Raw genomic sequence first — 72,089 nt, 5'->3', positions numbered from 1 at the left:
GCAGAGGTTCAATTGAAGGATAGTTGACTTACTGGGAAAGAGGGAAAAGTAGGAAGTTAATATCTAAAAGTCAAAATGATCAGCACACAGTAGGTGCTTCTTAAACACTTGATTAATTGAGAAGAAATAGGCCAAAAGTCATGATGACCAAAGCTGAATAGAGTGAAACAAATGGGACCCAGAGCCATGGGAACAGAAAATCAAAAGGAAATTGTGAAAACTGGAAAGTCCAAATTCAAAGGACTTGAGTTAATTGTTTGTTGTTGTCGATGTCCTTTTAATTTGGTTTGTTTTAGTTTGGCTTTTGCCACTTCCGGCTGCGGAAGAGCATGCCTGTAAAGAAGAATCCAGGGGATGTCCAGCTTTGGGGTTCTTTAGATTGGATGCTGCCCTTCTCCAGGACCTAATTGCTGGTATTTTAGTGGGTTTTGGACCAGTCAGGTTCATTTTCAAAAATATTCGTAGGTAAGTTTGCCTTGATGACATTATAATCTATAATGTTTTACACATTAACTCTGAAATAAAGGTCTTTTAGGGACCATTTTTCTGTAATAAAAGCTGATATTTTTGGTACCACAGTCCCCAAATCCATTGGTAATGAGACTCTCTCCTCATTGATGGAAATGAATGCCCTGCTCTGGGTATAGTTCAGCATGGAGTTGGATTGGATAGGAGAGAAGAAAGCTCATTCTCTTGAGTCTTCTTTAAGGTTCTTTTTTTGGCTCTGCCTTCACTTTGGGTACATTTGGCTTTGGACTTTGGAGAAAGAAAATGGAAGTTGTCAATCCCACTTTAGGTTCCTGAAGAAAAAAGTCTCTGGGAAGATTTGAGAACATTTGACAGTCTCCATCTGTAAAATAGGGATAAAAATACATGCATTGCCCATCTCACAGGATTGTTGGGAGGAAAACCCTAAAGTAAAATGGAATATAGTCTATCATTCAATCCCCAAACCTTACTCATGTTATCATCAGTCACTCATTTGCTTTATCCATGAGCCTGAGTTCATTCTTGGAGGACTTGAGACCCTCAGATCTAGAAAGCCTTTGATGTCTTGATTTGTGACTGCCTCATGTGGCCCACCATATTGAAATGACCCCAGCCATGTTTACCTTCTGTCCAGTCACCTTTACTCTGTCCCCTCTCTCATTTTGATTTCCAGTTTTTGAAGCATCAAAACCATTGTTACTATTAGAAATCATGTGCCTATTTTCTTCATATGGCTCTGCTCACTAAGCCTATGGTTTTCCAAACCAAAATATCCCTCCTTGCCTGCTGAAGGAGTTGCAGTGTTTCCCCCATTAGAATATAAGCCCTTTGGAGGCAAGGGGCTAGTTTCCTTTTTGCATATGTATTTGTATTTCTAACCCTACAGTGCTCAGCATCCAGTAAGGACTTAATAAAAGTTTTGTGTTCATTTGTTCATTCATACAGAATTTATTAAGTACCTCCATACTTTATCCAGACTCTGTGCTAGGTCCTGGAGATGCAAAACCAGAAATGAAATTGCCCCGCCCCCTCAGGAAGCTCACCTTCTCCCTCAGGAAGCTCACCTTCTCCAAGACTGCCCACTAGTTCTGACTGCTCTTCCCTTATTTTATTTGTACCAGAGATTTTCTTTGCTCAACTTCTCTTTTTACATGGCCCCTGCCCTACACCAACTTGGCCCTCTCCCAACATAATTAATCCAGGTCTGAAGTCACAGTTGTTAGGCTCCAAGACAAATAGCTCCACAAGGGCTTTAATGAGCTTGATCTAGTTGAATGTTAAACCAGAGTTTCATTTTGTTTATTTTTTCTATTTGGGTAACATGCAATTTCTCCATTAAAAAAAATACCTCCTCCAAACCCCCTTTTTCTTCATTTTTTGGTCTCTTTCCCATTTCCATAGGTTAGATTACCTGGAGTTGAGAGAAGAGGGACAAGGAAAAGAAGTAGGGAGGTGAGGGGACTGGGACATCGAGATAGTTCTATAATTGGAAGGAGGTGAATTGTTGAGGAAAATAACAGGATCATCCAACTGAATCCCTTCTTTTTACAGATTCAGAAACTGAGGCTCAGAGAAAGGAACTGACTTTCTCAAAGTTACCCAGGTAGAACTGTGATTCCAAGTGAGCTCCTTCAACTTCAAATGGAATCATTTTTCAGTGAACTCCAAAAGGGGCTTTGGACTTCCTCCCAGGCACTCTACCTGGATGATCAGGTGAATGACAGTGTTAAAGTAGGGATTGAATGGGAAACAACACACACACACACACACACACACACACACACACACATACCCCTATTATCACAATAGAAAGTAAGCTTCCTGAGGGCAGGAGCTGTCTTATTTTTTTATTTCCGGAGTGCCTATAACATGATAGGCAGCAATAAATGTTGATTGAAGAACCGATTGAAAGATAATTGTCTATAGCTACATTTATTACTTCTGCTTTTTACTTCAGGTCTTCAAATAAGACCAGTTATAACAAGAGTTAAAAGAAACGAACAGATTTGACATCCCTTAGACCCTTCCCCACAAACTTAATTGTCTGAAACTTCTTTGAAAAGCATAAATATATTTATATGTGTCATAAATATACATAAATATATTTATGCATCTGTCTTTTCCCAGTGGGCTGCCTTAAATCCTTTACAAGTTTTTGGCTACTTCATTTGTCCACCAAACTACTGGTCTTAATTACCTCATTAACACCCCTCTGACATTAATTCTGAGCTCTAAATGTTCCACTGACTGTTCATTTTGTTCCGGTCTCTGGTTTTTCCTGGAATTTTGAACCTCAGCTTTTGATTTTTTTCTTTTCCTTTCTCAAACATTCAAACAATTGACTTCTTTAAAAATATTCTTTAAGATTTATTAATATCTTCTTTTTGTGAAATATACCATCAGTCCTTCATCATTCATCACTGAAAATAAAACCAATGGACAATGTTACCTCATCTGATAGCATATGCAACATTTTGTTCTTATGTCACCCTCTACATTATTTCCTTTTTAATTAAGTTCCAAATTCTCTTCCTCCCTCAAACCCTTCCCCCACTTACTGAGAAGGCAAAAATATATCAGTTAATTACAATGCGATTTAATGTAAAATATATTTCTGTATTAGCCATTTCATGCACACACACAAAACAAGCAAGCAAATTATCCTTCAGTTTGCACTCAGAGTTTATTAGCTCTTTCTCTGGAAGTGAATAGCATTTTTTTTCCATCTTATTTGAAATCGTCTCAGATCATTGTATTGATAAAAGCAGCCAAGTCTGTCGTAGTCGATCATCATTACAGCACTGCTATTACTTTGCACAGTAATGTCTTGGTTTTTCTCACTTCACTCTGCATTGGTTCATATAGGTCTTGTCATATTTTTCTAAAAACTTGTTCGTTTCTTCCCACCTTGCCATTTCTTATAGTACAATATATTCCATCACAACCATAGGTCACAGCTTGTTCAGTCATTCCCAATTACTTGAAGATCCCCTCAATTTCCAATTCTTTGCCTCCACAAAAAAGAGCTGCTATAAATATTTGGAGTGCAAACCCAATAGTAGTATTTATGGGGCAAAGGGTCTATACAGTTTTATAACCTTTTGGGCATTAATTCTGAATTGTTCTTCAAAATGGTTGACCCAGTTCACAATTCTACCAACAGTTTATTAATGTACCTCTTATCCCTCATCCTTTCCAGCATTTGTAGCTTCTGTTATGTATGTTCAGAGTTGTTTTAATTTACATTTTTTAAATCAAAAGTGATTTAAAGCACTTTTTCACATCTAGAAATAGCTTTGAATTCTTCTTCTGAAAACTGTTAGTTTATATCTTTATGTCACTTAGTTGGGAAATGCATTTTATTTTATTTTTTTTATCAATTTGACTTATTTTATATGTACTTGAGAAATGAGGCCCTTATAAGAAAAACTTGCTGTAAAAAATTTCTGTTTCATTGTGTATGGTCCATTTTAGCATCCTGTATTTTCCTTGAGTATCTCTTTTAATTAAATCATTTCCCCCCTTTTTCTGAGATTATGATTGCTGCCCCCCTTTTTTAGAAGTTCAGCTGAAGCACATTATCACCCTTTTATTTTAAGTGTGTGTGTCTTTCTGTTTCAGGTGTCTCTCATAAACAAGATATTGTAGGATTCTGGTTTCTAATCCATTTTTCGATCCACTTCTATTTTATGGGTAAGTTTGTCCCATTCACATTTATCGTTATGATTACTAGCTATGTATTTCCCTCTATCCCATTTTCATCTGTTTCTTCTCTTTCTCTCTGATTGATTCCTTTAATGCACTATCCCTTTTATCACCCTTTCCCCCATAAATCTTGTCCCCCTAACCTCCTATTTCCATTTTAGGTAAGGTAGATTTCCATACCCAAATCTCTCTCTCTGTCTATGTCCTTCCCTCTGAGGGAATTTTTATGTGAGTGAAGTTCAAGCATTGCCTGAAAATCTCTCCCCACTCATTTTCCCTTCCACTGTTTAAATCCTTGCAAGACCAACTGACTTCTTAAAGGGAGAGAACCTATAAATCTATAAACAAATAGAAATGGAATAGGGATTACATCCTGTCTCAGACATTTAACTAGCTATATGAACCTGGGAAAGTTATTTTTCTTCTTTCAGTCTCATCTGCCTCATCTGCAAAATGGGAATAATATCTATCCTTCCAGAGTTGTTGTATCAAATGAGATAACACAGGTTAAACTGTTTTGTAAACTTTAAAACTGTGTTAATATGTAATTGATAGCTAACTATTCCACATATTTCTTCAAGGACTGAAATAAGAAATTTATATTAATGAAAATAAATGTTCTCTAATGCCATAGACATACAGTAAACAACCTATATTGAACAAAAGTCCCTTTCCTAGTACAATGTACTACTGGTCATGTAGCCATATAGTCTCTGTTTGAAGCTTTCTAATAAATGTCACAAACTGGACATTTTATTTGGAGAGAACCCTACTTTTTAGGGAGTTGTGCCAGAGACCAAACTTAAATTTACCTCTTTGAAATTTCCAACCATTGCTCCTCATTTTCCTTGCCTCTCCCCCCCAAAACCAAATCTAATACTGCATTTGAGGATGTCATATTCAATCCTCCAATCTTTTCTTATGAAGGGCAGACATCCCATTTCTTTGAACTCATCTTCAAGTGACATAGAATGGTGATTTGGGGGTACTGTGATACTGTTCAATGAAAAAAAAAGTGACTCTGGGGCTAGAGATTCTGGGTTCTAATTCTGCCTCTGGTGACTGCTATTTGTATGATCTGGGACAAATCACCTGATCTGGGTGAGCCTCCCTTCCCTCATCTGGTCTCTGAGTTGCCATTTTGTCCTTAAAGTCACCATTTTGGATATTCTCCAAATAACAATGTCCTCTCTAAATCATGGTGCCTTGAGCTGCAGGCAAGACTCCAGATGGAATCTGCAAAAGGCAGAGAACAGTGGGATAGCTAGCTCCTCCTTATTCCTGGAAACTGCATCTCTTAATACTGCCCAAGTTTGAATAGTCTGGATTGCATCTGGGACACCCAGCCCCTTCCTTCTTCCCCTCCAATGCTCCTTTGGAAATAAAATTTCATTTTCCTTTTTCTGTAATGAAAACGAAGGGAAAGCAACGTCACGAGGCTTGCCCCACGGCCTGCTTTCAGCATGTGCTTTTTTCCATGAGGCCTGGAATCCAGAGATCCAGAGGAGATTGTAACTGGCCTGGCCTCTTCCTTTTGTTTCCCACACGCCGTCACCCCACCTTGAGCATCGGTTCAGAGATGAGCGATAACTTTTCCGTTCCTCTTCGTGTGTGTGTTTTTTTAAGGGGAAGGTCTAGCAGTGACTAATGGTTCCATGGGAGAGGAATCTTCCCCTTCAGTAATACACTTTATCGTGTGAACTAACATCTTGCCAAGAACTTTTAAAATAATGGGTTGTTTTCCTATGAGATGTATCTGCCTGGCATTTAACTAGTGCTTGGCACATAGTAGGTAATTAATAATGTTTATTTTTTGAATTTTTTAATAATAGATTTTAATTTTTAAAATACATGCAAAGAGAGTTTTCAACTTTATAATGCTTATTAATTGATAATTTGAGACCCGGTTCTTGGAGAGCCTCAGTTTTTCTCAAGAGTGATTTCAAGTAATTCATTTAATTAATTAGTATTTGGAGCATAAGTGTTAGGAGGAAAAACTAAGAGATACATGCAAAGAGAGTTTTCAACTTTATAATGTTTATTGATTGATTATTTGACACATGGCTCTTGGAGAGCCTCAGTTTTTCTCAAGAGTGATTTCAACTCTTGTTGTTTGGGGCATAAGTGTTAGGAGGAAATAGTAGGGGAAAGGTTTGTCATCACCAACTCATCTAATCATCAATTTAGAGATGAAGGAGACTTTAAAAAGGCACTAATTGTGACCCCCTCATTTTACGGTGAGAAGTATTGGGTAACTTGCCCAGGATAAGTTTCTGAAGCAATATTTGAACCCTAGTGTTTCTGGCTTCAAGACCTACATCTGTTGTTGACTCAATTCAACCAACAGACATTTGGCTATTACTTTGTGTTCATTTTATATTTGGTTTTCTGTATGCATAATGTCTGCTCCCCTTCTCAATATAAGACAAACTCCATGAAGGTAGAGATGGTCTTTGCTTGGTCTCAGTGTTCCTGTTGCCTAGCGTGGTGGCCGGCACAAAGTAGCTTTTTCTAATAAATGCTTTTTGAGTCAGTGAATGACTGTCCTCTGTGTGCCTGGTGCAGTGCAATGTGATGGGGATACAAGGAGATAAATGAAAAAACAAATAACTGCTCTCAAGGAGCTTATCATCTATTGGAAAAATCCCAAGATAGTATTAAAAATTTAGCATGAGGGGGAAACTAGGTGGTTCAGCAGATAGAGCACCATTCCTGAAGTCAGGAGTACCTGAATTCAAATTCAGCCTCAAATACTTGGCACTTGACTAGCTGTGTGAGCTTGGGCAAGTCACTTAACCTGGATTGCCTTGACAAAAAAAAAGTACCACTAGAAGGAACCCCAGAGATCATGGAGTTTATACACATACACAGACACACACACACACACACACACACACACACACACACTTATACACACACCCTTCATTTTATGGATGAGAAAACTGAGGCCCAGGAAAGCCAAATAATTTGCCTTGGATCACATAATTAGTGTTACATAATTAGAATTGTACTCAGGTACTATGACTTTAAATTCAGAGCTCTTGTCTCTTTTACCCCACATCTTCTTCCATGTTGTTGTAGAGCCATTTCAATCATATCCATATTTTTGTGACTCCAATTGGGGTTTTGTAGGCAAAGTTATTGGAATAGTTTGCCATTTCCTGAGGAAAATAAGATGAAGAGACTGACCAGGATCACACAGCTACTATGTCTGAAATGGGATTTGAACTCAGGAAGATGAGTCTTCCTGACTTCAGGGCCAATCCACTGAGCCACCCAAATGCCTTGTTTTCCTTCCTCCTTCCTTCCTCCCTCTCTCCCTTCCTCCTTTCCCCCCTCCTTCCCTCCCTTCCTCATTCCCTCCTTTCCTTTCTCCCTCCCTTTTTCCTTCCCTCTCTTTCTCCCTCCCTCTCTTTCTCCCTCCCTTCCTCTTTCTTCTTTCTTTCTTTCTTTCTTTCTTTCTTTCTTTCTTTCTTTCTTTCTTTCTTTCTTTCTTTCTTTCTTTCTTTCTTTCTTTCTTTTTTCCTTCCTTCCTTCCTTCCTTCCTTCTTTCCTTCCTTCCTTCCTTTCTTCCTTCCTTCCTTCCTTCCTTCCTTCCTTCCTTCCTTCCTTCCTTTCTTTCTTTCTTTCTTTCTTTCTTTCTTTCTTTCTTTCTTTCTTTCTTTCTTTCTTTCTTTCCTTCCTTCCTTCCTTCCTTCCTTCCTTCCTTCCTTCCTTCCTTCCTTCCTTCCTTTCTTTCCTCCCTTCCTCCCTCCTTTCCTCTCTTCTTCTCTTTCTTTCTTTCTTTTTCATCTTATCTTTTCCCCAATTATATATCAAGACAACTTTTAGTATTCACATTTACAAGATTTTGAATTCCAAATATTTCTCCTCACTCCCTCCTTCCCTTCTCCTCTTCTTAAAATGGCAGGCAATTTGATATAGGTCAAGTACGTACAATTATCTAAAACATATTTCCACATTAGTCACAGCTGTGAAAGAAGGAACAGATCAAAAGGGGGAAAAGCCCAAGAAAAATTAAATGAAAAAAGATATGGTTTGATCTGCATTCACAGTCCATCAATTCTTTATCTGGCTGAATTTGTCTTGGATGGTTGTGTTGCTGAGAAGAGTTGAATCATTCACAGTTGATTATCCCACAATATTGCTGATACCATGTACAATTTTCCTGGTTCTGCTCATTTTATTTTGCATCAGTTCATACAAGGGTTTCTAACTTTTTCTGAAATCTGCCTGCTCATAATTTCTTACTGTACAATTGGATTCCATTCCATTCACCCACTATAACTTGGTCAGCCATTCCTCAGTTGACGGGCATTCGCTCAATTTCCTAGAAATGTTTTTTGACGTATAAATCCTCTTGCTCTTTTTATGATCTCTTTGGGATACAGACCTAACAGTGAAACTGCTGAATCAAAGAGTATGCACAGTGTTATAGCGCTTTGGGCATGGTCCCAAACTGCTTTCCAGACTGGCTTGATCAGTTCACAACTCCACCAATAGGCTAACTTTCTGATGGAACCTATGTATTTACTGAGCTCGAATGATCACCTGGGCCCTCTAATCAGAATACTCATTACTCTAAGATCAAGAAATAACCCCAAAAGAAGAACAAGTTCCATTTGCCCATAGATATGTGGCAGTTCAGGGAGGAAAGGAAAATGGAGATAATTACCTCCCTAGTTGCCAGTAGCCTTTGGCTTACTTGCTACCCAGAAGGAAAGGAGTGGGAGACCTTTTGAAGGCACATGCAATTCTGACTCAGTCCCTTCATGGGTCATTGGTTCTTCAGGTTCCACAGTCAATTAGAAGACTTTACAAATACCATTCACTTTGTCACAAATGACTCGGAAACAGACTTTTGATGTTCCATGTGTGGGACTGGGGCCGGGCAGGTGAACCCTATGGATGCTCTGCAGAATCCCCCAGGGAAGAGCCAACCCAAGTGTACTCTAAAGACTTGGTTCTCATTGGCTGGAACCCCCATTACAAGGAGAAGGGCAGGAAGTAGAGAGGCTACTTAGGAATCTGCTGTAATAGAGTAGGGGAGAAATGATGAGGACCTGAAGCAGGTTGAGTCACTCCTTTTGCTACTCTGGGCCTCAGTTTTTGAGTGATGTAGAGAAGGGTCCAGGAAACTATGGGATCAGAAAGAAAGAGGTGGAAGGGACTTAAAGAGTCATCAAGTCCAGACCTTTTCTGATAAGACAGATGAGAAAACAAGTCCAGGGAAAGTCAATGAGTTGCTTAAGCTTGTACACATGATAAGCATGAAAGGCAGGACTTGTTTTTCAATTAACTTAATAAATACTAAATACAATGGACATACATAATAAAACAGAAAAGGGGGACTGGACATTACCTGTAAATTATTATGTGGTCTAGCTTGCTTTTCTTTTAAATTATAAAATAAAATCAATCTGTGACTTTCAAACTTGTCCTGCTTGTTGGTGATTCTGCCTGGCTTTCCTTCTCTGTCTTTCCATCCCTCTCTGTGTCTCCTCCCCAGTCTACTTCATACTGGAAAACAGAAAAATGAAGTCCTTATATCAACTCTCTTTGTCTCTGTCTCCATCTCTGTCTCTGTCTCTATTTTTCTCATTCATTGCTCCCCCATCTCTGTCCAGATAAAACAAATTCCCATCTTGACAAAACCCTTAATATTGGTGCTATTTTGCCTCTGAGCCTATTACTTTTCCCTGAGGAGGTGGGGAACATGCTTCCTCTGGAATCATATTGATCAGTTTTCAGATTCTTCAAAATTGTTTGTCATTCCCTGATTTCAAATCCAGCCTGACATATTTAGGCAAATCACTTAAGCCTTATTTTTCTCATCTATATAATGGGGATAATAATAGCAAATACCTTCTAAAATTGTTATGACAAGGAGCTGAAATCCTATCTTTTACAGGAAACCTTCCCCAACTTCTGTCGATTTTAGTACTTTTCCTCTATTCACTTTTTCCTTTTGTTGTTGTCCACTCATTTCTGACTCTTTGTGACCTCATGAACCATAATGTCCATGGGGTTTTCTTGGCAAAAGTACTGGAGTGGTTTGCTATTTCCTTCTCTAGTGGATTAAAGGAAACAGAGATAAAAATGACTTGTCTAGAATCACACAGTTAATAAGTGGCTGAAATAGAACCCAGGTCTTCCTGACTCTAGGCCTAGTCCCTTATTTACTGAGTCACCTTGCTGCCTCCCATTATTTCTCACTTATCTTGTATATGGCTTGTTTTGCATGTATTTGTTTTTGAATGTTGTCTCCACCACTAGATTGTAAACTCCTTGAAGGCAGGGATTATCTTGGCTCTTTTTGTGTCTCCCAAGCTTAGCTCAATGCTTGTCACATAGTAGGTGCTTAATCAATGCTTACGATTGATTTATAGTTGTACTTTGGCAACCTTAAAGCACTGTATACTTGCTATGTCTTCTTCTTCTTGTTATATATTCTGGTTCTGCTCATTTTATTCCAAGTTAGTTCATAGAAGTCTTCTCAGTTCTCTCTGAAATGATCTCTTTTATAATTTTTAAAGGCATCACAGTATTCCATTAGTCATATCCCCAAATTCATTTAGCTACTTCCCAGTGGATGGGCGTCCTTTGGTGCACAATCCTTTGTCACAAAAAGAAAGAGGGGCTTATAAATATTTCATGGGCATGTGAGTCCATTGCTTTGATCTCTTGCAGGAATGGTATCTCTGGGTCAAAGGGTATACACTGTTTAGTTACTTTGGGAGCAGCATTCCCAAATATTTTCCAGTATCTAAGGACCAATTCACATGTCATGTACTCAGGCAGGATTTGAACCCAAGTTTCTGACTTCATAACCAGGAATCTTTACCACACTCTTTGTTATCTTCACATCCTTCCTATACTTAGAGTGATGGATTCCCTGACTTTTTGCTGTGTCCATTTTAGGGCCAGCCTCCAGGGGAGAGATGGGGAACAGTACAGGAGGAGTTCTGGGATGTTTCCATCCTCCTTATTGTGGCAAAGAATTATAAACTAAAGGGATGCCCGTCTACTGGGAGGCAGCTAAATGGATTTGGGGAAATGAACTATGATGCCTTTAAGAAATTCTAAAAGGAATCATTTTAAAGAGAACTGGGAAGACTTCTATGAATTAATGGGGAATAAATGAGCAGACACAGAATGATCTATAAGCAAGAAGAAAACCTAGCAAGTACCTGGTGATTTAAGGTTGACTTTACAAAAGCCATGCTTTCAGGTATGAGAAACTTGGTCCTTTTGGGTTTGGGGCCGGCTTTTCTCCAAATCTGCCGACGCTCTCGCATGCGTGTTCTGATGCACTGGCTTCCCAAGAAAAGTTCCCAGAGAGACAGTGTCCCAATATCTCTCTCTGCAACCAATACACTGGAAAGTATGAGTAGGAAGCCTGGAAAAGGGCCCCTGGGAGCAAGTATTGTGAAGAGGAAAGGGAAGGGCAATGCTAGGACTTGGCTGAGTGATTCAGAAGCCGTCCCTTCACGTTGGAGGAAATTCAGAATGAGTAAGTGAACTCAGCCTCTTCTCTCCCCTTCAGTGGTAGCAAACCCAGAGGGACTTTAAACAAATTTTCTTTAATAAAAGTTAACGTTTATCTTGTTGGCAGAGGTTTATCTCTCCCCTGGATCTCCTTGAAACTCTTGGAAAATATTAAGACTTAATACAATAAAGGACACATCCACTCCTTTTTATTAAAGAACCATGGTTGAGCAATCTGGAAAAGGAACACTGGAGGAAGGAGTTCAAAGAACGGGTGACAGGGAACTCCTGTTCTCCATGATGTAGAGGAAAGGGTTGTAGACTAGTGAGAGGCAGTAAAGGGTGAAAGGGGAAAACACTGACCCCTTACACCAAGAGACTAAAGTTATGGAAGTCCCTTCCTTTCTCTAAGACTTTGTAAAGTAGGTTGAATTGTGTTGCATGGTGGAAAGAGCACTCCTTCTAGACCCTGAGGATCTGAGTTCAAATTCTGCCTCTTATGCCTACTACCTTTGTGACCTTGAGAAAAATCATTTCACCTTTCTTGGATTCAGTTTCTTCATCTGTCAAATAAATGGGTTGGATAAGACGTTCTTTTAAATCCCTTCCAGCCCTAGAATTGTGATCCCAGGATGGCTAAGATGCCTTCCAGCAGATCAGAACTCAACATGGAGGGAGGCTCTTAGGTTGACTTCTGCAATGTGCCAGCTTGTTGTTAAGTCTGGGCAGACCCCCTCCCCGCACCCTGGAGACTCCTCACGAGTCCCTAAGGTGGGTTCTAGAGATGGTCTGGCCAATTTTTCCTTCTAGTATCTTTAAAAATGGGTTAGGGGGGCAGTTAGGTGGCGCAGTGGATAGAGGAACAACTCTGAAGTCAGAAGGATCTGAATTCAAATCTGGTCTCAGACATTTAACACTTCCTAGCTATGTGACCCTGGACAAGTCACTTAATCCCAATTGCCTCAGGGGAAAAAATGTGTTAGGACTCAAATCTACCAAGAAATTAAAAGTTAGATTCTCTAATTCTAAAATGAAGATACTTTCTCCTGTGCTATGCAAGTATAGTCCTACTTGGAAATGGGAAGAAGGCCTAAAAAACCCTAAATGTCTTCCTATCTCAATAGGATGTGACTTTGGATGTGGGGAATAGAAAGGTAGATTTTTATTTTTCATTTTTTCAAGTATTACCCTAGTTAGCAACCTTTCCTCAATACACATTTTCATTCTAGTAGGATTATTCATTTTATTCTCCATCAATCAACCAGTTAGTCAATAAAGAAACATTTGTTAAGTTTCCACTATGGACTAAAAGCTCTACAAAAATGAGAGCAATTGCTGATCTCCATGAATGGCTGGAACAGATATCCTCCTTGGGAAGTTCCCCCACACTGGGTGAAATCATAGGCTTGGACCCAAAAAAATGGCAACAAATGCTAAAATTCTATTAATAGTTGATGTTTATAGCACGCTTTATGTCCATTCATTTCTTCATTTGACTCTGATGAGAGAGATACCAGAATTATTTTTATTCTCGCTTTCTAAATGAGCCTCAGAGCTCAAGAGATTGTTTCATCCTTGTCTACCAATAAATGTAAGAAATGGGACTTAGACCCAGATGTCCTCAGTAGCCTTTCTCCCATTTCATGGAGTCTTTAGGTTACATGTAGTGAGCAGCATTGGGTGGGGGGTAGCCTGTTCCCCCGTCCCCCAACAAGGCTGCTCTTAATAGTGTGTGATACCTGATTCCACCTGCATAAACATGTTAAGTTTCTCTAAAAGGAGGGTTCTGGGGCTGGGCCCCCAGTCTCTCCACAAGGACTCACTGAATGAATGAATGAATGGGTCACTGTTATATCTTCAGGGAGCAGGGTGTGGGTGTGGGGGGAGCTGGAGCTGAGGGGGCAGTTGCTCTGACGCCCCAGATCTGCATGTGAGTCAGAGCAGGGCTAATTTTGGCCTACGTGCTGTCCCTCGTCACTCCTCCTGAATCAAGGGACATTCTGATATTTGTACCTTTGAGAAAAGGACAGAGGCTTCCCCGGACTCGGGCCCACAGCCAAGGGTGAGCATGGATGGATTCTCTCCAGTACTTTTCTTTCTTTTCCCTCCTTTTGGGAAGTTCGCTTTCCGTGTCCTGGGAATATCCGGCTCCCTGGAGGGCCGGAGGGTGGACCGACCCCAAGCCAGTGCCTCTTCCTCTGATGTTGGGAGCAGCCCGCTGCTTTCTGAAATGACATCATCTCAGGCGCACTCACTGTGCACATGACTGACTCATTACGTGCTGGAATGAAATGACTTCCAGTGGAGCAGAGGGTGGAGGAAATGGGCTCTTGGTGAGTCAGGGACTCCTGAGGAACAGGATTCCTGCCTGGGAGGGACTCAGGTGTGATCAGGCCTCACTGCTTACTTACCTGCTGCCATCTCTAGGTTTCTCTGGACATCCGGGGCATCTTAATTCCATCCTCAGGCAGCCAGGGCCCATCTGGAAATTCTCAGGAGCGCAGGAGAGGAAGCACCAACTTGATTCTGGATCTGAAAAATAGCTCTGTTAAGTGGATAATCTTGGAGGGGTCACACACTCTCTCTGGGACTTAATTCCCACATCTGAAAAATAAGAGAGATTGGACGAGGTGGTCTTTGAGGTCACTTCCAGAAAGTCGGATTTGGAAGCTGAGAACTTGAGTTCAAGTCCTGATTCTTCCAGTTATTATTTGAACTTGAGTAACTCAGTTTCCTTCCCAGTAAAATGAAGCTGGGGAAGGGGTGATTTTTGGATTACATGACCTTGGAGGTTTCTTCCCTTTCTAACTCTAAGAGGAACTGAGCCAGGCTCTGATGCTATAGCAATGCTAAGTAGTGACCAGATTTCCCATAATATAGAATTATTCAGTATTGTGGAGTTAGAACCAAAAGAGACCTTTGTCTCTGCCTTGTTCAACCCCATCACTATTCGGGCGGCCCCTTAGGGTGCTCCTCCAAACCCCAACTCACAGCTTGAGACAAACTGCCCCAGATTTAAGCTACTTTATGGATCCACATATAATACACTTAAAAACACAGCTTCTGAGCCCCCACTGGTGTCAACTTTTAGTACCCAGAAGATTCACATCAAAGTAAAGAAATTGTTTGAAATTTCACTGTCAAGAAAACCGGCAATAGAATATTCTTGTCTTTTCTCCCCAAACCTGTGTCCTATACGCCTACGAATGCATCAATTGGAAGTATGGACATATATGGAAAGAAACACATACACAGAAAATGTGCTGAGGCAGATGAGCATATGTGTGGGAGGACATGCGTGTAAGGGGCACATGTAGCATACGTGCATGGTCAGGGCACCATGCAGCAAGCACATGGTGAATTGGAACACATGTGCAGAGAAGCAGCTCGGGCCTCCAGCGCTGCAGGGTTCACAAAGTCTTCTGGTGATATGATTGCACTGTTTGGACGAGTCTCAGCTGGATATTCTTTCCTGCTGCACTCAGAGGCCAGCCACAAGCACTCAATGAGTGTTTCCTAATTGGTGAGCCACACTAAGTACTTGGAATAAAAAAAAACACACAAAAAGAAAGTCCCTTCTCTCAAAGAGTTTACATTCTAGTGGAGGAAAATAATATATAAAAGAGAAATATTGAGGAGGAGCTGAGAGAGGAAAAAGTTCCCCATTGGGGCCTGGTAAGAAAGCCTGGAGAGTCAAAAACTGACAGTGGAGGGATAAAGCAAAGGTAACATGGACTTGGCCATGAAATAGAGATGCTAGGAAGGAGCTCACCAATGGGGGAAGGGGGCTGATGTGGTGGAAGATCCCAGCGTCTGAAGGAGATTGCTGCTTCTGGTCATTGCCAGTCAGTGAACCCCTAGAGAGAAGTTACTCTCTATTTCTAGATCTCGTTTCAGCTGAAATCCACCACTAAAATGCTAATTCTTCTCTCTGTGTGTCTTGGTCTCTGCCTCTCTGTTTCTTCCTGTCTCTCTCCTCCTTTCCCTTCTCTCCCTCCCTCCCTTCTCTCTCTTTCTGTCTTTCTGTCTCTGACCTGTGTCCTCTGTTTCTCTTTCCGTCTCTGTCTCCGTTTGTGTGTGTGTGTGTGTGTGTCTGTCTGTTTCTTTCCTGTGTCTCTCTGTTTCTGACTCTGTTTCTCCCTTCTCCTCTTTCTCTTTCTCTCTCTCACTCTATGTCTCTTTCTGCTCTGTCTCTATCTCTCTTCTTTCCTTTCTCCTTCCCTTCCATTCTGGGGCCATCAGATCTCTCTGTCAGGAGCTGGATGGCACATCTCATTTTTAAACCTCTAAAGTCCTGGTGGGTCATTGCATTGATCAGAGTCCTTAAGCTTTTCAAGGCTAGTGATGTTTACAATATTGTTATTATCATCCACTTTGTTGCTCACTTTGCTCTACAACAATCACGCCTCTTTTAATTTAAATCAGGCAGGCTTAAGTTATTTTACATTAAATTAAAACTTTTTTCAATGATCCAAAATCTATTACTTCTTCATCCCATTCTCCCCCCTCCACCCAATTTAAAAAGCAAATCCAAATCCATACAGTGAACATTTTTACTCTAGCAAAACAAATTCCCACATTGTCAATGTCTGATTTTGCACTTTGAGCCTATCACCTGTTTGTCAGGAAGTGGGAAGCATACTTCATCTGTTCTCTGGTTGTTCAGCCCTTTTAACAAGTCATCAGATTGATTTGTCTTGCACAAGGTGACAAAATATGAGGATTGTATATGTTTAACCTATGTAAGATTGATTTCTGTCTCAGGGAAAAATTTTTGGAAACCAAAATCTTACAAAAATGAATGTTGAAAACTATCTTTCCATATATTTGGAAAAAAACCAAAAAAATACTATTGAGGAAAAAGGTAAATAAAATATTAAAATGTTGTTTCACCTAAAAAACCCCATAAATTATCAGAATACATCTTACAAAAATGAATGTTGAAAATTATCTTTCCATATATTTGGAAAAAGCCAAAAATTACTATTGAGAAAAAAAGTGAATAAAATATTAAAATGTTGTTTCACCTAAAAAAAAACCCCATAAATTACAGAAATGAATGTTGAAAACTATCTTTCCATATATTTGGGGAAAAAATAAAAAGTACTATTGAGAAGAAAAGTTGAATAAAATATTAAAATGTTGTTTCATCTAAACCACCCCCCCACAAGTCAACACTGAAGTCAGCCAGCTAGATATTGCTAGATTTGTCTATTTTATTTTAACCTAAACAATTTAATTGATTAATTTTTACCTTAAGTACAAATGTGGAAACAGGATGAGAAAAGAGAAGTGACTTTCCTAAGATCACACACATGTGGCACATTTTAGAAACCAAATCTGAACCAAAGACCCCTGGGTACTGTAGTGGACCGAACCCTGAGTGTGGAATCATGAAGACTAGTTACTGTTCAAATCCATTCTAAGAAAGTCATTGAACTTCCCTGAGGCTCACTTGTTTCATCTCTAAAATAAGGGGAATGGACCCGATGACCTTTAAGGTCTTTAAATCTAGGATTCTTTGACCTCTGAAGGCAGAGGAGGCCCTGGAAGCAGGGGCTGGGGAGTGGACGCAGCTTGGTTTGGATGATGGCCATTGCTGAGGCTTCCACAGACCCAGTCTGGCATCAGCTGTTATTCTCAAGAGCAGAGAGGGAGTGATGATTTCCTAGCTCTCACCCATCCAGTCTCCCTTGTAATTATAACTCATTGTTCCCCTGACTTCCTCTTGCAAAGGATCTTCTCTCCAGGGTAAGCAAGGCTCACGGTCAGTCCTGCAGGCCGCTCCTAACTTTTGTTCTGGGCTTCCACTCTTGTCGTTTCACTCCCCATCCCCTCCACGTTGCTTAAAGTCTGTCTTTGACTGATGAGTTGCTTGAAGGCCAAATCCTGTCCCTAGGGACCTGAAACTCCTTTAACATCTTGCTTATTTCCCTGTGAAACTGGAAGCCACATGTGCATCATTGGCCATCCCCAACTCTGCTCTGGAAATGTTTTGCACAATGGAAAACCCTGTCCAAGGAGTCCTTTCTATTTCCAGATTGCTTCTTCCTCAACTTCAGCTTTGAAACAGATATGGGCCAGAGCCAGCCAGTCATCCTATAAGCATTTATTTCTCACCCTCTGTGTACTAGACACTGTTAGGAGATAATAACAGTAATAAGATTAGATATAAAATAATATTAGATTTGAAACTTGCATCTGAATCCCATAGAAAAAGATGAAAAGAATTATTGACAATGGAAGCATCAGAAGAATGGCTTTGGTTTTTACAAAGGATTGCCACCTTCCCCCTTTTCCCACCACAGTGAACTTAGGACAATAAGTATTGTTTAGTCCAACTCTTTGTGATCTCTTTTTGGAGTTTATTTGGCAAAGATACTGGACCAGCAAAGGATATGAACAGACAATTTTCAGACAATGAAATTAAAACTATTACTACTCATATGAAAGTGTTCCAAATCACTATTGATCAGAGAAATGCAAATTAAGATAACTTTGAGATACCATTATACGCCTGTCAATTGGCCAGAATGACAGGGAAAGATAATGCAGAATGTTGGAGGGGATGTGGGAAAACAGGGACAATGATACATTGTTGGTGGAATTGTGAATACATCCAGCCATTCTGGAGCGCAATCTGGAATTATGCCCTTAAAAGTTATCAAACTGTGCATACCCTTTGATCCAGCAGTGTCTCTACTGGGCTTATACCCCAAAGAGATACTAAAAAAGGGAAAGGGACCTGTATGTGCCAAAATGTTTGTGGCATCCCTGTTTGTAGTGGCCAGAAGCTGGAAAATGAATGGATGCTCATCAATGGGAGAATGGTTGAGTAAATTGTGGTATATGAATGTTATGGAATATTATTGTTCTGTAAGAAATGACCAGCAGGATGAATACAGAGAGGCTTGGAAAGGCTTACATGAACTGATGCTGAGTGAAATGAGCAGAACCAGGAGATCATTATATACGTCAACAACGATACTGTATGAGGATGTATTCTGATGGAAGTGGATTTCTTCAACAAAGACAAGATCTAACTCAGTTTCAGTTGATCAAGGATGGACAGAAGCAGCTACACCCAAAGAAAGAACACTAGGAAATGAATGTAAACTGTTTGCATTTTTGTTCTTCTTCCCAGGTTATTTATACCTTCTAAATCCAATTCTCCCTGAGCAACAAGAAAACTGTTCGGTTCTGCACACATATATTGTATCCAAGATCTACTGTAACCTATTTAACATGTATAGGACTGCTTGCCATCTTTGAGGAGAGGGCGGAGGGAGGGAGGGGAAAAATCAGAACAGAAGTGAGTGCAAGGGATAATGTAAAAAATTACCCTGGCATGGGCTCTGTCAATAAAAAGTTATTTAATAATTTAAAAAAAAAAGATACTGGACCGGTTTGCCATTTCCTTCTCCAGCTTATTTGACAACTGAGGAAACTTAGGCAAACAGGGTTAAGTAACTTACCCAGAGTCACACAGATATTAGAGTTGGGCCAGGCTCGAACTCTGGTTTTCCTGATTCCAGGCTTGGGGAATCTATCCACTGTGCCAGCTAGCTACCCCTGTGACATAGGTGTTGTAAATATGATTACAACAGACATATTTTACAGATGAGGAAAATAATACTCAGTGGAAGTAAGTTACTTGCCTATAGTAATTACTGAGTAGTTACAATGGGATTTGAACCTAAGTATTTGCTGAACTTAAGTTCAGAAATCTTCCATTGTGCCCAACTACTCTAAAGAAAGCTTTCTTCAGAAAAGGCATTTTTTGATTTTCATGCCTTTTTGGAAAACTATACATGACTACAGAAAGAGAGATGGGAGGAGGCACAGAGAGAGACAGAGACAGAGATAGAAATAGAGAGACAGAGACACACAGAAACAGAGACAGAAAGAGACACAGAGAGAGAAGAGCTAGAGAGGCAGAGATCAGAGAGAGACAGAGACAGAGATAAAGAAAGACAGAGTCAGAGCCAAAGACAGAATGACAGAGAGGGACAGATTATACATACATACATACATACATATATATATATATATATAGAGAGAGAGAGAGAGAGAGAGAGAGAGAGACAGAGACAGAGAGAGAGACAGACAGAGACAGACAGACATGAGAAACAGAGAGAGACACACACACACACACACAGACAGAGAGAGAGAGACAGAGAGAGATAGAGAGAGAGAGAGAGAAACAGAGAGAGAGAGAGAGAGAGAGAGAGAGAGAGAGAGAGAGAGAGAGAGAGAGAATGAATGAGATTGGCAACCCTTTTTTTGCCAGAATATGCTCTTTGGCTTGGATTGTACTGAGACATTTTGACACCTTCTCAGGGCAGAGCGTCTCTCCTTTCCTCCCCTCCCTCCTCTTCCTTCCACTGGAGTGGGATGAAGACGATGTCCTATCTTTGCGGGCCTGGAGTGAGAGGAAAGCTCTGCTACCCCATTTGGCCAGAATGACAAATCCTTGCATCTTAGAGGAAGGAGAGAAGCAGAGGCAACACACTAGCTGAGCTCGGAAGAGCTCAGGGAGCTGGACACTCTATTTTGGGAGGGGAGGAGGGAGTGTGATCCCAGCGATGGCAGGCAGGGCTAAGGGGTAGGGGAGAGAGGTCGTACAAAGGCACGGAGGAGGGAGATGGCCACATGAGTGGTGGGAATAGAATGAGCAAGGACAGGACAATTGGGGGTGGAGGGGCCGCGAGAGAAGGGGAATCCACATGTCTGTGTCAGTGGGGCGGGAGGGAGCAGCTGCTCTGGAACAGAGAGGTCTTTAGGAGAGAGTGGGAAATCAGCTGGGCCAGCCCGGGTGGGGCCCCACGGGGAGGGCTTCTTCTCAGGTTCTCTGGAGCACGTGGAACAGAGAGAGGTGCACAAAAGCTGATTTCTGGGTGACTGAACAGGATTAAGGTTGCTTCCGTCCCAGCCCAGCGGAGGGGAGTGATCAGGCCAGGCCCATTAGGATAGAATTTCAGTTTTAAGACTGAGAAGAGAAAGCAGGAAGGCCATTATGAGAGTTCACAGGCAGCCTCTTTTTCTAAGGTCGTTTTTTTAGAGTTGAAAACGTTTTTTTCTCTAAGTGTCTATGCTGAAACTATAAAGAAAGCAAATTGAAGCAGGAAGGGTGAGGACCAGGAACATTTGAGATGATTTCCCTTTTGTTATATAATGAAGTTTAAAAAAAAATAAATGGAGTTATCAGTCAGCAGATGTATTCGTTGGGAACTGTGATCCCTACTGTGTGAGGGACAGTATGGCTTACTGGGGAAAAGGCAGGTCCCAGAGGCAAGCAAGAGTTGAATTCAAATCTCACCTCTGAGCCTAGCTTGCTGTGGAACTCTGGGAAAAGTCTGTCTGCCTAGATCTGAGTTCAAATCCACTCTCAGATAGAGTGACTAGGTGGGTCACCCTGAGCAAGCCTTCTTTGCCTCGGTTTCCTCAACTGCAGATAAAAATTATAATAGCACGTACCTCACAGGGGGATTAAATGAGATTTTTGTAAGTGATTAAGTTCATAGAATGTAGTAGACACTATATAAAGAAGGGCTTATTCCTATTCTTTTTTCTGCTGTGAGTTTGTTTAACTGTAAATTGAGGATTGGGAAGCTAGATGGCATGGTGGATAGAGCACTGGGCCTGAAATCAGGAAGATTCACCTTCTGAGTTCAAATGTGGCCTCAGATACTTCCTAGCTGCAGGACCCTGGACAAGTCACTTCTGTTTGCCTCAGTTTCCTCATCTGTAAAGTGAGCTAGAGAAGGAAATGGCAAACTGTTTTAGTATCTGTGCCAAGAAAACCCCAGATAAGGTCATGAGAAGTCTGACATAAGTGAAACTACTGAGCAACAGCACAGAATTGGGGATCATGTTAACAGCACCTACCTTGAGCGGGATCAAATGAGATAATGTGTAGAAATTGGTTTGCATACCTTAAAAACCCCCGTAGAATTCAAGCTCTTCTGTTAGAGGGAGAATTGGTGGATTGGGCAGAGGACTGGACAAGATGACCTCTCTTCTTGCTCTGAGATTCACTTCTATTTACTTCATTTTCAGAATTTTACACGAACAAACTCTAATCCAGTAGCAAGGACCTCCTTGCGTGTATAAAAACATTTGTGTTTCCAGTATAATTTAACACATGTCAGAGGAAATCCTATGAGATTCCAAATAGAAGCCATTTTATTTATTTATTTTAATTAAAACTTTTTATTTTCAAAATATACACATGGATAATTTTCAACATTCACCCCTACAAAATTATGTGTTCTAATTTTTTCCTTCCCTTCCCTTGCCCTTCCCCAGTCAGTAAGTGATCCAATATATATGTGCATGTGCAATTATTCTATACATATTTCCACAAATATCATGCTGCTCCAGAAAAAATCAGATCAAAAAAGAAAAAAAAATTGAGAAAGAAAAAAAATGCAAGGAAACAACAACAAAAAGAGTGAAAATGGGCAGCAAGTTGGCACAGTGGATAGAGCACCAGCCCTGAAATCAGGAGGACCTGAGTTCAAATTTGACCTCAGACACTTAACACTTCCTGGCTGTGTGATCTTGGGTCAATTACCTCAGGAAAAAAAAGAATGAAAATACTATTCAGTTCCCACACTCTTCTCTCTGGGTACAGCTGGTTCTCTTCATCACAAGACCTTTGGAACTGGTCTGAATCACCTCATTGTTGATGAGAGCCACGTTCATCAGAATTGGTTATCGTATAATCTTGCTGTTGCTGTATATAATCACCGTCTGGTTCTGCTCATTGCACTTAGCATCAGTTCATAAGTCCAGGAGCCATTTAAAAAAAAATGAATTGAAAAGGGATAGGAGTGGTTATGATTTGGGCCCTACCTTCTCATCCTAAAAGAGGTAATAGAGTTGGGGAAGATTGGCTAGAATACGATTTTTAAAATGAAAAACAAAAAGCAGACTCTTTTGGGGTCAGAGGAAGTTGGGTTCAAACCCAACCTCTGACACCTAATATCTTTGAAAGTTTTGGAAAATTACTAATTTCCTTAGGTCTCAGTTTCCTCATCGATACAATGAGTGCCCTGTTTTCGAGTCCAAATAGAATAGAAATGGGAATGATCCCGATCTATTTTTTTTTTATTCTGAAAATTAAAGAGTGATTTACATTGAAAAGGAAGGATGCTTCTTTGGAGTGAGAGAGTCTTGGGTTGATGCCCTCTGGTACCACCAACTCCCTATTGGACTTTTGGAAAATCCTTTAGTTTTATTGGTTGCCAGTTTTCACATCTTCAAAATGAGGGGATGCTAGGACAGCTGCCAAAATCTATTCCAGATCTTGTGAAGTTGGTAAACATTCTGTATGGATGGATACTATTTTATTTGTTACTAGGGACTGACTATCCAGGGATCAGTTTCTAGAAACACCACATTTACTTCCCGAGACACTCACTGTAAAGGATGTTTGGAGAGTGTGCTTCTAGAAGCTCCTGATCATGTGCAATGAGGGGGCTGGCACATATTGGGCACTTAATAAAGGTTTCTTGATTGATTGTATCACTAGCACCTTGCATAATGCTTAATACTACAATATTAGATGCTTAAAGATGCTTCTTTATTGATTAATAGACATATAACTGACAGTATATGATCTCTCTGCAGCATAAATCAGCCCAACTGGCTCCCTTTCTAAATTCTACCATCTTACAGTCAGCCATCTTCAGTATTCAGCAAGAGAGTAGAGCATCTGTGTTGGCCACCAGCCCAGTCCCACCTCACTTCACGGAATACAAGATCCTCAAAAAACATCTAGTCCAGCATCATAATTTTCCAGATGAGAAAACTGTGGCCCAGGATGTCAGTAGTCTAAAGAAATACACCTTGGGTAGAACCTCAATGGTAGAATTTGAATCTAAGACCTTTGATTTCAGAGTCAGTACTCTTCCTCTAAGAATATTAAGTTGAATGACAATGGAGAGAATTGCGGGGGGCGGGGTGAGATATAATGAGGAGTCCAGGATAACTCCCAGGTTGTGAGCCTGAGGGATTGGAAAAATAGTAATAAGGAAGATAGGAAAGAGAAAGGTCTAATGGGTTCAGTTTCAGACATTTGTAGTTTAGGATGCCTACTGGGTATTCAGTTCAAAATGTCTAAAAGGCTGTTGGAGATTCCAGATTGTAGATCAGCAGAGAGTTTGGGGCAGGAAAGGGAGATTGAAAAATCATTAACACAGAGATGGTAATTAAATCTGTGGGAACTGATGAGATCATTAAGTAAAGTGGTATAGAGGGAGGAGAGAAGGGAACCCAGGACAGAGCCTTGAGGGACACTGGTGGTTAGAGGATGTGATTTGATTGAGAATTCAGCAAAGGAGACAGAGAAAGAGCCATCAGAGAGATAAGAAGAGAAATAGGAGGGAAAGTTATTTGGAAAATCTAGAGAGAAAAAAATATTAAGAAGAAGAGGATAATCAATAACATCAAGGGTGCAGAGAAGGTAAGGAGGATGAGGTCTGAGAAAAAGATTTGAGAGTTAAGAGATGATTGGTCATTTTGGACTGGTTTTGGTGGAATGGTAGGGTTGGAAGCTGGATTATAAGGAGCGAAGAAGAGTGTGAGAGAAGAGGAGAGAAAGTAGAAGAGGTTAGCCACAAATAACAGAAGAGAAATAGAATGATGGTGAGATGAAAAGATGGGGGAGATATGAGCATGCTTGTAGGCAGTAGGGAAGGGACCAGTAGGCAATAATTGAGGGGACCATCCACTGGAAGAGATGGGATGGAATGGGACTGTGCAAGAGGAGGGGTGGGCTTTGGTAAGGATTAGGCCATCTTATCCCATAAAACAGGGGTGAGAAAGGAAAGAGTGGCAGAAGGAGAGATAGAAGATTGAGGAAGTGAAGAAGGAGCTCATGGTGATGGCTTCCATTTTTTTTTCCTGTAAAATATGAGGCTAGTTTCTTAGTTGAGAGAGTCAAGAGGAATTGAACCATGATATGTTGGAGGAAGGATGGAAAGATTTGGAAGAGCCACTGGCCATCTACAAACTTAAAGGCCTCTTGTGGGAGGGACCTCTCAGTTTCCTGAGGTCACCCAGTCTACTTTGGGACAGCTGAGTGGTTTGGAACTTTTTCCCAACAAGAAGCCTACATCTGGCTGTCTATAACTCCTTCTCCCGCACTATCCCCAATTGTCCCCTCCCTTCCATCTAATTTCTACTTGTTTTATTCTCTGGGACCCATAAGCCTTTTCTTTATCCCTGTCCTGTCTCCACTCCTGCTTCTCCAGACTTTCTCCACCATTCTCCCTTGGAGGAAACTTTCTCCCCTCTATTTCCTGCTTTTCAGCTTCAGCTAATTTCCCTCTTATTAGATTGGAAGTTCCCAGAGGACACACTCTATCTTTTGCCTCTTTTCTTGTTCCCAGAGATTAGCACAGTGTGGCATACAGTAAGAACTTAATACATACTTGTTGAGCTTCTTTGCCCCTCCCATGGCCATTCTATGTCACAGGTAGACTTGAAGCTAGGTTTTACAACCAGGTGCCCTCGCTGTCACGGATCATGGATCGTCATGGATCAAGAAAACCTAGAGGTGCAGTTCTTTAATTAATTATTTCCTCTTGGTGAAGGCAAAAGTTGGATCTTTCCTTTTATTTGGATATTTCTGTTTTGCTTGGGCAGTGAGATCCCCTCCCATTGGTGTTCTTAGACACTCCTCCCCTTCTTGAACAATCAGAGATTCAAAAATTCAGAGCTGAAAGGAATCTGAGAGGTTATCCAGTGTTGGTCAGTCATTTCCGTCATGTCCAACTCTTGATGCCATTTGGGATTTTCTTGGCAGAGATACTGGAGTGATTTGCCATTTCCTCCTCCAGGTCATTTTATAGAGGAGGAAACTGAGGCAAACAGGGTTAAATCACTTGCTTGGGGTCACACAGCTAATAAGTATCTGAGGTCAGATTTGAACTTAGCTTCTCTTAACTCCAGGGCTGACACTCTGTTCACTATCATGCCTCTTAGACGTCCTTATCAAGGTTAATGCTTTTATTTTACAAAGGAAGAAACTTAGGTGTGTGATCCTGGGCAAGTCACTTAACCCCAATTGCCACCACCACCACCACCACAACAACAACAACAACAACAAAAGGAAGAAACTGAGTGTCAGAGAGGCTAATTAATTTGCCAAAGGATACCCAGGTAGCATCTGAGTGGGATTTGAATCCAGTTTTTCTGGCAAAAACATACTAGCCACTATAACATGGCACTTCTCCCTATGTCTATCAATAGCTCAGCTTACTTGGTACCCAGCCAAAGTATGGTCATTTATCTATTTACTCCTTGGAAACTTAGACTTATATGTGATATAAACCTGGGTCTGAGAATCAAAGCTTTTTGGTATTTGAATTACACCAGGAATAAACAACAGGAAACCCATCCTTAAGTCAACTCTGTGATTCAAAATGTGAAAATAACACAAATAATTAAAACAAATTTATTGGAGCAGGTAGAGTAACTGGAAACTCTGAAATTACTAAAAGTGCATGTACTAAATTTTTATACCCTCTAAATTTCAGCACTCTGGAGCAGAGCCCTATTGGCCACACCCTAATTACAGTTCTGCCCAGAATCCTAGAATGTCAGAAGTGGAAGGAACCTCAGAGAAATCTATTTCATACACGCATTACCTGAGACCCTGGGCAGATCACAATCTCCCTGGGCCTCAGTTTCCTTATCTATAAAATGAGGGGTGGTGGTGGACTGAATTACCTTCAAGATTGCTTCCAACCCTAGATTCTAAGCCTGGGACATTAAGCAGATCACATAAAGTCTGATACCCTATTCCTCCAATTTGACAGATGGGGACAGTGAGAGTCAGTGATAGAACAGGGGACAAGGAACTCTTTGCTTAACAGCACGTCTTCCTTTCTTTGAGGGAAATATGGAAGTGGCTTAGCCATAGTTTGCAGCTCAGAAATTTGATTTCAGATGCTTTAATCAGAATCCTTCCTTCCTTCCTTCCTTCCTTCCTTCCTTCCTTCCTTCCTTCCTCTTTGCCCTCCTTCTTTCCTCTTTCCCTCCTTCCTTCCCTTCTTCCCTTGCCCCCTCCTTCCCTTCCTTCCTCCCTCCCTCCTTTCCTCTCTTTCTCCCTTCCTCCCTTCCTTCCTTCCTTCCCTCCCTCCTTCTTTCCCTTTCTCCCTCCCTCCCCCTCTCCCTCTTTCCCTTCCTTCCTTCCTTCCTTCCTTCCTTCCTTTTTTATTTCTCTCTTCTTTCCTCCCCTCTTCTCTCTTTCCCTCCCTCCTTTCCCCCTTTCCTCATTCACTATGTGATGGTAGTAAAGGAGGAAAATGCTTTGTTCATATGTTTCTGATTAGCTTCTCACGTCCGATGCCACAAGACAGGAGGGTGCTGGGAACTTCTCAGAAGGGCTCCAGCTGCATCAGCATAGGACATGAAATCCCAATTGAATACATGCTCTTTGAGAGTAGGGAACAATTTATTTTTTGCCTTCATATTCCCAACCCCTTGCAACGTGTCTGGTCCTTAGTAAGTAATAAATATTTAACAAATGTTTATTCAATGACATTTCTAGTTTGGAGGGTTCTAGGTATAGGACCTTTCAGAAAAGGTCATCAGGAAGGAAAAATGGTTCTTAGGAGAAAGGAGGTAGGACTTTTAGGGCAAGAGTAACCTGGTGCAAGGAGGCTAAGGCCTCCCTTTATTAGTCATCATGTATTTTCTCTATTCCTGGAAGTACATTACATTTCCTATCACATGGGAGTTTGTACTTTCCCCTCACCCCCATTAAAAAAATATCCTCATGCTCACAAACATTGGGCTAATGGATGACCGTTTCCTTTGATTGATCTTATATCTCCTCATCCCATGAACTAATCATCTTATATCTGGATTTAGAACTGGAAAATATTGTAGAGAATATACAATCTAATTTTCTGAAATGACAGATGAGGAAACTGAGGTCTGGAGAGAGGAAAAAAGTTATTGAAGGTCACAAGGACAATAAGTGACATTAGGATTTGAATTCAACTTCTCAAATTCCAAATCAAGTGCTCTTTTTATTTCCATCCTTAGCCCAGTACCTAGAATAGTTCCCTGAGGAAGTTAATAACAGTACCCTGATTAACTATGTTTTTGTTTGTTTGTTTGTTTGTTTTTGCTACATCTCATTACCACCCACATTTTATCCAATACTTCTAAAGAGGAGATCATGAATATGATCATGAAAGAGACCCAGTCTTTTCTGTTAGTACCTGCTCAATGATTGGCAAATCACATAACCTTTTAGAGCCTCAGTTTCCCCATTTGTAAAATTTGTAAAAAAAACTGCAAAATGTAAAATGGATGACCTCTAATGTCCTTGACGGTTCTAAACTTATGATTTAGATTTGGAAAGGTTCAGGGGAGATTTATCATGTCAGTGATTCTTGTGCCAGAGACCCTCAAAACTTCTGAACTTGGCAACTCTTTAGTGAACATGGGGAGAAAAGACTGATAGATAGACATTCAAATAAAAAATGGAGGAGAGGGAAGGGTTTAGAAGAAACAGTCATAGAAGGAAAAGAGAAAGCCAAAAGAAAGAACCCCTCTCTGCCAAGAGCCAGCTGCATGGCTTTGAGCAAGTCACTTTGGTCTCAATTTCCTCCTTAACAAAACAAGAGGGTAGGTTTGGATGTTCTTTAAAGTTCCTTCTCGTTTGAAAATTAGATGATTTTCTGACCCAAAGAACTAGAGATTTGTTTTGGTCTTTAACGTGTTCTTCTGATATCCTGGTCTCAGGTCTGAAGCTCTTGGAATAAACCACAAATGTAAAGCAATTTAAAAAGAACATGATGTCTCATGGGAAACCTGGACTTGGCCAGCTCCAGCCTCCCTGTCTTTGGCCAGTCGAGCAGAAAGCAGGCTTGCCTTGAATATGGGAAAAGTCTGATGTCTCTGAGGATCAGGGTCAAGGTAGATTGGAGGAAATGACTCAGAGAAGCCGGAGGGGACCCAGGGCAAGTGAGAGTGATCAGCTAAAACTCCTCAGGGAATCAAAAGTCATGTTTTGACTAAAACCACCCGTGTGTTTGCTTTTAGTTTGGGCGGCTGGGATTATGCTGATCTTGAAGAAAAGGGGTGAAAGCTGAGTAGACCACAAAGCTGCCCTAATAATATAATAATCCCTTCAATTTAGATGCCATTGTTTTGCTTTTCAAAGTGCCTTCCCACTCACTATCTCATTTTATTCTCCTAACCTCCCCCAGAAGAGGTTAGATAGAACCAGGGGGATGGGAAAGGATGCTGGATTTGGAGGTTGGAGACCTCTCTAATTTAGTCCTGCCTCTATTTGAACTTCTGTGGGACACAGAGAATCCCATCTAGCTCTAAATCTATGCTGCTCTCATAATCTCAATTTGCTCATCAATGAAATGGGAATGATCATACCTGCCCTGCCTCCTTCACAGGGCCATCTCCAGCCATCCTGATCTATGTCTTGCCACCAGACCAAATGGCTCTGGAGGAGGGAGTGAGGCTGCTGATTTAGGACAGCCCTCCTACACTTTAATCCAGTTCACTCAAAAGTCATGGTAGCACCTTCCTAATATTGTGGTCCTCTTCTAGAGTTACAAACAACAACCTCCCAGTGTCCTGTTTACCAAAAATAATATCACAAGCCTAGAAGACATGCGTCACAATTGAATGTCTTACAAGAGAAAGGCACAGGGCTCCCACATGCATGGCTCTTTCTCGGGTAATAAATCCAGTTGGGAGGCACGTCTCCTAGATGTGTAATAATACTACGTTGGGCCCTCAGGAGACTTTAAGGAAAAAGTATCTGCTCTGTAAATCATAAAGCTTTTCATTTATCTATCTACCTATCTATTTATCTATCCACCTATTTATTCGTTTATTTATTCATTCACTTATTTATTCATCCATCTATCTATTTCTACTCATTTATCTATTTATTCATTCACTTATTCATTTATCTATCATCTATCTATCTATCTATCTATTTGAGTTTGCTGAATCAATTGGGGTCAAGTAACTTGCCCAGGGTCACACAACTAGGAAGTGTTAAGTGTCTGAGATCAGATTTAAACTCAGGTCCTCCTTCAGGGCTGGTGCTCTATGCACGGTGTCACCTAGCTGCCCCTACATAAAGCTTTTTAAAGATGCAAAGAATGATGGTCATCATCCATCACCATTTAATAGAAGAGAGAACTGAGGCTCAAAGAGAGAAAACACCTAACCGGAAGTTACTCAGTGATTTGTGGACAGAGCCAAGCCTTGAATCCAGGCCTTAGGGGTACAGGAGAACAGCTTTCTGATCCCCTTCTTCTGCCTGGGGTTCATGTGCACACAATGTCTCACAAGTGGAAGAGGGATTGGTCCAGCCTTCTTTGAGTCTTGGCTCTCTGGGTTAGAAGTAGGAACAGTGAGTGGAAGTTATAAGGAGATTTTTAGCTCCATGACAGAGAAAGTGTCCTCCTAATTAGGTTTATTTAAAAGTAAAAGAGGGGAACCTGGAATAACAAATAGAACTGACCTTCAGTACTGAATTCAAGTTTGACCACTGTCATATACTAGCTGTGTGACCCTGAATGCCATCTCTCAGCACAATAGGCAACTCAAAGACTCAAATGGTAGAAAAGATGCATCTTTCCATTGTTTGAGGGAATTTCTGCACTGTACCAGTGAACTTCTCTGTACTAATCTAGTGGCCATCCTTATCTAAGAGTAAGAATGGTGGAGGTGACAGTCTTCAAGCAAAGTATGGCTAAGCCATTGCTTGTTTATTTGTTGTTGGGGAGATTTATGGGGTAGCAGGGAGGATGCTACACTTGATACTCCAGGATATGGATTCTCAAAGCCTGACCGTGACAATTCAATGAAATTCAGTTTGTGGGGGAGTGTGAGCTCTAATGAGACAGTGAAACATGAGAACGAGTACAGGTTATGAAAGGCCCTGAATAGCAAACAAAGGATGTTATATTTGATCCCAGAGGTGGTAGAGAGTTATTACAGTGTGTGTGTGTGTGTGTGTGTGTGTGTGTGTGTGTATAGAGAGAGAGAGAGAGAGAGAGAGAGAGAGAGAGAGAGAACACGAGAACAAAGGCAAAGACGGAGATAGACCAACAGGCAGACAGAGAGATAGAGATAGAGACAGATACACAAAGAAAGAGAGTCAGAGACAGACAGATAGAGACAGAGACAGAGAATCACATGGGCAGACAGAGAAGAACAACAAAGACAGAGACTGAGATAGACCTACAAGCAGACAGAGAGATAGAGACAGAGACAAATAGAGAGACAGAGACACACAGAGATATACACAGAGACAGAGAGACAGACAGAGAAGAAAGACCAAGAGAGAGACAGAGACCAACAGAGAGAGGTAGAGACAAATACACCGAGAGACAGAGAGGTAAAGACAGACAGAAACAGAATTAAAGAGATAGAGACAGAGAGAGGGGGGAGGGAAAGAAAGAATTGAGATTGAAATCCCTTAAATTTCGAGTCTGGATGACTGAGAGGATGCTAAGCCCCCCACCATCCTATCCTTGGTACTACCTAGATAATGGACATAAAAGCACTCATAAAACTATCTCAAGAGCCCCATGAGCAAGCCGTTAACTGCTATGCTCATGTTTTGTAGCTATTATTCCTAGTTGCAGGGGAAGCAAAGGTGGCCCTTGAGATTTCCACGGGGAGCCCAGAGTCCTTTGCTTTGGCCCAGCTGTATTTCTAGGGATTAGGGGCCCGTTCCTTCGTTTTCCTGCTCCAGTGATCCAGACGGTGCCTTGAGAGCCACCGGGACCGAGAAAGGAAACAGGTGGAGAGCACATGGGCCAGAGGAAGCCTAGGGGCTGCTCAACCAGGGGTCAGAAGGCAGGTGGTGTCAGTGACGGAGTTGCTGAGTTGTCAGGCCTTGGGGAGAGGGCCCCGGGCTGGGGCTGCTATTTCAATTTGGAGAGGGCAGCTACTGGGATCCAACACAGGAGATGGAAAAGAACGGAAAATGCCTTTAACCCATCCTGAGCGAGCTGGAGTTATACTTGGAAAGGGTCCAAGCATTATGCAAATACCATGTGTATTTCCGGGAGCCCCTTAATAGAATTCCAGATTGTGTGAGCTGGAGGGGGCCTCTCTGGACCTCCATTTCCTGATCTATAATATTAATACTACTAATAATAGCCATAATAATAATAATGGCTGTCCTTTGTCTTACCACAGTGCTCGGCACATAGTAGGTACACTTAGTGAGTGTTTTTGTTAAATTGAATTGAATATAACATTTTGAGGATGAGTTGGGAGAGAGCTGAGTTCCTTTTCTTAGGGAAAGTTGGATTCAGGCCCTCTCTCTGTGACTTATGGGCTGTGTGATCCCTCAGTAACCAAACAACTCCCTATAGCTAAATTTCAGAGCAGGTAGTGATCTGTAATGGTGCATCAATGAACTCAAAAGTTGAGTTCAATATACAATGTATCCCCAAAGTCTTACTTTCTACCTGTGTGTATATACAGATTGTTTGCATGTAGCTCTTTAAGGTTTGTAAAGTAATTTATATTGGACTCATTTAATTCTCGTGAATTAGATACTGCTAGTATTTTTCAAATAGAGAAACTGAGGCTGACAAATGGTTACAGTAGTCAGAGAGCTAACCCACGACTTCTGTGTTTTCGATACTATCTCTATACCATCACACGACTTCTTTGAGAAAAAAATCCATCAGGGCTTATTAGCTTGGGGATTCTTGGACCCCCAAGAGGTCTGTGGAAAGATTTCAGCAGATCTGTGAAATTGGAAGAGGAAAAAACGAATTCAACCGAACTGAAAATTTTCATTTCCTTCAATTATGAATGTAAGCCAACAAACTCCAGTAGCATTAGCAGGACCTGGAAACTGGGACTCATAGAAATCACAGATATTTCCATATCACACTACGGTTGTTGCTAATATCTCTAAATATCATGTATGTTCATCATACTTCAAAAGTACTTTAGTTATTAGGCCTGCTATTATGTGTTTGTGCATACTAAACACACACACATTGTTATATTATTCAAAAAATTTGGAGAGCTGTATCTCAAGCTAGTAGATTTCTTTTGTAATTCTTTAAATTTTATTGAATGCATTTAAAAAGAAAATTATTCTGTGTAAGAATTCAAAGGTTTTACCAGTTAGCCATAAAAAAAGTTAAGAATCCTTGGACCAGATGAAGTGTTATTGGCTCCTCAGCCACCAATTTTCCCCTGATTGCTTGATCGAGTGACCACAGATTTAGAGAGAAGCAGAACTTTTACAGTCTCCTCTCATTTTCTGGATTAGGGAATTGAGATGTAGGGAGGGGAAGTGATTTATCCAAAGTCTCACAGTAAGTGGCAAAACTTATCAGACTTGGTAGTAGATGATCCAATCTGAATCCAGTATCATAGAAAAACTAAGGAAACTGAGGTTTTTCACTAGTCAAAATACAGTATCACAACAATTAGGTTTAATGGCAAATGAAGCAGGAAAAAATCCTTCTCTGAATATATATATGTGTATTTTTGGAATAAATATATAAATATAAATATAATATGTGCATATGTGTTCATGGACATACACTCATACATGGACCTTGTGAATTAAGAAGCAGGTAGGTGATGCAGTGAGTGGACAGAGTGTCCAGGAGTAAGAAGGATCTGAGTTCCAATTCAGTCTTAGAGACCTACTAGATGTGTAACTCTGGGCAAGTCATTTAAGCTGTTTACCTCAGTTTCCTCATCAGTAAAACGGGAGTAATAATAGCATTTACTTCCTAGGATTGTTGCAAGGAGCAAATGATATAATAATTGTGAAACACTTAGCATAGTGCCTGGTACACAGTGGGTGCTATATAAATGTTAGTTAACTATTATTTTCATCATCATCGTCATTATTATTTTCCCTAAACTTGCAGTTTAGTTTAAGAAGTTTGCTTTCTTCTTACATATGAGAAATCATGAAAAGAGTTCTTATTAGCTGTGTGATAATGGGTGAGTCATTCCCAGTTTCTGAGGCAATAAAATGCCTGGGCTGGAATAAATGAATTCTAAGATCCCTGCCAGCGGTCCTGTAACCCTGGGGACTTGGAATCTGGAGACGTGGATTTTGAATTTCACTTGCTGTGTGATTCTGGGCAAATCACTCCTCATTTTATCTTCATCATATTTGTATCCTTTCCCTTCCAGGAAAGTGCTTCTTGAACTTCTCAGTATTCTGGAAAAGTGAGTTTTGTTTATTTCAAATAGGTTTGCAATAATAGGTAATAAATTATTTTTGAGACTATAGATTGTAATGGGACCTTAGAGGCTAGATAGCATATACCCTATTCTACAAATAAGGAAATTGAGGCTCTGATTTGCCCCAGGTCACACAGATAAGTAAACCAATGCAAAATAGTTAAATGGGACCTTTGATTTCCAAACAACAGCTCTTTTCTTAAACAAATGTTTTTTTTTTTCCCCCTTCAATTGAATAGCTAATTACTGGACCTAGAAGTCTAGGTAGACTAAGAAAGGAAATAAAAATGCATTCAGCCTTACTTTTAGAGAAAATCTTTTTTGCAAAGCAAATCACTCTGATTTTGTTACTGTGAATTTTCTTTGTTGGGCCCCATTGCATTGGTATTTTAATTTTAGGGCTTAGCACTTAAGGTTTCTACCTTGAGCTGTAGGGAGCTGTTATAGTGTAGGGGGTAAGTTAGGGTAGGAAGGAACTGAGCTTTCTGGAGATCAAAGAGGAATCACAGAATTGCTTCCTCTTAAGAGTTGGAAGGTATGTCTTCTGCGCCCAACACAAACAAAGACTAGAGGCTGGATTTCTGGGGTGGATGTGAATGGAGTTGAGGGATTCACTGGAATTAAGTGTAGGATGACTGAGGGATGATGGAGCCCCATTTCCCTTTCCAACTACAGAATTTATTTGGAGAGCCCTGTCCTTCTGCTTTGAATTTTCCTGTAGAATTCCCCTTCCCATCTTTCCTGTCTCTGATTTGGGATTTCTTCTCCCCAATTCTAATTAGCATGAATTTCAAACTGTGCTTGCTTATTCTCTCCTATATCTTAAACTCTAGAAGGGAGCAATCATTTCTCCCCAAGCATCTCATTATTTCCCCTACAGCAACTAAATTTTTATATAAAGCCTTTTATTTTTCAAAACATATGCATAGTTTTCAACATTCACTACTGCAAAACCTTGTGTTCTAAATTCTTTTTCTCCCTTCTCTTTTCCCCCAGATGGCAAGTAATCCAATCTGTTAAACATGTGCAATTCTTCTATATTTTATTTCCACAATTATCATGCTGAATGAGAAAAATCAGTTCAAAAAGAAAAAAAAATGAGAAAGAAAACAAAATGAAAATAAAAAACAACGAAAAATGAATTTACTATGTTGTGATCCCCACTCAGTTCCCACAGTCCTCTCTCTGGATGCCAATGTCTCTCTCATCCCAATACCATTGGAACAGGCTTGAATCACCTTACTGTTGAAAAGAGCCATGTCCATCAGAAGCGATCATCTTGCTGTTGCTGTGTTCAATGATTTTTTGGTCCTGCTCATTTCACTCAGCATCAGTTCATACAAGTCTCTCCAGGCCTCTCTGAAATCATCCACCTCATCATTTCTTATAGAACAATAATATCCCATAACATTCATATTCCATAACTTATTCAGTCATTCGCCAATTGATGGGTATCTGCTCACTTTCCAGTTCCTTGCCACTGCAAGAAGGGCTGTCTAGCCACTAAGTTTATCTTAGCTGGTGAGAACCAGATTCAGAATGGAATACCCTTAGTTCTTTAAGGAATCTAAGAATCATTTGGTCAGATCAAGCCAGTGTGAGTTGCCTGATATTCTGCACCATTTTATTCAGCAAGTGTGTTTTATTGGAGGCCTACTGTGTGCTAGGTTCTGTGGACTATGATAAATTTATGTGCCAGGCTTGTGATCTGTTTCCTAAACCTAACTGATTTCCTGTAGCTAGCACTCTCTATTTTTTCTCTTTCACTGCCAAACTCCTGGACAAAGCTGCCTCCTGTTGTGGCCTCCCCTCCCTCCCTTTTCACAGGCTTCTCAATCCCCTCTAATTTTATCACTTAACTGAAACTGTCTTCCCTAAGGTTACCAACCACCTTCTAACAGCATCTCCTTAGACATTATTCTGGGTCTTAGTTAGATCCCTCTGTATTTTTTGCTTCTCTGACCATTCTAAATCAGTTGTTGTCTTTACTGAGTTATCATGGATATCTTGCCCACTTTGCCCTGGTATCTTTTGTCTTTGCACTCAATCTTGATCATTTCATCAGTTCTCCTGGATTCAATTGATTTCCAAATCAATAATCCAGTCATGATATCACTCTCTCTCTTGAGTTTCAATTCTACATCAATCCTCATCTCTACATTTGAATGTCGCAGAGGCATCTCAAACTTAATATAGTCAAAGTTACATTCATTATCTCCCTCTACCCTTCCAGTTTCCAACTTCATTGTCCTCCTAATTCCTTACCCCAGATATCCAGACTTAGCAAATCCCACTGATTCTATCTTCATAACACTCCTCATATACCTCCTTTGTCAAAATATCCTAATCTTTTCCCTTCTGCAAGTTAGGTTCTTGGCCCCTCTGATTGGAGGAGGGATCAAAAATACCTCCCAAAGTCTCTCTTGAGGTGGTTCATAAATCCGACAATTCTTCACTTCCCACCAACAACTTTACTTTCCATTCCATCATCTTCCCTCCTGCCCCAGTTTTTCATCTTCTCTTTGTGTATTGTATTCCCCCTTTAGATTGTAGGCTTCTTGAGGGCTGGCCGGGACCTCTGTGAAAAAGGAGATTCTTCGTCTCAAATACTAGTAGCCTTAATCACTGAGTGGGTTTTGCTTCAGTCAAACTGAGATCGGTTGGAGATCTTAGGCCAAAGTCTCCCATTGCATCTGGGGCCATCTCCAGTCGTTCTGATCTGTATCTTGCCTCTGGACTCAGATGATTCTGGAGGGGAAAATGAGGCGGATGACTTTGCATAGCCCTCCCTTACTTAAATCCAATTAACTTCATATATCATGGCATCACTTCCCTAAAGTCGTGGTCTTTTTTGAGAACAAAGAACAAACAAACAACAACAATAACGACATTAAGCTAGCATTCAAAACCTGGTTTGCACAGGGCACTAAAGGCTGACTGGTAATATTAATTCCTCCTAAGGAGAAGATCTGAATTCTGAAGCATAGGTTTATGAATAACAATAGACACTTTGGCTGAGCTGAACTGATCCGAGAGGTCCTCAATGCTGATCCTTGAAGAATAGGAACTTCTAAGTCTAAGTAAATCTCTTTTTGTTAATTGTAAATGATTTATTTGTGTCTTATTATATTGTGAACCTTAGTTTTTGGGGTGTGGCCTGAATAAGGTCCAGCCTAGAAAAGTTGACATATTCTTATAGGATGGGAAGGAACATCATGAGCCGGTTGAAGTGGAAGATTAAATGGTACAGAGGAATATGAATGCAGATTAAACTTCATGCTTCTGGCAGCAATTTTGGTGATGTGTTAGAAACGATGGGGTCCATCCCTTTCTACCCCAACTCCCAGGAGATTATTATTCAGGAGGAAGAGGGCAATGTGAGGAAGCTTAAGAACTGTACTTGAAAGGTAATTGTGATAAACTGTGTTTTAGGCTCTTTAGCTTTGTTGGACCTTCTAGCCTAGCATTTAAATCTTTTTTGAATTCTGGGGAATCTCCTCAGAACTTGGTTTACCTCCCAAGCATTACTCCCAAGTAATATTGATTTTGGGGGGGCTTGGGGAGTAGTGGAGGAAGATTTTTCTCTTCATTAGAAAAAGGACAAATTCTGAAAACCTACTTTTGCTCAGTCCTTGCTTGGAGTGAAGGCTTTTGTATTACTAATGGTCCTAATCACTGGAGGAACACCTCCTGAACCTCTTTCCCCCAAAGTCTGTGGTTTTGAATGGCTCTTTGGAAATGTCTACACAGCTGAACCAACAGTCCTCAGAATTCCAATTGTATGTGGATGTGGCCAGTCATTCAGGGGTAACGAAGGATTTCAGTGGTGAAAGAATGCAAACCAAGACAGATCCCTGGAAAGTTAGGATTATCTACCAACTGTGTGGAAGAGTTTTTTGTTTGTTTTAAATTTGGATTTTGAGAGACCTACCGCAATTTTTTCCACATGGATTTGGATGTGATTCTTTGGTGGAAGCCATTGAGAGAGAAACTTGAAAGCATGATGCTAATTCTCTTCAGGATACAGAGAAGTTTTTTTAGAACTGGGCATATGGACAATTATGGCAATTGTTCTCCATTTTAATTAGCTGAGAAGAGGCAGAGGAGCTACATTGTTTTTAAAAAAAAAAAACAAAAAACTTTCACTCTTCTCCCTGAACAATTCTCTCTCGATGGAGCTTCCACTGAGGGACATTTGGAGAGTACAGAAACTCAAAAGTATTTCCCCAACCCCACCATAACCAGTTACCATTTGTATACAGGAAATAGATTTGCTAGAGTACTAAGGCTGCTGGGAATGCCTTTGGTAACCAAGCTGACTCTTCCAGATATTTCACAGGCATCCAGATGATTTCAGGTGACTGACTATAGGCTATCACTTGCTAAGAGTTTCCCCAGTACTAAATGTCCCACTCTCCTTCAGGCCTTAAAAGTGAAGCAAAGAACAGTTTTATGCTTGAAACCCTTAATTGCCATCACACACAAGCACCTTTTTTACGCATGGGCATTTAATAGATAGGAGCTTATGTATACAAGTTAGCTCGTGCTAAATGTTACAAAAAGGATCCAAGGGCTGCTGCTCCATAAAATCATCTTATTGTTGAAAGGAACCATCCTCGTCACAAGTGAGCCCATGTTAGGCCAGTAACCTGCCAATTTCACAAGTCAGCTCATCTGGTTTAAGGGTGAGGAGAGTTCAGAGAAGAAGGCAGTGATAAAAAGTGGCTGCAGGATTTGAGGAAAGTCCTAGAGAAGATGGGACTCGGAGTACTGAAGGATGAGGTAGAACTTGGAGAATAAAAAAGCTACACCTGAGTGGACACTGGGAATCAATCTATCCGAAATCCACAAGCATTTATTAAATATAATAATGATATATAATAAAATAATAAATGAAAAAATAAAATAAATATAAGTAAAAAAAATTAAGTAATTATTAAATAAATCTATGCCAGGCCCTATGCTAATAACTTTGTAGGAAAACATAAAACAAAAATACTCCTGCCTTCAAGAAGCATGCATTTACTAGGAAGACCTGGGTTCATATGCTATCACTGAGTGTGCTATATGGATCTCTCTGCCCTCAGTTTCTTCACCTGTAAAATGGGACAATCGATACCTGTCTATCTCACAGGTTTGTTGAAAGGCACAAATGAGATGCTGTATTTTTGCTGGCAAATGAGTCAGGCTCATGTTGGCTCTTAGGCTGGGAGGAAGTGTCAGAGGCAGAGAAATAGAGACCAAGAGAGGCTGGTATGAGTAGGGTGCAGTCAGACCACTTTGCAGGTCACAGATTTAGAGCTGACAGGGCCTTAGGAGCCGTGGCGTCCAGTGGCTCAGTTTTATTTTGCCAGCATTTACACAGTGCTCTTTACAGCTACCATCCCATTTTGTTCTTACAACAAAGGCCTGCTAGTGACCGGCTAGCACCAGCGGTCATTAGTCAGACTGGATTTGGGCTGCTGCTTATGGGGATGGCTCCTCCTGCTCTCTGGGATGTGAGAATTCTCTCGCTCCACTCGGAAGACAAAGGCAGGGCAAAGATAGCTGCTGCCCCGTGCCAGGTCTGATGCCCGCTGACCGGGGCATCCTGACTAGAACGCTGGCTGAGGCTGGTGAACATGACTGAGAGCCAAGGGGAACAAAAGGGAGCCTCAGCCTCCACTCCTACCCCATGCCGAGTCAATTGTTCAATGCTAGGCAGGGAGAATACTTCCTCCCAGAATTGTCTTGTGGCCCCAGGCAGCGGGACCAATCCTGGGGCTCAGAGCAGCTTGTACACAGCGCTAGTGATAAGTTATCCTGCCCTTATTAAATTACAGCCACAGGATGTGATGTCAGATCCTCCCTGGTTCCCACTGATTCAACCACTTGCATCCCCCCTTCCCCCATCCTCACTCCCCTATTCCATGGGCCAGCTGTAATAGCACAATTCTTTCTGGGCCTGAGCTCTGTGGGGTCCAGCTGAGTGCTTCTGGACACTGAGTCCAGGTAGGGAGGGCCACAAGCCCAGCAGACAAGCGGTGTTGACTCAAGATCTAGTTCCAAGAAGGGAGTAAAAAAAGAGCTCCAGCCTCAGAAATCTTCACCCTGAGAGTTATTTGTTGGTTTTTTAAAAATCTTTTTCAAGCTTGTGGATAATTTTTATTTAAACATATGGGCACTTTGAATATTTTTTTCCCACCTCTCTCCAAACCAAAGAATATTTCCTCATGACAATATTTAAAAGAAAGAAGAATGAAAGAAAGAAGGAAGGAAGGGAAGGAAAGAAGGAAAAGAGTGAGGGAGTGAGAGAAGAAGAGAAGAGGAAGGAAGGAAGAAAAAAGGAGGATGGATGGATGAAAGAAAGAAAAGAAATAAAGGAAGGAAGGGAAGGAAGGAAGGAGAAAGAAGGAGGAAAGCAAAGAAGGAGGAAGAACGAAAGAAGGAAGAAAGGAAGAAGGAAAGAAGGAAGAAAGAAGAACGGAAGGAGAGAAGGAAGGAAAGGTGGTTGGAAGGGAAGGAAGGAAAAGAATGAGGAAGGAAGAGAAGAAGGAAGGAAGGGAGAAAAAAGGAATGAAGAATGGAGGAAAGAAATAAAGGAAAGAAAAGAAGGAAGGAAGGAAAGAAAGAAGGAAGGGAAGGAAGGAAAGATAAAAGGAAAGGAAAGAAGGAGGAAGAAAGGAGGAAAACAAGGAAGAAGAAAGCAAAAAGGAGAAAGGAAAGAAGGAGGAAAGAAAGAAGGAAGGAAGAGAAGGAAAAAAGTGAGGGAGGGAGAAAAGAAGGAAGGAAGGAAGGAAGGAAGATAGAAAAAAGAAAGAAGGAAAGAAGGAGAAAAGAAAGGAAGGGAGGATGGAGAAAGGAAGGGAAGAAATAAATAAAGGAAGAAAAGGAAAGGAGGAGGAAGAAAACAAAGAAGGAGGAAAGAAGGAAGAAAGGAAAGAAGGAAGGAGAGGAGGAAGAAAGGAAAGATGGTAGGAAGAAAAGGAAGGAATAGACTGAGGGAGGGTGAGAAGGAAGGAAACAAGGGATAAAAAAAGGAAGGAAAGAAAAGGGGAGAAAAAGAAAGGAAGGGAGGCTGGAAGAAGGAAAGAAATAAAGGAAAGACAGTAAGAAAGGAAGGAGGAAGGAAAGAAAGAAGGAAGGGAAGGAAGGAAAGAAGAAGGAAGAAAGGAAAGAGAAAGAAAGGAAGAAAAGAAAGAAGGAAGGAAAGAACAAAGGAAGGAGGAAGGAAAGAAGGAAAGAGGGAGAAAAAGAAAGAAAGGAGGAAAGAAATAAAGGAAAGATGGAAGGAAAGGAAGGAAAGAAGAAAAGAAGGGTTGGAAGAAAAAGAGTGAGGGAGGGAGAGAAGAAGGAAGGGAGAAAAAAGAGGAAAGGAAGGAAGGAGTAAAGAAAGAAAGGAAGGAAGCAAAGAAGGAAAGAAAACATCACCAGAACAACTGACACATTGGCCACATCTGACAGCATCTGCACCATTCTGTATCCATGGTCCCCCACCTTCTTAGAAAAGTAGGGAAGTTGGATTGCTGCTGGGCCAACACCATACTATAGACAGAGTGCAGGATTTGATGAAAAGATCTGGCTTCACATACCAGATCTGCTACTTGTTACCTGTGTGGTTGATATAAATCCCTGACCTCCCTTTCTCCCAGTTTCTTCTTCCCATAAAAAGAAAAGGTTGCACTAGAACAAAGGGGTTCTTAACCTGGGCTCCAAGACTTCTTTTTAAGAAATATTTTGTTAACTATAGTTCAATATTTTGTAATCCTGAGTATTTTATTTTGCATTTCAAAGCATCATTGAGGAGGGAGCCATAGCTCCTCTAAATGGATACTCAGAGGATCCAAATAGTAAGAACCCCTAACTACTGTGCTCCCTTCCCACTTAATACTTGTGATCCCGTGATCTGTGATCCTGTCTCTGTCTGCTAACCTATTTTGATCTCTTTTGTGTTTAGATGCATTCTACTGGGTGCTGGCTCATACAGAGCAGCTGTATTTGGGCACTGATGGCAACACATAGTCACTCTGGCCAAGATCTAGGCAGTCAGGTAGTATAGGGGTTAGAGCCTTGGTTTTAGAGTAAGGAAGACCTGAGTTCAAATATAGTTTCTGACATTTATTAGTTGTAGGATCCTGGGCACGTTACTAAAAAAAAATCTCCAAAACAAAACTCTATTTATTTTAGTTTTCTCAACTGTAAAATGGATATTATAATAATAGCACCTCACCTACTTCCCAGGGTTGTGAAAATCAAATGAGAACGTGTTTGTAAAGTTCCTGGCACATATTAAGCAGTTTGAAAGTGCCTATTCCTTTTCCTGGCAGCTAGGTCCAGCAGTGGATAGGATACCAGGCTAAGAGCCAGGACGTTATGACTTCAAAACTGACCTCAAACACTTCTTAGCTGTGTGACTCTGGGCAAGTCACCCTGTTTGTCTGTTTTCTTGTCTGTAAAATGAGCTGGAGAAGGAAATGGCAAACCAAGAAATTCTGCCAAGAAAACCCCAAATAGGGCCTCAATGCACAATATAATTACTAGCTACTATTGAGGTATCTTCTCTTTTTGAGGTACCTGCTTCAGCTGGAAAGTCTCTGGTAAAGAATCTAAAAATATCCAAGTTATTTTTGGCCACATGAGAAAATGCTCCAAATCACAGGTTATTAGAGAAATGAAAAACTCTCCCTCATGCCCATCAGATTGGCAAAGAGGATAAAGAGAAAAATCACAAATATTGGAGGGTTTTGAGGAAAGCAGACACATTGTATTGAATATAGTGTAATAACTAGTGGGGATCTTGGAAAACAATTAGAAATTATGCCTTAAAAATTACTCAATGCTATATACTCTTTGACTCAGCTTTATAAAGTCTACCTTAAAGATAATATAGAGAGAGCTACAATTCAGTTATTTTTCAGCATGTCTGCCCTTTGTGAGCCCATTTGGGGTTTTCTTTGAGAATATTGTTTGATTGATTGATATTAGAGGGAAGGTGTTCATGAACTTGATCTATGACTATGGATCTAGATTGAACTTTGAACCTGGGGTATGTATCATCTTGAGGGGATTTCACATGCAACTTGTGAGTCCTGAGTTGGGAGTTGCTCCTGGAGAAGGGGTTGCTATAGAGAGAAGAGGAAACAGGCCCAGGGAGTGTACCTGATGTGCCCAAGGTATACATACAGATTATCATTCCCAAAATGCAGTTTCCAAAACTGAATATGATATTCCTGATAGAATATGGCTGAGTATGTTGGACTAAAAGTACAACCCAAGATGGTAGCTTTATTGATGTCATATTCCATTCTTGATGGATATTGAGTGTGCTTAAAACACCATTAAAAATGAGCTCTAGTTTCATTATGTTTACTTGACATAGTACTTGCATGGCTGATTTTTTAAATCCAATTGTGGAATTTCTTTTTTCTTTTTTTCTTTTCTCTTCTCTTCTCTTCTCCTCTCTTCTCTTCTCTTCTCTTCTCTTCTCTTCTCTTCTCTTCTCTTCTCTTCTCTTCTCTTCTCTTCTCTTCTTTTCTGAAGCAATTGGAGTTAAGTGACTTGCCCAGGGTCCCAATTGTGGAATTTTATATTTGTCCCTATTTTCTTTTATCTGAATGAATTTGACTTAGAATTCTAGCTCACTGAGATCTGCCGGAGCTCTGACTCCGTCATCCAACACATCAGCTATTCTTTGTATTTTTGTGTTAATATCATCCACAAAGCCGATAAGTTTGCCTTCTATGGATTCATCCAAGTCATGAATGAAAATGTTAAAGAGCATATGCACTAGGAGAGACTTTTGGTGCTCTTCTCTAGCTTCAAGCCAGCACCAACAGATATATTAATGATTATTCTTCGGGCCCAATTATTCAGCCAGGTAGGGATCTACCTCACTCTGTTGTTGCCTAATGCTTATCCCTTCATATTGTTCTATATATGAGAGACTTGTCAAAAGTACCCAAAGCTTCACACTTAAGAACCAAAATCTTCCAGTCATGTTTGTTGTTGGAAACATTTCCCAGATATATTTTGCTTTCCTGCAATTAGTAAGTGTACTGAATCGAATCTAAGATTTTCTTAATCATCCAAGGTCACCATTATAAACCTGTTACATCATATGCTCTCAGGGTCCATTTTGGTGGGCACCTAAGGATATTGGTTAACAGGAAGAATTACAGAAGTCAGATATGTTGATTTCCTCTTTTCTTCCCCAAAGGGATGGAGATGAGATCAGCAGGATATAAACCTAAGGACAAAGGGTGCCCTGATTTTACAGAGATATCTTGGGAATTTTGAATATATCAGGGACATTTTAAATGCTCATTGATGGGTGAAAAGATGTAGAAATCCCATTACCCACAAAACACTTGATCCCTTTCTAAAAGATATAGGTTATCAAGGGTGCCACAGATCTGGGATACAGTCATTTGTAAATCTCTATCCGTGTGTGGAGAGAGAACAGGAACTTAAGAGTTTACAACACAGCCAAGAGCAATGGAGGAGAAAAAGAAACTTGAGAAAGGTTGGCAGAAGACCCAATAAAGATAAATGATCCCAAAGGCATCTATCTACTGGTACCATTGGGGATGGTTGGATGTTCCCAGGGTGAGGGGGCTCCAGGTACTGAGGGAAATTCCAAGATGAGATAACATAGTTTAAGACCAGGAGTCAGTCACAAGGCCTGGGAAGGCAGTATAACTTGGTGAGAAAAGTGACAGATTTGGACTCGGTTTCAAATCTCAGCTCACATTGTAGGACCATGGAAAATCATTTAACCTTCCTTAGCCGGTTTTTGTAATCATAAAATGTGGGTAACAATGTCTGCAGTACTTCAGAGCATTGTTACAAAGTTAAAATCATATAATATGTTAGAAGGGCTTTGCAAAGATCAATCATAATGCAAAATCCTGATGTGCTTATATTGACATTGAGTGTATAACAGCATTAAATCCAGTAGAGCAAGTTCTCCTCCACCAAGATTTCTCCTAGTCATGTATGAAGGTCATAGAAAATTTCTTCATAGATATATCAATCAAGGAAAATTTTTCAATCATCCCCAATTGTCTCTATCATTTATTTTATTTTATTTTTTATTTTTAAAAAAATAATAACTTTTTATTGATGTTACATAAGCATGAATAATTTTTTACAACATTATCCCTTGCACTCACTTCTGTTCTGATTTTTCCCCTCCCTCCCTCCACCCCCTCCCCTAGTTGGCAAGCAGTCTTATACATGTTACTAGATACAATATATGTGTGCACAGCACACAATACTGTTGCACAGCATGAATTGGATTCAGAAGGTAAAAATAACCTGGGAAGAAAAACAAAAATGCAAGTAGTCCACATTCATTTCCCAGAGTTCCTTCTCTGGGTGTAGCTGATTTTGTCCATAATTGATCAATTGGAACTGAGTTAGATCTTCTCTTTGTCGAAGAAATCCACTTCCATCAGAATACATCCTCATACAGTATCGTTGTTGAGATATATAATGATCTCCTGGTTCTGCTCATTTCGCTCAGCATCAGTTCATGTGAGTCTCACCAATCTTCTCTGTATTCATCCTTCTGGTCATTTCTTGCAGAACAATAATATTCCATAACATTCATATACACAATTTACCCAACCATTCTTCAATTGATGGGTATTCATTCATTTTCCAGTTTCTGGCCACTACAAAGAGGGCTGCCACAAACATTTTGGCACATACAGGTCCCTTTCCCTTCTTTAGTATTTCTTTGGGACATAAGCCCAGTTATCTCTATCATTTTACAAATGAGGAAACTGCGGCACCTAAAGGGTAAGTGGTCCTCCTTTTTCTAGTCTTTGTACACTAGCCTCCATTTCCAGCCTCTAGCATTTGCACTGATTATTTACCATGTCTAGAAAGCTCTCCCTCCTCATCTCTATCTTGGCTTTCCTCAGCTTCCTTCAGGTTCTACTTAAAATCCTACCTTTAGCAAGTTGTACCTGATAGATTTGTAGTTTCAAGTGCAACCATTTTTATGTTATTGTATTATTATACTGTAGAAATGCTTGCTTTATTTTATAAATTAAAAATAAAATAAAGAAATTTGAAAAAATAAAATCCTATCTTCTGCAAGAAGCCTTTCCATGTCCCCCTAAAAGCTAATGCCCTTTCTCTGAAATTATCTCTAATTAATCCTATTTATATCTTTTTTGTTCATAGATACATGCATGTTGTCTCCTTCCATTAGATGTGGGTTCCTTGAGAACATCCTCCCCTTTCTAATTACTTAACCCCATACCTGGTACTTAGTAGGAGCTTAATAAACACTTTTTGACTTGATTTTGGTCCAACAGAAATGAGCAAAGCAGGGAGCTGAGTGAGTAAAACAGGGATCTGAGTGAATATTCTCTGACTCAGTGCAGAGTAGGCTTTCCATTCTAGTATTTGAGAAGAGTTCATATTCCAAGAGGCTCTTGAAGTTGGTATTTATGTGTGTGTGTGTGTGTGTGTGTGTGTGTGTGTGTGTGTGTGATCATAGGGAACATGGTTGATGTCATCTAATTTCTAACCCAATTAAATATTGATTTCAATGTATTTCTTTGTGACTCATAATGATGAACAAAGAACCTTGACTGTGACAACTAACAAAAAAGTTTCTCATATCCAAACTTGCTTGGCACAAACAAGACAAGCTAAGCAATGGATTTTTAAATCTCCATAGTCAAAACTTGAATGTTTTGTGGGTTCTCAGAGAGGGAAGCTCGCTGGCCACACCGGTCCCATATAGGAATGATCTAGTGAAAATGGGCAGTGGAAAGATTCTTCAGGTGTGGAGAATGGATCTGAAAGAAGAATGGTGGGAGGTAGCTAATAGGCTGATGACATGAATCCATCCAGTATTTTTATTTTTAGTGAGATCAGGATTAAGTGATTTACCCAGGGTCACACAGCTAGTAAAAGTGTATGAGACTTGGTGGGAACTCAGGTTCTCCTGACTCCATGATCAATGCTCTAACTATTGCACCACCTAGCTGCCCCTATCAGGGAGTATTTATTGAGCATCTATTATCTACCAGATCCTATGCCATGCTATGATCAAGTAGAATCAAATTCAAATATTTTAAAAGAAAGCCTCCCTGCTCACTTATATTCTAACAGGCAATTAACTAGGTTAGAGGTGAACTGCAGCTGAGAAATCTTGTCAAAATCATCCTAAATGTAGAATTCTTGGGAGCCTGGATTCATAAAATGAGGTTTGCTTTAGCAAGCTTAAAGTAAATCTCTCTCTCTCTCTCTCTCTCTCTCTCTCTCTCTCTCTCTCTCTCTCTCTCTCTCTCTCTCTCTCTCTCTCTCTCTCTCTCTCTCTCTCTCTCTCTCTCGTGTTTCCCCTCCCCCTCTTGTCCTCTTCCATCCCCCAGCTCCTCACTCTCATGCTATTCCTGAATTGGAGAGATGCCTATTGGATAAGCACTGCGTGGGTCTCTGCTTTCTCCTGGCCATTTTTTTTTCAGAGGAGAAGATGAAAGGAACCTGAAAAAATTAAAATCAAGATAAGGTCCCTCCCCTGGCAGGATTATGAGGATGTGGTCATTTAAGAGGGCCTTTCCCTCTTTTGGGCTCTTGACATCTGAAGTCATGAAAGATGCTATCACAGCTCCTTTTATGAAGGTGGCTCGGGTCCCCGATTGCCAAGAGCCAGGCACGTTGAAGTTCTATGACAGAAAAATGGCACCAGAAGGAGAGAAAGGGAGCTGAGGTTTTGGCATCCTGAAGTTCTGGCCGCAGCCCAAGTTCCTGCAGGTACTTTGCTAAGCGGCCCCTTGAGTTTCTTTTACAGGCGAAATCACTTAAGAGGTGGGAGCATCCAGGAGGCTGCTGGGATTCAGATAAGATTTAGGAAGCTGTTTAGGTTATTCCCAATCTGTTCCCGGAAGGGAACGAGGGATCAGTGTCAGCCCCAGGAGGAAGCTGGGGTGGGAATGGAGAACAGAAGAGCAAAGAAGGGGTCGTCACCCTCAGCTCCACTGAACCCGGAGCTCATTGGGAAAGGTCACCCAGCTGCAGGAAGGACCTGAAGGGGTTAATGTGGAAGGCAGAACAAAGTGATTCTGAGACTCAAGTGGGCTGTGTCTCTGGAGCTTGCCTCTTGCCTTCAAGGTGTGTAACAGCAAAGCTGGAAGTGATTAGTAGTCCTGGGTATGGCAGCTGGCAGAAGGCTTCCTGAGAGGGGCCCTGGGGCTAATTCCATTTTTTCGCTTCGCATTTCCAAGCTGGGTGTGGAAAGGCTGAAAGAGATGAAGGCAGAGAGCAGAGCAGCCAGAATTTGGAGAGCAGGAGGCAGGACACCTGGAGCTGGACCCTGATGGCTGTTTTCTTTAAGAGAGCTCCCATCTCACCTTCCACACCCGGCCTTTTTTTGTACCTTTCACTCGACCTGTTCCCACTGTGCATGTGCACCTCTAGTTGGTCCATTGTTACTTGCTTCCTCCATGAATCTGTGAGTTCCCAGAAAAGCAGAGGATATTTGTGCTTTTCACATCCCCAGACATACAGCAGGTGCTTAAGCAATGCTTGTTGGCAGATAGAGTCATTTCTCTGAATTTCAGCTCCCCCATCCAATATAATCCAATCAGCACGTGAGTGCCTACTATGTGCAGAGTGTTAAATATTGTAGGTGAAAAGAAAAGAGGAAGCCATCATTTCCTTTGCTGAGTAAATAATTCGCCTAAAATGAGTTTAGACTAGAGGATTCTCAAGGTTCCCTTTGATTTTAACTTCCTGTTTGGGTTCTAATTCGTGGGAATAGGGATAGGGTGGGGTTGGGTAGGCAAGCCAGAAGGATGAAGTCTCAAAGATGGTGAGAAAGATGTAGCATCCTTTAAAGGAACTGGTAACTGGCAAAAGGAACTGGGAGAGGAACTGCTAAACGGATGTTTAAAAGCCCGGCAAGGCTGGGACAGGAGAGGGTACATGATAATTATCTTCAAATGTTTGAAGGGATGTCATGCAGAATGGAAATCAGATTTATTCCACTTCACCCCAGAGGCTCCCCATCGTTCCTAATTCAGTCCTCTGGGGTGAAGTCAAATAAATCTGATGGAATCACTTTCAGGTTGAAACTCCATAATGTGGTAAAAGACAGAATGAGAATTGTTGTTGTTGTTGTTGTTGTTCATTTGACCCTATTTGGTGTTTTCTTGGCAGAGATGCTGGAGTGATTTGCCTTTTCTTTCTCCAGCTCAGTTTACAGATGAGGAAACTGAGGCAAGCAGAATGAAGTGACTTGCTCAGGGTCACACAAATAGTTCTCCGTTGAGGCTACTTTTGAACTCAGGTCTTCCTGACTCTAGACCTGAATTGCATTCAAATCTTACCTCAACACCCACTAGCTTGGTAACCCTGGGCAAATCACTTCATCCTATTTTATTTGCCTCAGTTTCTGTATCTGTGAAATGAGCTAGAGAAGGAAATAACAAATCCCTCCAGTGTCTCTGCTTTTCTGGACCTCAGTTTCCTAATATTTCAACTAAAGTAATTGGACTTAACAGCCTGTAAATCCCCATTCAATTCTAGAGCTCTGAGTCTATGAATTAGAATTATCAGCAGAAGGGATAGGAGGCCTCCGATTTGATCAATCAAGCAAGAACTTTTAGAGCCTACTCTGTACCAGACACAGTGCTCAGTGCTAGCCGTTCAAAGGCAAAAAACGAAACATCCCCTGCTCTCTGGGAGATTTCCTTTTATCGGAAGGTAAGAGGTTCCTTCACATTGGAGGACTCCAAACAAAGGCTGAGGGACCATTTTGTTTAAGTAGGTTTGGTGATCATGATGATGATGATATTTAGCACTTATATATTGATATAAAGTTTGAGAAGCATTTTACAAATTCCACCTTATTTGATCCTCACAACAACCCTGGAAGTTAGATGCTATTATTATCCCCATTTTATAGATGGGGATACTGAGGCAGCACAGGTTAGGTGATTTGCCTTAAGTCAAACAGTGAGTATCTGAGGTGGAATTTGTATTTAAATCTTCCAAGCCAGTGCTCTATCCATTGAACCATCCAGCTGCCATCTTGACTAGATTCTCCCTTCATTTTCTGGGCTTATAGTAAGCTTCTCTGAAAAGAAAGAAGACAAGTTCATAGAAGCAGGAACCACGTAGATATAGTCTCTGTAGGACCCAAGACTAGGAAGGTTGAAGTCCTATGACTGCTTATTCCAACTGGTTATTCTTATGAAAAACCAGAGAATAAGTCCCCCCCCAGAGGGGTTAGTTACAATGGTTTGGATCCTTAGCCATAGATGGTGAATCTTTTGCTGAATAACTAGCTTTGCAGTCCGTGTATTGGGTCCCAAGTGGATAGGAGAAGAAAGTGTGTGGAAGGCTCAGTGCAAATCCATTCTCACTTTTGGAGGGAAATGTGATAGGGGAAGTCATGGAGTTGATATAAATACACAGTTTCCTGATTCTTTTTGTCGATGAGCTCATTGTTTTGTCTTTCTTCACAAGTATCACAGATCACAGCTAAGTAATACCTCAAGTTTCTTTTAAAAGTTGCATATTCCTTCAATCATATGTTCTTGTATATTATAATAAATACACAACTTTAGAAGAACAATATTAATGGCTAGTAATTAAATATATATACACACATGCAAATTTCAAAATTTGCACAGTGCTTTATAACATTCTGTCATTTGATTCTCCTTGCAACTGTGGGAAGTAGGTGTTTATTAACATCACCCCCATTTTACTGATGAGGAATGTGAGGCTCATAATGTTTGAGAGATTTGCTTTGGGGTCACAGGTATTAAGTGAGGCTGGATTTGAACTCAGGTCTTCTTGACTCCAAGTCTCCTGCTCTGTCTACTGTGCCACCTAGCTTACCTTCAAGAAAATTTGTTGATTGAATATCCAGATTCACCGGATCAAAGATTTAGCTTGTCATTGTCCTTCCTCAAATGTGATGTTCAGAACTAAACTCAAGATGTGATTTTGCTAAGGCAGAAAACAAAATAGTCTACTTCATCCTTGATTCCCCAATTCCTCTCTTAATGTGTCCCTGCTTGGGTTACTATATCCCACTGCTTGACTGCAACAAGACCTATATTATTTCTAGTCGAACTGCTCTCTTGCTACATCTCTCCCAATTCAGATTTATGAAATTGACTTTTTGGACCTATGTCTAAAACTTTACATTTGTCCCTATTACACTTTATCTCATTTAATCCATCCCAATGTTGAGATCTTTTCTGGTCTAGACTCTGCCACCCATCAGCTCTTCCCATCATATTTGTCTCACTTGCTAATTTGATTGGCAGACTATCTAATGCCTTTATCCAAGTGGTCGATAAGTATGTTAAGCAGCATGGGGCAAAGCACAAATCCCTGAGGTGTCCCTCTAGAGGTCCATTTCCAAGTTAGCTCTGAATTTTTAATCATTGTTAATGATCATCACTACCCCTAAGGTTTGTCAATTCAACGAATTCCCAGAATCCATTCATTTATCCTGCATTTCTCCATTTTATGCATAAGAAGAGTATGAGATTTTTTCAAATATTTGACTAAAATCTACACTATCAATCAAACTCCCTGGGTTCACGTTTCCTCATCTGTAAAATGATGGGGTTAAGTTAATCGACTCTTGAGGTCCCTTCCAGTGATGATTCAATGTGCCTTGATCCATGGATCTGTCACAGGAAGCTATTAATATGGAGGTTTCTGCAGAATTCTCCTGACCTACTAGGTGAGTAAAAACTCAGTGGGACAGCAACCCATTTGAAGAAGATCTGGGGAGTTTAGTGAATCACATACTTAAATATGATTCAAGTTCCTGATTTCTTTGTCAGCCCCCAAAGTCAGAGGGATCTTGGACTGCATCCCTTTCAGGAAGAAGGAGGCACTAGTCTTGTGGGTTCTGCTCTGGTCAGATTCTCCTCTCAAATCCTCGATTCATTTCTGGGCAGCCCAATTTAGGGAGGGCATTAATAAGGGAAGAACAAAACCAGGAGGGCAAAGAAACTGGAGCCTGTGCTCTAGGAAGTTTGAAAGAGCTGGGGATAGTTGATCCAAACAAGCTTTAGAGGAGACACAATGGATTTTAAACACAGAAGAGATTAGCTTTGTTCTGCTCTGGTCCTGGAGAGCAGAATTAAGATTAAGGAGATTTGAATTCAGATCTTCCTGACTCCCTGTCTTATACTCTATCTACTGAGCCACCTAGCTGCCTAATGATAAATTAATTATAATGATGATGGGTAGCATTTACATAGTACTGTAAGATTTGCAAAATGCTTTTGGACTTTCTTACCATGCCCTAGTACCAAATACTCCCCCTCCTTTTTTATTTTCTCCCCAGATTTTTAACTTTCTTTTGTGTATTGTCTTCCTGTATTAGATTATAAGCTCCTTGACGGAAGATTCTGTTTTCAGCTTTTACTTGCATTGTATCCCCAGTGCCTAGTAAATAGTAGGTGCCTAATACATGTTTATTGATAGACATTATATTCATTATATATATATATTATATATATATATAAATACACATACACCCCCACACACACATATATATGGTCTCCTTTTACAGATGAAGAAATATAGGGAGATAGAGTTATAATGACTAGTTCATGGTCTCATAAATCTGTTTTAGGCAGCAAGATAGCTCAATGGAGAGCACTAGCCCTAGAGTCAGGACAACTCACATTTGATCCCATCTCAGACACTTTCTATATAGCAGACAAGTCACTTTTCCTCTAACGGCCTACATTTGCTCATTTGTAAAATCAGGTGCAGTGGATAGATGTATCTTCTTGAGTTCAAACCCAGCCTCAGACACTCACTAGCTTTGTGACTCTAGTCAAGTCACTTAACCCTGTTTGACTCAGTTCCTCATCTGTAAAATGAGCTGGAGAAGGAAATGGCCAAACCTCTCTGGTTATCTTTGCCTAGAAAATCCCAAATGGGATCACGGAGAGCCAGACACAACCAACTACAATGTCCTATCTCCAAGATGATCATTTCAGGTAGGGGTTAGACTAGATGGCCACTAGGGAGAGGTTGTGATAATAAAATCTATCCTTTATTCACAGAATTAATCCGTCCGTATGATCACAAGTTAGAACTGATGGCAACCTTAGACTGTAGCACAAATTTAGTTTTACAGAAAAGGAGTGAGTTTCTTTACTCGTAGCTGGACTTCCAGGTTCACAGAGAAAGGGTCTGAAGTGATCTTCCTAAGAATCATTACTAAACTGGGGAGTTGTGTCAATTTTGTGAAAAAGCAGTGAAAAGAGAATTTTTAGCAGTCAGGATCAAGTAGATGTAATATATTTTCTGCCTATAGGTGGCAACTGTTGTATTAGTTGTTAACAATACTCGGGAGCTGATGAACCAGAAAAGTGTGTAGTTAGGAATGCAATTCCCTCTGAAGAGGGAGTCATGATTCATATTTAGAGGCAGAAGGAACTTCAAGGTCATCCACCCTTATTGGACAGAAGGTGACACTGAGGTTTAGAGGCATGAAGGACTTTTCCCTAAGTTCATCCAGGCAGAGCTGAAGACAAAGGAATAAGAAGTCATTTGTTAATTCTTCTGGAGTCTTACTTCTCCTAGGAAAAAGCCCCCGGCACTCTAAGGTGCCTCTCTAGGAACTTAAGGAGGCCAATAACACAGTCTGATGTAGACCCTTTAAACTCTCCAAAGATGGCTCACTGCCCCTAAAGGATGACATAGTGGGAGATCATTCCACGTGAAAATTTGGAGAAAAACAATGAAAGACACCAAAGAGGGCAAAAAATAAAACTTAACACTTTATTTTTTTTATCTCAGAAGGAATCCACTTCATATTATGCTATGGTATCTTTTAATTATAAAAATAAGCAAAGAAAATAACTTGCATCTCTCATTACCACGATATGTTTAATAACCTTTATATGCACATGGAGCTTAAAATGTAATTCAACAATAAATAATGACATATGCCAGATATGCTCACTGTTTATTCCAGTACTCAGCCCCAACCCCCTAAATATCATTTAAATTATAAATACATTAATGCAAATATAATGGCACAAAATTTTCTAAAGTGCAACCAGATCACAAGAGAAGAATCATGCAGACAGGTCAAGATCTGCCCCCAAATCACTCTGGGCAGGGAATGCAAGACAAAAACTTTGGGACAGTAGGGAGGGAGGAGATGGGGAGAAGGACTGGGAAGGGAGGGGACAAGCAAAAAAAAGAAAACTGACAAGTAAGAATCGCTTCTTTCCATAAATACATAAATTATATATGTACACATATGTATACATACATATATACACACACATATACATATATGTATATATACTTTAGAGGGGTGTGAAGGAACCACAGCAAAAAGAAATAATTCCCATGACTGATGTAAGACATTCCCCGGTAATTTTGCTGAAATCCCAACGGCTCCGTTGGGATCCTAGATAGCAAGTGTGGATACGGGCACACGAGCCATCGGCTTTTCTTCTTGAGAGAAGTCATCGACCCTACCTGATAAAAGGGGACCCAGGCTACGGTTCGCCCAATGCCCAACAAGATGACACGGTGCCCATTTCTTTGGGAGTGGCCAGCTGGAGGTGACCCTTTAGATCAGTAGGCTCAGCTCACTGCTGAGCGCCCCGAGGATGGGCCTCATGGGGGGGGAAGGCTTGGGGGGAGAAGAGGGGGCAGCAACATTCACACAGCTGCTTTGGGTACCTTGGCAGCAAGTGATTAGTTTAAAGGCTTTGTGGTAAGGTTGGTTGTATTGCTTCCTCTTTAGCTAGAGACCTACTCTGCCCTCGTCCCTTCTCTCTCTCTGGGAATCTACAGGATGGGGTGACCTCCTGCAATTATTTCAGGGAGAATGAAGCACCAAGAGTTTCTATCTAAGCAAGTTTAGAAGGCCCGACTTTCAGGAGGCAGCACTACCTGGGAGGGACCGCCAAGTTCAAGAATGGTGACCTCGGAAACTTCGGGATGTACATCCAGAAGTCCCTCTTGATTCCAAGGCTTCAGGAGTGAATTGATGAAGCCGTCAGCTCTGGGATGGGGAGAAAGTGGGGGGGGGGGATTTATTTTAATCTCTGCCTCTATCTTTCTCTCCCCGCAAAGCTGCAATGCCATCTCCCGCTGGCCGTTTACCAACGGCCAGCGACACGATAAAGGCTAGACAACATAAAACACTAGAGATTTCCTGGGAATACCGAAAACCCCTCAGCCCCCTGCCCTTCAAAAGAGGGAACGGAGAGCTACTTGTCTCATGCTCTCGCCATCTTTTCACCACGGGGACGGCCCGCTGAAAAATTATGCTTCCTAAGATGCAGTAGACTTTGCTTTGGGAACTCCCTTTCCCACATATGATCTAGAGCTGCTTCCGAGCCAGATTCAAGCGAGCAAAGGGGCAGCCTCAGATCTGGGGTGGTTGACCGGGAGGTCCAACCCCCGGCTGGGCTTTCATCAGAAATGACTGCTGGTTTCTCCGACCTAATTTCACTGAGGTCCATCTCCGGTTCTGATGCGGAGGGAAGCTATATCTACCCCCTGAATTATATTTAAAGATACAAAAAGGCCACAGGAGCATGTAAATGTACTTCTAGTCACGAGAGAAATGACTCTCTTCCCAGAAAGAGAAAACAAAGCTTTGTCGTGAGGCTAAATCTCTAGGCAATAAAGTTATTATTATTTGCTGCTTGTCCTAAGCAGCCTTCTCTGGCGTTTATTTACAGTATGTAAGTCCTCAGCTCTTTACATTCCACAGTTAGACCTTAAGATATGCTAGTTTTTAAGACAATTGTTAAAGAGACTTTTAAAGCTCTGAGCGGTTACAGTACATGGAGATAGGAGTTTGATTCGCTATCAAAATGCACGACGTGACAGGCCGGAGAATGAGGCTCGAGCGCTTTGGTACGCGAGCCCCGGATACAAAAAGAAATGAGACACTGGAGGGAGCGAGACCGTAGGCTACTAGTTCACCAGGGACCCACAAACCGAAAGCGGTTTCATATTCGTCCATGGCCAGCACAGATTCATAACACGAATTCCCTTCGACGCCTCGCGGCGCGTTCGAGACGCGCAGCCGAGTCTCGAGTGGATTCCTAGCAGCTGACTCCACGGGGGTAACTATTTCTAAAGGGCTCCACATCTTCAAAACCTTGATGGTTCGGGGACAGCATGGACGGATGGGGTTGGAGGGCCGTTGGGGGAAGGGCATGGCCGAGGGTGGAAGTTTCCACCGGGGAAGATGCAGTAGGGTCACACCTGTTCAGTTCTTGGGGATGTTGCCATGATGGGACACTGGATACAGAAGCCTAGTTCCATGCAGTTGTCTAAAAGGGATGAGGGGTTCGAGGGGGGAAGGTGGAGGCGGGAGGAAAGGGAGGACAGATAGTAGGAACTACTTTGAAATAAAAATGTTTAAAAAATTAAACCAGGCACAGTACACTCAAGATGGGCACATTATCTCCCCTAAAATGAAACTACCTCGGCGGGGGTCCGGACGCCCCCGCCGCCGTTATGCACTCTCGGCCGATGTGCGCTTGATGTGGGAGGAGGCGGAATCCTCACCTTGGAGGTTCCTGAAGAAGATTTTGAGTTTCTGAGGTTCTGCGACCCGCCTCCTGTTGAAGTCGGCCCGAGCCTGGGAATGGGCACAGTGGTCCGTCTGCAACAGGTGGAAGAGGCTGGCCATGTTGGGGCCGATCTTCTCCATCAGGCTGTCTTTTATGGTGGCCACTGTCTCGTCGTCACACTCCAGCAGGCTACGGACGAGCCTGTTGTAGTATCTGGGGGAGAGAGAGGAAGGTGGGTTTCATAACGGGGACCACAAGGGAAGAGGCGAGGGATGGATACGAGTTCGTTGAGATTCAGAAGTGTACGTGCACGGGGCGATGCTCAAGGTCACAGAGGTGGGATGTGCCATAGAATTGTAGCTGAGAAGCACCTGAGGCCGGGGCTGAACCCAGAACTCCCTGGCTCTAAATGGAACCCTCTCTCAACTGAGTCACATCACTTCTCCCAGGGGGTCTCTATGTGAATCTGGATCCTTTTGTTCCACTTGGAAGGAGACTCTTTCCAGATGGAAAGGATCCCATGCTAGACTCCTATATAATCAGTGGGAGGGTCACTACATGAGTCTGGCTCCTTTTGTTCCATTTGGAAGGGGACTCTTTCCAGAGGGAACTGATTTCACGCTAGCTCCTATATAATCAATGTGGGGATCCTATGTGAGTCTGGATCCTTTTGTTCCACTTGGACGGAAGACTCTTTCTAGATGGAATTGATCCCATGCTGAGCTCCTATATAATCAATGTGGGGATCACTCCGTGAGTCTGGATCCTTTTGTTCCATTGGAAGGGGATTCTTTCTAGATGGAATTGATCCCGTGTTAGCTCCTATATAAACAATGGGGTTGTTCAACCTTCTAAGAGATATAGAGCCCTGGCATTTCCAAACTGGAGGGACCGCAGGGTTTGGGGAGCTGGAAGAACCCGAGAGCTCACTCTCTTTCTTTTTACACAGGGAGAAACCGAGGGCTAATCGAGGCAATGACTTGGCCAAGATCACCCAGCAAGAACTTGAGCCCAAGGGTCTAGACTTGCTGAGGGCAATGTGCTTTCTGCGTCAGTTACTGGGACTAGGGAGGGAATGGGGAGGGATATTCCAAGCTAAAGCCTGAACAAGAAGAAAAGGTTGCTTATTTTTAACTCTCTGCAGAGGGTAAGGGGGTAGCCATTTTTTCCAGTATGACTTAACCCCTCGAGAGAGGGCCCTTCAAGACTGTGTGGTAAATGGAGCAGAACATATATAATGAGCTCAGGGGAATGACCTTTCTGCTCTTGGACACAGTTGAGATGATTGTGGGAGGGGTGTTGCAACTAGGTTAGCCAAAGTGCCCTGGGTGTCCTTTCTTCTCCAACCTCAAGGGGAAATCATTAAACTCTTTTTTTTTTTTTTAAATAAATTGGGGCATATCCTTCCTGTAGGATTAGAAATTATAGGAGCTAAGAATAGGTACAATGTAAAGAACACTCAATTTAGTAATGGAAGACCTAAGATTGCATCCCAGCTCTTACTCTCTGTAGGAACTTGGGCGAGTCACTTAACTCGTCTCAGACTCAGTTTCCCCATCTGTAAAATGGGCATTAAAAGCAGCATCTACCTTCAAAGGTCATTTTGAGGATCATGAGATGACTTGTGTGAAGTGCATTGAAAACTTAAGGTTTCATAGATATTTGCTGTTATAATTATTACTTCCATTAATAACCTCAGTTTTCTTCTCTATAAAACGAAGAGGAGCTTAGACAAACTCTAGAGATCTCTAACTCTGACTTCCTAGGTTCTAAGATGCTTCCTAACTTTCTATGATTTACTCCCCGGGACTCATTTTCCCCAACTGAAAAGTAAAGGGCTTGCATCAGATGATCTCCAAGGCTGCTTCCAATAAAGGCCTAAGACACGCACATTTATAGCCTTAGTTTCCTTATTTGTACACTGAGATCACCATTCTGGTCCCAAATCTTGTGATCTGGAGGGGCGGGTGGGGAGAGACTACCCTGGTGACTACAGATCCAGCCCCCTGTCCAACCTCCTCTGAAATGTTGGCTGTTGCTAAGCTCCCAAGGCCTTGTTCCCATCATCAACGGAAACTGAGTTAGAAAAGATGGTGATTATTGCTGCAGAGGCTCACCCCTCTGTTCTGACAATGGAATGATCCATGCTGTAGGGATCCCCAAATTTGGGCCTGGTTATTGCAGGCTCCAGTTAACTTTGTGGGCAGAAGGCAAACTTAAGTCTCCCCAACTCCAAGCCCAGCCCCCTCCACTAGAGCGGATCGTTTCTCACTGGGGCATCTACCCAACGATGATCCTCACCAACACATCCCCTTTGTTCAACCTCACCTGCCACTATGGATCAAGAGGACCCGAGTTCCAAATCTAACGATAACATTTACTTCCAGGGTAACCTCAGGTAAGTCATGACCTCCCTGGGCCCATTTTCTTCACTTGTAAGGTGAGGTAGTTGCAGTGGATGATCTCAGGATGCCTTCTGTTTCTAGATAGAGGACCCTGGGATGCCTCTACCTAGCACAGGGCAGGACTCGTATCTGCCCCAGACAAGGCAGCTGAGATAATTCCCACGAATGGAGAAAGTAACCGGCAGTCAGGAAGCATTTGTTGAGCACTTACTAAGTGCCAAGAACTGTGCTAAGCCCTAAGAATATGATGAAGGCAAAAGCTGCCCCTGACCTCACAGAACTCGATCTGATGGGGAAACTAATAGACAAACGAAGATGGCTTCTTGTCATCAGCCGGCCACTGGGAAGAAGAGGCTTTTGGGTACCTTACGGAACTGTCCATTTAGCTTAAGTTAAGGACTTCAAATTTCAGAATATCAGTGTTGGAAGAAGCTCTGGTTCAGCTCCTGCATTTTGCTGATAACTGAAGCTCAGAGAGGGAGTTTACTTGCCTAGAGTCACACAGAAGTCAGTAGCAGGATTTTTATCATTCAATCTAAACATCTATAACTAGTAATTAATAATAATGTCAATGGACCAGGCCCAGTGCTGAGCACTTTACAATCATTAGTTCATTTGAGATTCACGGTAATCCCAGGAAGTAGTAGGCGTTATTATTGTCTCCTTTTTACAGATGAGGAAACTGAGGCAGGAAGTGCCTTGCCCAGGGTCACAAGGCTGGTCTCTAAGGCAGGATTTCAACTCCTGATTGGGCGTCCCACACTCTCCATGCACGCTGGTGCCTTGGGAGCGAAGCCCGTCTCTACTTCTCCCTCCCTTCTTTGAGAAATCTCCCCCGACGGGGTCGGCTTCCCCGGGCTTGGTAAAGAGCCGGTCCCAACTTTCTCACGAGAACCCGATGTGAGCCCGGGCTGGGCTCCTCTCGGCCCCGGAGCCCATGTGGCTTAGGAACTCAGTGTGTGAAAATTTATAAATAGCCCTTTGTTTCCCTCAATCAATATTATTCTCCTGTTTCCTGTTCCCTGTCCATGCAGCAGAGAGGTGGGAAGCGTCATTGGTGACACGCACTGGCTCGGTCTGGGGTGCGGAGCTCACTGAGCCACAGCCTCCCCCAGTGTGCAGAGGGCCAGGCCCACGGGGGTGGGCACCCGTACCCCCCCTATCCGCCCGCAGCTCTCCCCACCCTGCTTCCCCAGGGCAGGGCTGGCTGGCGGGGCCTCTGCCTCTCCTCCCCCACCTTAGTTCAGATAAGTCACAGGAAAGTGGAATGGACCGTTAACTACTTCCCCTTACGCCTCCTTGCCAATTGGCACGGGTTCCGTGTGTGTCTATGCTGAGATCGGGCTGGGAAAGCAGGATGTTTCGGGGGAGCGGAGATCTCAGCTAGTGAAGGGCAGCCCGGCAAGGAACCGGAAAACTCTGCCCTTCTCAACAGTCATAAAATTAGCCCACTCCGACAAAAGCACTGGGAAAAGGTCGCTTTGGAAACGGGGGCTTCAGTCAGACCCCGGGTCTGACTCTGTGGGAGCCGGATTCAAACCCTGCTCTGGCACGTTAGTGGGTGGCCTAAGCTTCCTTGGGCTCAGTTTCCTCGTTTGTAAAATGGCTATCTGGAGATGGGCACTGGGATCCTTGTGGCTCTAGTTACAATCAGACAGTCAACAGAAGGAGACAAGGGAAGAGGGCAGTTGTTGAGAGTTTGAAGGGGTGTGTGTGTGTGTGTGTGTGTGTGTGTGTGTGGGTATAAGAGAGTGAGTGTGTATACGTGTGTGTTGTGTGTGTGTGTAAGAAAGGGAGGGATCATAAACAGAGTTCTAAAACAAGACTCAGGGTGGACTTCCCAGCTTTTTGGGACAAGATGCCCTTACTTAGGGCAGCGGAGAGGGGAGCATTCCTGCTGTACTGCCTGGCCCCCTGTTATTAGAATGGAAGCTCCTGGAGGGCAGGAGTGGCTTCCTTTTTTGCTTCCGGACCTACCACGTGGTCAGTGTTTGTTAATTTGACGTCCACGTCTTCCTCTGTTAAAGGATGATATTAGGTCGGCACGGGGGAAAGAGTGTTGAACACAAATAATAGCAATGACAATGGCTCATATATAATGCTTACTCTGAGCCAGGCACTGTGCTGAGCACTTTAGAAATATTATCTCATTTGCCTCACAATAATTCTAGGAGGTAGGGGCTATTACTATCCACTCCCCATTTTTTTTTTTTTTTGCTGAGGCCATTGGGGTTAAGTGACTTGCCCAGGGTCACACAGCTGGGAAGTGTCAAGTGTCTTAGGCTGGATTTGAATTCCGGTCTACTGAGCCCTACTATCCCCATTTTACAGGTGAGGAAACGGAGGCAGTAAAATGTTAAATGACTTGTCCAGAGTCACACAGTCAGTGCCTGAAGCTGGATTTGAACACTCTGTCTACCGCCCTATCTAGCCAGTCCCTTTATACATCTAGATCTCAATTTTCTTCTCTGAAAAATGGGGTTGAACTAGATGGATTTTCAGATCACTTCCAGATAGAAATCTACGGTCCTACAAAGCGATCCTTAAAGTGAGCTTCAGGGGGCATCTGACTATTTTCCCTGCAGGACTGGGGACTGCTGGGTACAGAGGACAGGTCTCGCCAGTGGCCAATGGTGTCTCTCCCCTCCCTCCCCTTCTTGTCGCCTTTGGCTCCAAGACTAATGTTGCACCTGTTGGAATAGTGAGTGGGCAGCTGGATCACTTCAGCGATGGCTCGGGAATTCCTCTTGGCCACCCCGCAGATGTCCAGTTTGTGGTAACACTCCTCTTGAACCTCAGAGATCATCCTCTGGAACGTGGAACATCTCCGAATGGCCAGGAAGACCTTGGAGGTCACACCGTTGGCGATGCACTTCAGGCTTTCTTTGACGAAGGCCTTTCCCTGAAAGGTCCACAAGAAAGGAAGGGACTTAGCATAGTTTGGGACTATTTCACCCCTCAAGCATTTATTAAGTATCTACTGTTTGCAAGATAACTGTATGAAAGGGATATTTAAAAATATAAACTATAAAATAAAATTTCACCCCTCAAGCACTTATTAAGTACCCACTGTTTGCAAGGTACTGTGTGAAGTATAGAGGATGTTTACAAAAATATAAAATATAAAATAAAATTTCACCCCTCAAGCATTTATTAAGTACCCACTGTTTGCAAGATACTATATGAAGTTTAGGGGATATTTAAAAATATATAAAATATAGGGGGGGAAAAGAAGAAAGAAACAGCCCTTGTTGAAAAGTTATAGCCAATAATTAGAAAGTCCATTCAAAGAAATTTTAGAAGATGCTAATCATTGACAGGGGTGGGAACCAAGAAAGATCCTCATATAAGAAGCTGAGCCTTGAAGGAAGATAAGGATCCCAAAAGGTGAAGGTGAAGCATGAGACAAGTCACAGAGACAGGGAGATCTTCCTGGAGTCACACTGGGGAAGGCTTAGGCAATCTGGAGACCTTGAACCTCCTTGAGAATAGGGAATGGGGAAGGGAGAGAAAGGGAGAAGCTGGAAGAAGAGAAAGAGCAATCCAGAGGAACCATGTGACCCGGGTGGCCAGCCTAGAGAATCCTTGGCCTTGTACCCAGTGTTCAAATTCTGGACACTGATGAGAAAACTGAGTCTCAGATACATGGAATAAAGGGCTTGTTCATGGGCACAGAAGGAGTTAGTGGCAGGGGGAGAATCTGAACCTGGGTCTTCCACTCCTTTTTAATAAACATCACTCCCAGGGGCTCGCTGTGTCTTGGCCACTTGGGAAATAAAAATAGCAGCTCCTTCTATATTTCTATATACTTAACAAAGTCTTTGTGGAGGAGGTGGCCCCATAATTATTAATAACAGCTATCATTTACAAGAGGCAGCCAGGTGGTGCAGTGAATAGAACAACAGGCCAGGAGGCAGGAAAACCTAAGTTTAAATCCAGCCTCAGACACTTCCTAGATGTGTGACCCTGGGAAAGTCATTTATCCCTGTTTGTCTCAGTTTCCTCATCTGTAAAATGAGCTAGAGAAGGAAATGGCAAATCATCCTAATACTCTTTGCCAAGAATAACTCAAAAGAGGACACAAAAAGTCGGAAGTGATGGAACAACAACAAAACCATTTACAAGGTGCTTTAAGATTTGTGAAGCACTTTACAGTTATTCTCATTTGAATCTCACAATCACATTGGGAGGGAGGTATTATGATCATCCCCATTTCACAAATTAGGAAACCAAGGCACAGAACATCCAGATGACTTGCCCAGGCTCACACGACCAATAAAAGTCTGGGGCAGGATTTGCCCAGATTGGATTCTTGCTCCAGGTCCAGCTCTCTACCCATAGTGCCACCTAGCTGCTTCAGGATGAAGTGGACAAAATGCTGAACTTGGGAAGACCTGGGTTTGAATCCTGCCTCTGGCACTCGCTAGTTGACCGACTATGGTCAAGTCACTTGGCTTCTATTGGCTTTGGGGTTCCCTATCTATGAAATAGGGAGTAGTAACCATAGCACTTACCTCCCACCAAATGAGATCATGCTAATAAAGTGCCAAGAAGGCCTGGGGATACTTGGGATGTAGGATAGAGAATTATACAGTTAGGAAAGGGATCCTAAGCTCTGATCGTGGAGCTTTAATCTTATTTTACCCAGAGCCAGCCTTGCTTGCTTCTTCCTGGCCATCTCACTCTCACACTGGCCATTATACTTACCTCTGCCCACAGCCTCCCTTTCCCCATCCCACAGTGCTCCCCACCCCCATTCCCAGATCTTCTCTAAATCCCTTCTTACCCTTACAGAATCCAGCCCTTGGGAGAAGGGGCTGACTCCTTGGCTGGTGTTTGCATCCAGAGCACTTAGCACAATGACTCAGACATAACAAGTGCTTCCTACCTACTCTGGCCAGAGTGGGGCTTCCAAGGCTTCCTTGCCCTTCCTGCCTCAGTATCCCGGTAATTGGCCCCCTCCAGGGCCATCAGACATGGCCCTGAGTGGGGGGGTAAGCAAGGCATCAAGTCAAGGAGGGGCTGTCAGTGAGCCTCCTGAGGACTTGTGGGAGTTTTTATGCAAGGCTGCTGGCATCTGCCTCCCCCTATCTCCTGGAGTTGTCATGAGAAAGAAAGGAGGTGATATGAGAGAGCAGTGGGAAAAGGCTCCCAGATTTAGAGGGATCTTGAAAGCCACAAGGAGAACTGCCCCATTCCTACTCCTTATCCCCAGGAGAAAAGTTATTTTGAAAGGAACAGTCCAGGGGCTCATAACAAGAAAGTTAATTTTCTGCTCCAACTCTGTTCCCCTAGGACCACAGGATCACTGGTTAGAGCTGAAAGAGACCTGAGAGCTCATGGTTTAATACCTGCTTCCCTCCCCCGATACCATTTTACAGAAGAGGAAACTGAGACTTAAGAGCGACAGGACCAGGCTTTGAATTTAAGTACTCCAGTTTCAAATACAACTCTTTCTACTGCTCCCCAGTCACCCCCATTAAAGCCTCTGCAGTGAGTGAAAACTGGAACCTTTGTTCCCAAAGCTGGTTTGCTACCCAGAAGCACTTGGGTGTGGGGAAGGGAACGGGGAAGATGGCTCCTGTGTCTCACTCCATCATTTGCTTTTGTTGAGGAGAACCAGCTGGTCCTGGAGGGAGGGAACCCCCTCCTCCCCGGGTCTGCTTACCTGAGTATCAAATTTTGCAGCACTGTACAGGAAGGATTTGCAGATATCGTACAATCCATCTGTGTCACAGGTAGTGTTCTCCAGGCATGCAAAAGCCCCGCAGCCCACCTGTAGAGCGCTGTTGAGGCAGCGGACCACTTCGGCTGAAAAGGAGAGAGAATGTGGATCAATCAGTGGCCCTGGGTGGAGATGGGAGCCAGGCTTCAGCCCAGCGGTGGGACAAATGACGCCCGGAGGTAGTCTGGCACCTAAGGGAGAAAGAATAATGATTTTAGAGTACCTACTCTGTGCCAAGCACTGCACTAAGTACTTTCACAAAAATTAGTGCGTTAACTCACTTACTACAACCCTGGGATCTAGGGCTATAATTATTCCTATTTTACAGATGAAGAAACTGAGGCAGGGAGAAATCAAGGGTCCCATAACTAAGGCTGAATTTGAATGCAGATCTTCCTGACTCTAGATATAGGATTTTATCTGATTGTTGCCTCCAGGCATGAAACCAAACAGATGAGTCAGCTCTGTCATACTGGGACAGCTGCTGCAACGGCCCAAGGAGGAGGGGAGAGAAGGAATACTAAAGAATAGGAGTCAAGAGTCCATCCCTCGGGAGATTTTCCATTTTATCTGAATATTATAGAAAACAGGATCACAAGAGTCCAGATGTTGACCAGCAGGGGACCTTAGAAGTCACCTCCTCTTCAGTAGCTTGGGAGTCAGGAAGACAAGGTTTCAAATTCTCAGAAATTACCAGCTGTGACCTTGTCCAAGGTCATTCAAGTCATGTGATCCAGAGGCAGGATCTGAATCCAGGTCCTCTAATTCCAGATGAAATCCTTTCCAACTGGAACATAATAATTCTATAGAAGAAAGGGGCGGGGAGAGAATGCATCCTCTCTTACCCTGCCCCCCCCCACCCCCAAAGGAGCCTGGATTAATCAGAAAACTCTCTAGCTGTACCACTTTGGACAAGTAATTTCCAGCACTCCTCAGAAGCTTAGTTTCTTCATCTATAAATGGCGAGGTAACACTGTCCATACTACTTCACTCACAGAGCTGCTGAAAAGCAATTGCCCAACTGTTAGAGAAAGTGAGTAGTTATTATATAATCATGGCCGATGCCTCGAGATCTTAGATTCCAAGAAGAAAGGGATTTTGGAGGCCATTAAATAAACCCCTGAATCAGAAAAAAGTGAGGTGACTTGTCCAGAGTCACACAGGAAATGAACAGGAGGGGGAGACTTGGAACCACCTTTTCACTGCCCCTTGGAACCACCTTTTCATTGCCCCACTTCGACTTTCTCAGGCTTACAAAGAAAGGCATCATCTTGAGGGTTTAGCAGGTGTTCTAAATGACCAGTATAAGTTCAGAAGGCAGAAGGAGAAAAAAGACCAGTCAATTTGGCTTTAGAGAACTCATTCAAGAATATCTTTTTTTTTTTTAAAGTCCAAATCTATTTTCTCATTGATGGAAAACTCCCAATTTGGAAACTCCATTCACCAATGCCAATCAGCAACTCCTCTGGGACTGAGAGTTCTAGAGAATTATTTCAGGAGTGCTGAGCTGACGGAGGGCTAGCTCTGGCTCATAGGGATAGTAAGTGAGAAGGCAGGACTGGGGTCTTCTGGATTCAAAGACCAGATTTTGGTCCGGTGGATTTTGGAGTTTGAAAGATGTGGATTCAACTCCTAGCTCTTTCACTTCCCACGACTGTGGGTCAATCACTTCACAGTCTCTGGACTCAGCTTTCCCATCTGGAGATGTCTTCTGAGTCTAAACCTCCCTTTTCATGTTCCTTCCATGGACTAGTCTCCCTACTCGTCCCAGAAGAGTAGAAGCCCATTGCACATGTCCACCTGGGAATCATCATTACCGGACTGCCCCAGTCGCATTCACCTTCGGATTGGGCAAAAAAAAAAAAAAAAAAAAAAAAAGGGAATAGAGCCAGCTAGTATTTTTCCCTAGTCCCCCTATTATAGACTCCTGCTCAGAGCAACACACATATTCATTCATTCATATGCTCTCTCTCTCTCTGAAGACATTAAGAGCCTTATTTAGGAGAAACACAGGTGTGGAGTAATGGAGTCCGTTGTGCAAGACCGGGAGAAAACCGCCAGCTGAAAACTTGTGTGAGGATTTTTGCATTCTGGATAAGATCTCCCATAAAAGTAATTTCTCCCCTCCAGAAGGGAGGGAGGGGGGGGTGTTCTGGCAAGCAGCTCAGCAAGAAGCTCTCGGCAGCCTCCATTCCACAGGGTTCTCCCCGGAGATCAAAAGCTTCCCGGGTTCAGTTGGGCTTCCCCGCCCCTCCCCCCTCCCCAGCCTCTGGGATGCTACAAGTCATTTCCCTAATTATAGATTTCCACGGGTTCAAATTATAACTTTGCTTGCAGCAGTTTTAATATGCATTAGGGCTGCTATTGTCTTAGCAGGCTGGAGTTGGGAGGGAATCGTTGAATTTCTATAGCAACCAAAGTACAAAAGGAAATGGGACCATAGCCCAGAGACCAACTACTCTCCACTGGGCTGGGGGAGGGTGGAGGTGGAAGGGGGGGGGGGGAATCACGGAGTGTCCTCTGGGAAGGAGGAAGCAGGACAAATTCTGGGGAGAAGCTATCCATCTGACACCTGCCGCCACAACCTTGGGGCCACAAAAAGCAGCAAGTGCTTGATTCGAATCCTAGCCTGCCACTTTTTAGCTGTGGGACGTGCGTTCAAATCCTACCACTAACTAGCTGATATTATCTTGGGCAAGTCGGTACACCTTTCTTCGAGGAGGGGACAGAGTCAGTGGTCTGAGTTCTCTTCCTGATTTACATTTCTAAATCTGGGCTCCCTTTCCTTCGCTAGATCCCCGTTCTCTGCTCTGCGATAGATGGTTCTAAGAGATGATCTCCCAGAATCTATGTAGGGTAGTTTGAAATCGGAGTCTGGGATCACGCATCCACGCTGATCTGTCAGGGTGGGGTGGAAGGCTCTCTGGAGCAGTCTACTCTGTGACCTTCCCTTATGGAGTCTCACTTTCTTCTCTGAGAGATTTAAGCTCGGTACTCGTCCCTAACGATCCTGATCTGATCTCTGGGAAAGAAGTTGGGGGGGGGGGCGCGGAGATGGATGATTCCTCAGAGACCAGAGAGCAGAATGAGGGTGCTTGGGTACCAGAGGGCCAACATGGGTGTGGAAATAATCAAACGGGCCAGATGTGTGCACGCTGACTCCTAGTGACCCTTAACCCTTTAGAGACAAAGGCAATGGGCTAGCAACTGCTTGGGAAGCCAGAACTAGAGAGCTCTCTCACTCAGAGAAACAGCTGCAGTTTGGGGGAAAAAAAGAAAAAAAATTAAAGGGTTTCTTAGTCATGTGATGCACCAAGGTGCCGATGCAAGGGAGAGGCAATGGGCTTCCCTTTGAATTCATCCCCTGGGACCCGGCACTCCCGAGGGTTCGAGGATTTTTTTTTTTTTTCCTCCCATTTTAGCGTGTGCTCTCCGCAAGACTGAGGATGCCGTGATTTTTTTTTTTTTTTTTTTTTTAAAGGGGGCTTGGGTTGCATCAGCCAGTTCGGGTCTCACCTTCCGAGCCAGTCCCTGCGAAGCGCTGAGAGCGTGCCTGGAAACGCTCCCCACGCCCCCTCCCCAGCCCCTCCTCCCAACAGGGTACGTGCCAGATCCCAGGCGAGCAGCCCCGAGGCTTATGCAACGAAATACCCCCTCGGCCCCGGGCTCGCCTCCCCGGCGATGGCCCCGAAAGGCGGCAGACAAAGGCGGGCCGCTTCCTGGGGCTATTGGGTTACCCCCCGGCGCTCGGCGGCCAGCGGGCATGAATGAAGCACGTTCGGGAGCCCCGCCGGCCGGCCGGCACCGACCGCCTGGGTCGCGTTAGCGGGAGAGCCGGGGGATGCGGGACGCAGCCGGGGTGGGGGGTGGGGGGAGGGAGGGGCTCTGGGCAAACGGGGGCGGGGGCGCCCGGCCGGCCGCTTACCTGAGCTCTGCGCCGCCCCCCGGGGCTTCCTGGGGTTCACCGAGTCATTCTGCTCCGATTCGGTGCCTGCGGAAGCGCCGATCACCAGCACCAGCAGCACGGCGGAGTTTTGGAGCATTCTCTGAGAAGTTTCCGCTAAGTTGCTGGGTTTTTTCCCCCCTGTCCCCACTTCCCTCCTCCTCCTCCTCCTCCTCCTCCTCCTCCTCTCCTCCTCCTCCTCCTCTCCTCCTCCTCCTCCTCCTCCTGCTCCCCCCTCCTCTCCTCCCTGTCTCTCGCGGCTTGAGAGAAGATGTGGATCTGGATGCGTTTGGAGGCTGAGGCGGGGAGCTGGCGAGGCCGGCGGCTGCGAGCTTGCGGGCGTTGCAGCCGCTGCTGCACCGAGGCTGGAGGCGCGGGCACCTTTGGCTTGGACAAACTGGGGGCTCCCGAGCAGCGCCCGGGGAATTTATAGCCGCTCTTATCGCTCCCCGGGATCGGGAGCCAATCAGGAGCCGGGCCGGTCAGCCAATGAGCGGCCACACACTCATTCAAGCGCCGGGGCCCTGGACTTCGGAGGAATATTTTCCAGCAGATCTCAGTACCTGGTGCCAATATTTCGTGTGTCCACGGATGGAGGGCGTGCGCGTGTGCGCGTGTGTGTGTGAGTGTGGGAGTGCGCGTGTGTGTAGGAGGGGGAGGAGGAGGAGGATGGAGAACTCTCCGTGATTAATCTCCTTCAAGGAAATGGCCTGGAAATCTCGCTCATCATCCTTTAGTTTTCCAAAAGAGGCCCCCATTTTCTCATTTTATTTAGGAAACTGTGGAGTGTGTGTGTGTGTGTGGGGGGAAGCTTTTAGAAGGAGCGGGGCGGGCGCCCTCGCGGGGCTCAAGGACCCAAACCATCCCAGGATTAAAGCATGCTCCTAGTGTTTGCTGCTCTACACCTCGGGTTGCTCCCTCCCACGCCCATCAGCGCTCACATGTTCTCAGACGGATCGATGAGCTTGAGGCAGCAGGGAGGCATGGTCCCCCGTGCGTGTGTGATCACGAGGCAGTGGAGAGAGAAACGGCATTGGGCTGAGACCAGGGACGGTTAGCTGCTAGGGAGCTTAGGCTGGGGTTTGGGGGTACGTCTGCCCAAGCCTGAAGACCCTTCTCGTGAGGAGGTGCGCAAAGCAGAATGCAGAGGAGACTCGTCATATGGAGAGACAGTTATCAATATGCACATACACAATGCTGTGTGTGCACGTGTGTGTACATACATGTACCCACATGCGGCACATGCACAGTATCCTACACTATACATCCCTAACATGCACACATACATGCAGGAGCACATGAGGTTCCCGTCCCCAGGTTAAGAAATATAAGGAGAATAAAGTCCTTGAGAAAAGGAACTTTGGGGCGTCTTCAGTAACTGGCACCCAGTAAATAATGAACATTGAATGAAGGGACAAATGCATGCAAGAATGAATGAAGTGGGGGCTTGTGATCTTGGAGTAGTCACTTCCTCCTCCTCCCCCCCCCCCAAGTCTCGGTTTTCGTCTCTGTAAAATGACCTTGAGATCTGGAAGGGATTTCAGAAGCACCTTGTTTCACAGAGAAGGAAACAGAAGGTGGGATCTGCCTGGTGATCTGCCGGATGGCCCGGGGAGTAAGTGGGATTTGCCTCTGAACTCCAAAGGCATCTCTTTCCTTTACAATTTGATGATTTCTGAGACTCTTCCCAGCTCTGATATTCTGGGACAGGTTCTACTTAGGGATCAGGTCTGATGATTTCCAATCAAGCCCTGGGGGGGTCATTATCCCCATCCACACTCTTTTTTCTGTTCTTGGAGATGTCCTGAAGAGGATTCCATTGTATCCAGGGAGGCTTCCCAGACATAGTAGTCGATGACAAAAGCAGCCATTCTACCCACCGAACAGTAGTCTGTGACACATTACTTATACAAGAAATATAATACACTAGGTAGTAGCTGCACAGTAGATAGAGTTTTTGTCCTGGAGTTGGAAGGCCCCGAGTTCAAATTTGGCTTCAGACCCTTACTATGTGACCCTGGGCAACTCACTTAATCCTGTTTGCCTCAGTTTCCTTCTCTGTCAAATGAGCTGGAGAAGGAAATGCCCAACCATTCCAGTATCTCTGCCAAGAAAACCTCAAATGGAGTCACAAAGAGTCACACACAATTGAACAAGAAACAGGTGACATGTCCCAGGACTATTTGTGTTTGTTTATATTGTTGTGGACCAAGTCACACAAGGCCCTTTGTTGTCGGTGGGGTTTTCTTGGCAGAAATACTAGAGTGCTTCGCCATTGCCTTTTCCAGTAGATTAGGGCAAATACAGGTTAAGTGACTTGCTCATGGTCACCCAGCTAGTGTTTGAGGTCAGATTTGAATTCAGATTTTCCAGTTCTCTATCCATTCGAACACCAGCAAAACAGGTCAAAGAGTCACCATCAATAATAATAGTGATTCATGTGGATCTGCTGATTTCAAGGGCGTGAGACCCTTTCTATATGTGGTCTCACTGAGTCAAATGATCTCATTCAGGTACGTGCGCAGACAGGTGATATCACTTTAATCACACACACTCAAAGGAGGCACGAGGGATAACTGAAAGGTTACAATTTATGTATTCATGCCCAGAAACTTCATCACGTCATTGAAATTCTGGCTCCTACAAAGCCAAGTCTCCTTGGATAGAGGAGTTAACTTCGTTTCTCAGGGCCCCTTGGGGAGAAGGGCAAGGGAAGGCTGAGGATGGGCAGGAGAGAAGCTGGAAAACTTATTTGAGTTAAGGGAGCCTTTCCTGCAAGTTAGGTTGCTCCAGTAGATGGTGGCCCAGGAAGGAGTAGGGATTGCCTGGAGATTGGTTTGAATCGATGAAGGCCAGAAGATTCAGAATGATTCTGAGAGCTAGGATGAGATGGAGGAATTCAGGGAGATAAATTTGGAAGGATTGAGTGTGACTTATGGGAATGGAGGTGAGAAATCCTGGTGTCCACAGTGGCTCCAGTGACTTCTGCACAACGCAAGCAAACATAAAAGAAAGCACTTTCCTAATGCCCATCGATCAATGTATCTGCCGAAAATGTATCAAGGTCCTCCCTTCTCACCTCTGCCTCTGAGGCTCCCCAATTTCCTCAAGAGCTCAGCTTGGAGGTCACCCCCACACAAGTTCTGACTTCTCATGAAGGGCCTTCTATGTGCCAGAAACTGTGCTAAGCACAAAAATACTCCCATGGTCCAGTGGGGTAGACTATCAAAGAGCTACCATTGCACAAGTTATATACAAGATAAAGTAGAAAAAATCAGTGAAAGGAAGGCATATATATATATATATATATATATATATATATATATATATATGATCAGGAAGGACATCTTGATTCCATAGCCCTTTTTTGCTTTTATCCCAAATTAATTTTTATTGTATTCCTATATATTTTGTTTTCATTGTATGAGTTGATTCTCATTCCAGCTCCCAGTAGGCTCTTGGAGGTAAGCTTTCTTTCTATTCCCCACACCAAGTTCAGGGCCTGATACATATTGTTTGATCATTTCAGTCACGTCTAACTCTTTATGACCCCATTT

At 42.7% G+C, this 72,089-nt stretch overlaps 1 protein-coding gene across 2 annotated transcripts; it reads right to left on the bottom strand.

Moving 5' to 3' along the window:
- Positions 1-53,674: 53,674 nt before the first annotated feature.
- On the bottom strand, positions 53,675-68,937 carry STC1 (stanniocalcin 1). Of its 2 annotated transcripts, XM_031949656.1 has the most exons (5): positions 68,515-68,937; positions 64,533-64,675; positions 61,555-61,766; positions 56,455-56,672; positions 53,675-54,931 (listed from the first exon to the last, which is right to left on the bottom strand). In XM_031949656.1, the coding sequence occupies exons 1-5, from the start codon at positions 68,630-68,632 to the stop codon at positions 54,903-54,905; spliced, it is 720 nt and encodes a 239-aa protein (XP_031805516.1). In that variant the 5' UTR covers positions 68,633-68,937; the 3' UTR covers positions 53,675-54,902. The 2 variants fall into 2 exon arrangements, with proteins under 2 accessions (XP_031805516.1, XP_031805515.1); XM_031949655.1 differs by having other exon boundaries at positions 53,675-56,672.
- Positions 68,938-72,089: the final 3,152 nt, after the last annotated feature.

This window comes from Sarcophilus harrisii, chromosome 2, assembly GCF_902635505.1.
Source record: "Sarcophilus harrisii chromosome 2, mSarHar1.11, whole genome shotgun sequence".
NCBI classification, from domain to species: domain Eukaryota; kingdom Metazoa; phylum Chordata; class Mammalia; order Dasyuromorphia; family Dasyuridae; genus Sarcophilus; species Sarcophilus harrisii.
Note: the sequence above shows the minus strand (reverse complement) of the source record. Positions and strands in the feature narration are given on the sequence as shown.

Coding starts and splice junctions, on each gene's coding strand:
- STC1 (XM_031949655.1), bottom strand. CDS start 68,632: ATGCTCCAAAACTCCGCCGTGCTGCTGGTGCTGGTGATCGGCGCTTCC. Junction 64,676..68,514: donor GGGGGCGGCGCAGAGCTCAG/GTAAGCGGCCGG, acceptor TCTCCTTTTCAG/CCGAAGTGGTCCGCTGCCTC. Junction 56,673..61,554: donor CCCACTCACTATTCCAACAG/GTGCAACATTAG, acceptor TCTCTCCCCCAG/ATACTACAACAGGCTCGTCC.